A 55,464-nucleotide genomic window follows, 5' to 3' on the forward strand; every position below is an offset into this window, starting at 1 on the left:
TGTGGATCATTCAGGAGCTGGAGGGGTTGATTGACAGGATATACAGGGAGATAGTTACATCCAAGGTAACAGGGTGACTGTCAGGAAGAGCAAAGGCGATAAGCAGCCTGTGCAGAGTACCCCTGTGGATGCTCCCATCAACAACAGGCATACGCTTTGGATACTGTTGGAGAAGATGACTTAAGAGAGGAAAGCCACAGTGATCAGGTCTCTGGCTCAGAAGGGGTGAGGGAGAAGAGGTGAGCTGTGGTGATGGGGGATTTACAGGTTGGGGGAACAGAAAGGTGGTTCTGTGGATAAGGACAAGATTTCTGGATGGTGCCAGGGTCGGGGACATCTTGGAGCAAGTCCACAGCATTCTTCAGTGGGAGGGTGAGCAGCCAGAGGTCATGGGCCACGTAGGTACCAATGAAATGGATGGGATGGGTGATGAGGTTCTGCAAAGTGAGTTCAGGGAGTTAGGTGCTCCTCCAGGGTTGTGATTTCATCATTGCTACCTGTGCTACGTGCTAGTGAGGCCAGAAATAGGAACATTATACAGTTTAATACGTGGCTAAGGAGTTGGTGCAGGAGGGAGGGCTTTCAGATTTTTGGGGCATCGGCTTCTCTTCCGGGGGGCAGGGGGTAGGACAAGTACAGAGGGAGGGTTTACACACAAAGGGGGATAATATCCTAGTGGGAAGATTTGCTAGTTCTGCCTGGGGGGGGAGTGGAGGGGGTGGTTAATCTGGAGTGGCAGGGGAATGGGAACCAGAGCCCCAGAACAGATAGTGGAGAAAGCTACAGTTAAGCCTATTTACAAGGCCAGGAATTAAAAGGTTGAGCAAAGTGGGAGTAATGTACTGGGCTGCGTATATTTCAGTGCAAGGAGTATTGTAGGAAGGGCAATGAGCTTAGGGCATGGATCAGCAAGTAGAATTATGATGTTGTGCCTATTAGTGATACTTGGTTGCAGGAGGGACAGGACTGGCAGCTCAGTGTTTCAGGCTTTAGATGTGACAGAGCAGGAGGGATTAAAGGCGAAAGGGTGGCACTAATAGTCAGGGAATATGTCGAGGTAGTGCTCAGTCAGGACAGACTGGAGAGATCACCTAGTGGGTAGAACTGAGGAGTAAGAAAGGCGTGACCAGTTTAATGGGATCATATTACAGGCCACCTAACAGTCGGCGGGATTTAGAGCAGGGGTCCCCAACCCTTTTTGCACTGCGGACCGGTTTCATATTGACAATATTCTTGCAGACTGGCAGACCTGGGGTGGTGGGGGGGGTGGTGGGTAGGGTTGCCAATGGACAAGAGTAGCAGTCAAATACGTTGTGTTTACCCCGAGAAAGACTACAATGACCATGAGGCCTTGTGTGGGCACCAGTGCGCATATGCGTACATGTCGATTTTTTTCTACAAATCGTTTTTGGCGATTCTGTTCGGGCGGTGGGGGAGGGGGGTGTTAATCACGACCGGAATATAGGTGATAAGTGGCTAATACCGCTCAATTTCATTTCTAAAAGGGTTTATCTAACAAATTTAATATTAAACACAGCGCATATCTTCCTCCCATGAATATCGTGATAAGTCAATTATAAGTCACATAAGTCAATAGCATCATAACATTTTAAGTAACGTTTGGATATTAAACACACAGCACATATTTTCCCCGTATGAACATATAAAATCATTGCAACACACCAATATCGCTGAATCAGTGGGAGCCCTGGGCTTGTTTCCCTGCAACAAGACAGTGATGGGAGACAGCGATAGTCGAAGGGGGTTCCTTATGTCCAGTCTATTCTGCAGTTTAGTTTTTGTTGCACTCATTACAGAGATATGTTGGAAATGGAAGCAACGTTTTCAGTGATTTCGTGGCTATCTCAGGATACTTAGCCTTGACTTTGATCCAGAATGTCAGCAGAGATGTTATGTCAAACATACTTTTCAGCCCGCCGTCATTTGCAAGCTTGAGGAGTCGATCTCCTTCCCACGCTGACATGGATGACGCGCGGGTAATGACCTTGCATGTGTTCAAGCTCAATAGTGGGCGTGACAGGGAATGAGGAAAGGTGCAGCTGACTCATATCGCCAAATCATATCGTTTCCTCGCGGCCTGGTAGCACATGCTTTGCGGCCCGGTGGTTGGGGACCGTTGATTTAGAGGAACAAATTTGTAGAGAGATCGCACACTGTTGCAAGAAACAGAAGGTTGTGATAGTAGGTGATTTTAACTTTACACATATTGACTGGAACTCCCATATTCTAAAAGGCTGGATAGGAAAGAGTTTGTTAAATCTGTTCAGGAAAGTTTCCTTAATCAATACATAGAAGTCTCAGCCAGACAGAGTGCAATACTAGATCTTCTATCAGTGAGTGAGGCAGGGCAGGTGACAGAAGTTTGTGTAGTGGAACACTTGCGTCTAGTGATCACAATGCCATTGGTTTCAAGGTAATTATGGAGAAGGGCATGTCTGGTCCTCAGGCTGAGATCATGTATTGGAGAAAGGTCAATTTTGATGGCATCAGAAAGGATCTGGCAATTGTGAATTGGGACAGGCTGTTTTCTAGCTAAGGTGTACTTGCTAAGTGGAAGGACTTCAAAACTGAAATTTTGGGAGTACATAGTTTGTATGTTCCCATCAGAATAAAAGGCAAGGATAATAGGTTTATAGAACCTTGCTTTTTTGAGGGATATTGAGGCCCTGGTTAAGTAAAAAAAGGGAGGTGAATAGCAGGTATAGGCAGGTAGGATATAGTGACTTACTGACAGAGTATAAGAAATGCAAGAGAACACTGAAGAAGGAAATCAGGAGGGCTAAAAGGCATGAGGTTGCTCTCATAGACAAGGTGAAGGAGAATCTTAAGTGCTTCTACAGATATACAGTATTAAGAGCGAAAGGATAGCAGGGACAAAGTTGGTTGTCTGGAAGATTAGTATGGTAAACTATGTGTGTAGCGGAAAGAAATAGGGGAGATGGTAATTGGATTTTTTGCATCTGTATTTACTTGAGAGATGGATAACAGAGTCTATGGAAGTGAGGCAAAGCAGAAGCGAGGTCATGGACTCTATACAGATTACAGAGGAGGGGGCATTTGTTGTCCTGAGGCAAATTAGGGGGAATAAATCTCCAGGCCTGATATGTTCCCTCGGATCCTGTGGGAGGCTGGTGCAGAAATTGCAGGGCCCTAGCAGAGATATTAAAAATATCCTTAGACACAGGTGAGGTGCCGGAGGATTGGAAAATAGCTAATGCTGTTCTGTTGTTTAAGAAAAGCGGAAATTATACATGGCTAAGCCTGACTTCACAAGTGGGAAAGTTATTGGAAGGTATTCTAAGGATCAGGATATATAAGTATTTGGACTGCAGGGTCTGATTGATAGATAGCGGTAGTCAACATGGCTTCCTGCATTGTCAGTCATGTCTAAGAGATTTTTGAGGAAGTTACCAGGAAGGACGATGAAAGCAAGGCAGTGGATGTTGTCTACATGGACTTCAGCAAGGCCTTTGACAAAGTCCTGCATGGGAAGTTAGTCAAGAAGATTAAGTCGCTTGGCATTCAAGATGAGGTGGTAGATTGGATTTGTCATTGGCGTTTCAGAATGACAAATGACAAGGAGTGGTTGTAGATGGCTGCCTCTCAGAATCTAAAATCAGAATCAGAATTAGGTTTAATATCACCGACATATATCATGAAATTTGATAACTTTGCGGCAGCAGTACAATGCAATACTCAATAATAGAGGGAAAAAAAAACCGAATTCCAAGAAGTAGGTGTGTGTGTATGTGTGTATGTATATATATATATACACACACACATATACTTACTGTAATTCACAGTATTTCACATTACTTTATATATATATGTGTGTATATATATAATAGTAAAATTAAGTCAGTAGTGCAAAAAACAGAAATAAAAAAGTAGTGAGGTAGTGTTCATGGGTTCAATGTCCATTTAGAAATCTGATGGCAGAGGGGAAGAAGCTGTCCCTGAAACGCTGAGTGTGTGCCTTCAGGCTCTTGTACCTCCTACCTGATGGTAACAATGAGAAGAGTTTATGTCCAGGGTGATGGGGGTCCTTAATAATAGATGCCGCCTGTTTGAGACAGCACTGTTTTGAAGATGTCCTTGATACTACGGAGGCTAGTGCCTATGATGGTGCTGACTAATTTTACTACTCTCCTGTAGTAATTTTACTACTTCTTTCTTGTGCAGAAGCTCCCCCCACCACTCCCCATACCAGACGGTGATGCAGCCAGTTAGAATGTTTTCCATAGAATATCTGTCAAAATTTGCGAGTGTTTAAGTGACATACCAAATCTTCTCAGGCACCTAATGAAACATAGCTTCTGTCTTCCCTTCTTTATAGCTGCATCAGTATGTTCGGTTCTCAGAGATATTGACACCCACGAACTTGAAATTGATCACTCTCTTCACTTCTGATCTATGTACGAGGACTGGAGTGTGTTCCCTTGTCTTACCCTTTCTGAAGTTCACAATCAGTTCTTTGGTCTTCCTGACGTTGAGTGCAAGGTTGTTACTGTGACAACCAGCTGGTGTATCTCGCTCCTGTATGCCTTCTTGCTGCCATCTGAGGTTCTGCCAACAATGGTTGTATCATCAGCAACTTTATAGATGGTACTTGAGCTGTGCCTAGCCACACAGTCGTGGGTGTAGAGAGAGTACTGAGTGGGCCAAGTACAGATCACTGAGGTATGCTAGTGTTGATTGTCAGCGAGGTGGAGATGTTATTTCCAATCTGTACACAGATTGTGACTAGTGGTGTGACACAGGGATCGGTGCTGGGTCCATTGTTGTTCGTAATCTATGTCAACGATCTGGATGACAATGTCATGAACTGGATTAGCAAACTTGTGGATGACACCAGAATTGGGGGTGTTGTAGTTAGTGAGGAACACTATCATGGCTTGCAGCAGGATTTGGATCAGCTGGAAAAATAGGCTGCAAAATGGCAGATGGATTTAATGCAGACGAGTGCAAGGTGTTGCACTTTGGAAACAGAAACACAGAAAACCTATAGCACAAAACAAGCCCTTCAGCCCAAAAAGCTGCGCTGAACATGTCCTTACCTTAGAAGTTACCCATAGCCTTCTATTTTTCTGAGCTCCCTGTATCTGTCCAGGAGTCTCTTAAAAGACCCTATCATATCTGCTTCCACCACCGTTGCCGGCAGCCCATTCCACACACTCACCACTCTTTGTGTAAAAAACTTACCCCGACGTCTCCTCTGTACTTACTTCCAAGCACCTTAAAACCGTGTCCTCTCATGCTAGCCATTCCAGCCCTGGGAAAAAGCCTCTGACTATCCACACGTCAACATCCTTGTAAATCTCCTCTGCACCCTTTCTATGGTTTTCACATCATTCCTATAGTGAGGTGACCAGAACTGAGCACAGTACTCCAAGTGGAGTCTGACCAGGGTCCTATATGGCTGCAACATTACCTCTCGGCTCTTAAACTCAATCCCACGATTGATGAAGGCCAATGCACTTTGGAAAGGCAAACCTGGGTAAGTCTTATACGGTGAGTGGTAGGGCATTGAGGAGTGTGGTAGAACAGAGGAATCTGGGAATAACAATTCCTTGAAAGTGGCGTCACAGTAGATAGGGTCATAAAGAAAACTTTTGGCATATTGGCCTTCATAAATTAAAGTATTGAGTACAGGAGTTAGGATGTAATGTTGAAATTGTAGAAGATGTTGGTGAGGCCTAATTTGGTGTATTGTGTGCAGTTTTGGTCACCTACATACAGGAAAGATATAAATAAAATAGGAAGCGTGCAAAGAAGATTTACAAGGATGTTGTCATGAGTGAGGAGCTGAGTTATAGGGAAAGGTTGAATAGGTTTGGACTTCATTCCCTAGACAGTAGAAGATTGAGGGGAGATTTGACAGAAGTATTCAAAATTATGAAGATTACAGACAGGGTAAATTCAATCAGGCTTTTTCCACTGAGGTCAATTAGAGGTCATGGGTTAAGGGTAAAAGTTGAAATATTTAAGGGGAAATTGAGGGAGAATTTTTTCACTTAGAGGGTGGTGAGAGTGTGGTACGAGCTGCCAGCAAAGCGGTGGGTGCAGGGTCAATTTCAGCACTTAAGGGAAATTTGGATAGGCACATGGTCTGGAGGAGTATAGGGGGGCTATGGTCCGGGTGCGGGTCGATGGAACTAGGCAGATTAATGGTTCGGCACAGACTAGTTGGGCCAAAGGGCCTGATTCTGTGCTGGAGTGTTCGATGACTATGAATGAAGTCCTAACTTATTCAACTTTTCCCTGTAACTCAGGTGCTCAAGTCCAGGTAACATCCCTGTAAATTTTCTACTTCCATATAAACAAGTAATTTAAAGAGCAAAAAATAATGAGTCATGTACTTGGGTTCATGAACCTTTCAGAAATCTGATGGCCGAGGGGGTAGAAGCCGTTCCTAAGTTGTTGAGTGTGTGTCTTCAGGCTCCTGTACCTCTTTACTGATGGCAATAATAAGAAGAGGGCAAAGTCCTGGGTGATGGAGATTCTTAATGATGGATCATAAGACATAGGAGCAGAATAAGGCCATTTGGCCCATCGATTCTGCTCCATCATCATAATATCCCTCTCAGCCCCATTCTCCTGTCTTCTCCTCATAACATTTGATGGCCTTACTAATCAGGAACCTTATCCAGACTTGTCATTTACTTTGTTGGCTATCTTGTGCACATGTAATTTATGTATGAAGTACATAATTTTAAGTTTGTTATCTTGAGTGGTTATGTTTGTGATGTACTGTGCTGGTACTGCAGCTCCACCCTGGGTATTTGCTTCTCTGATAAGAAAACAACTTGCATTTGAACAGCTCTGACCAATGACCCCGATTCAACAAGAACACGACAGGAAGGAGAGATAATGTTGCAAACTGGGTTGGTTCTGTCACAATCTGACTTCACCCATACAGATGACGCATGCTCTTGCAGTTTCCAGTCTGTGGGATTTGCCACTCTTCTTCCCGTAGGTAGACACTTTTCGACATTTCTTACAACACCTCACCAGTTTACAGACGGTCATTGTTATTCGACTGACACATTCATGTAAACGAACCTCGTCAAAGGCTCAGTGTGTGTCTTACCTGTTAGATGAGGAAAGGAACAAGTTAACCCTCACACCGGCAAGTTGGAAACATCAAAGTCCTGTCGTGGAGGTAAGCAGATTTTAATCATCTCACTTATTGACAGACCTCTTCAGCATTCTGTAGAGATTTGTGAAAGAGTTTCTCTGAATATCTATGACACATTTTTCAGCTGTAATGATTTTATAATGCTGTTTACATTGTAAATACACGCTGGTATTCATTTAGAACATAGAACAGTACATCAGAAACAGGCCCTCCGGCCCACAATGTTGTGCCGAACCAATTAAATTAGTAATCAAACGGTTAACTTATCTCTTCTGCCTACATAATGACCATGTGCTTTATTTTTCCTCATTACTCTAATGCCTACCTTCAGTAGTAGGGCTGCGTTCGATCCCAGGGGATCGTGGGTTTGTGCCTCTGGTGGACTGTGTCCTCTCCAGGGCACAAAGGTTCTCCGCGTCACTGTGATCTGGGCCTAGGTAAGGGCAAGCGCCAAGACAGCTTGGTACCAGTGTCATCCTTAGGGGCCCCAGGCCCCAGCTCCGGATTTCTTCCTCCAGATTTACAGCCAAAGCCTTTCCCGTGTGTGGCAAGGCAGCGGAGGTTTAAAATCAAGAGTTTTCCTTCACCTCGGTGGGCTGCCGTCCAAGGCTGATGAGCCCCATATGTGCCTATCTAAATGTCTCTTAAAACTCTAATGTGTCTACCTCCACCCGAGGCAGCGCGTTCCAGGAACCCATCATTCTCTGTGTGAAAACAAAACTTGGCCCTCACATCTCCTTTGAAATTACTCCCTCTTTGTTTAAATGCTTGCCCTCTGCTATTAGATATTCCAACCGTGGGGAAAAGTTACTCTCTATCTACTCTGTCAATACCTCTCATGATCTTGTCAGATCTCCCCTCAGTCCCTGCCTATAATGTGCATTTACTTATGCCCATTTTGTTCCACATCCCACCTTTAACCTCTAACTTTATTAGCCTTTTTATTAATGTAATTCTTTATTGTTCATTTTTATATAATCCTTTATTTGTTATCATTTTGAATGTTGTTATCTGTTGTATCTCATCCCCCGACCAACACACCTCAGCAAATTCCTAATAGTGCCATGGTTAGCACAATCACTTTATAGCAGCGGTCCCCAACAACCGGGCCGCAAAGCATGCGCTACCGGGCCGTGAGAAAACGATATGATTTGGCGATAGGAGTCAGCTGCACCTTTCCTCATTCCCTGTCACGCACTGTTGAGCTTGAACGCAAGCGAGGTCATTACCCGCGCGTCATCCATGTCAGCGCGGGAAGGAGATCAACTCCTCGAGCTTGCAAATGACGGTGGGCTGAAAAGTATGTTTGACATAACATCTCTGCTGGCATTCTGGATCAAAGTCAAGGCTGAATATTCTGAGGTGGCCACAAAATCACTGAAAACATTGCTTCCATCTCCAACGTACCTCTGCAATGAAAGCAATGAAAACTAAATTGCGGAATAGACTGGACAGAAGGAACTCCGTTCGAGTATCGCTGTCTCCCATCACCCCTCGATGGGACCGTCTTGTTGCAGGGAAACAAGCCCAGGACTGGTTCAGCGATATTGGTGTGTTGCAATGATTTTATATGTTCATACGGGGAAAATATGTGCTGTGTGTTTAATATCCAAATGTTACTTAAAATGTTATGATGCTATTGACTTATAAGTGACTTATATAACCATATAACAATTACAGCACGGAAACAGGCCATCTCTGCCCTTCTAGTCCGTGCCGAACGTTACTCTCACCTAGTCCCACTGAGCTGCACTCAGCCCATAACCCTCCATTCCTTTCCTGTCCATATACCTATCCAATTTTTTTTTAAATGATAATATTGAACCTGCCTCTACCACTTCTACTGGAAGTTTGTTCAATACTTACTTCAAGCTCCCCTGTCCTCCCCTGAAAATTGACTTATCACTATATTCACGAGAGGAAAATATGAGCTGTGTGTTTAATATTAAATTCATTAGATAAACCCTTTTAGAAACGAAATTGAGTGTATTAACCACTTATCACTTATATTCGGTTCGTGATTAACACCCCCCCGGAACAGAATCGCCAAAAACGATTTGCAGAAAAAGAATCGGCACATACATGCATGTGCGCTGGTGCCCGCGCAAGGGTTCATGGTCATTGTAGTCTTTCTCGGGGTAAACACAACATATTTGACTGCTACTCTTGTCTGTTGGCAACCCTACCCCCCCCAACCCCGACGGGTTGGCCAGTCCGCAAGAATATTGTCAATATTAAACCGGTCCGCAGTGCCAAAAAAGGTTAGGGACCCCTGCTTTACAGCAGCAGTGATCACTGATTTGGGCTCGATTCTTGCCACTGCCTGTAAGGAGTTTGTTCATTCTCCCTGTAACTGTGAAGGTTTCCTCCGGGTTTTCTGGTTTCCTCCCACATTCCAAAGACACATGGGTAAGTGTTAGTGACTTGTGGGCATGCTATGTTGGCATGTGAATCACGGTGATAATTACAGGCTGTCCCCGACATGTTTTTAGTCTGTGTTGGTCACTGAGACAAATCAACACATTTCACCGTATGTTTTAAGCAACACACACCAAAGTTGTGTTGCTTGAATTTCCAGCATCTGCAGAATTCCTGTTGTCACCGTATGTTTTGATGTTCATGTAACAAATCAAGTTATTTTTTTTAAAGTAAAGAACTTTAAATCTTTATTTTTACGTCAGAGGCAGATGGAGTTTTGTCTCATCTCTGGCAATGACTAAGTACCCCTCCTACAAATTTTGTTATGTCACTGAAGACTCCATCAAATTTCCAGAGATGGACTGTTGGACAGCATCTAACTGGTTGCATCACCGTCTAGTTTGGAGGCTCCAACGCACAGGATCAGAAAAGCCTGCTGAGGATTGCTGACTCGGCCGGCTCCATCACGGGCTGTAGCCTCCCCACCACTGAGGACATCTTCAAAAGGTGATGCCTCAGGCTAGCAGCATCCACCATTAAGGACCTCCACCACACAGGACTTATCTTCTTCTCATTATTACCATCAGAGAGGAGGTACAGGAGCCTGAATCCGCACACACACACACACACACTCATCTTAGGAAGAGCTTTCCCTCTGCCGTCAGATTTCGACCTCACTATTTTGATCGCTTATTGCCCGACCTATTCATTTTGTATGTACAGAATTTGTTACTGTAACCCATGGTAACACACAAAATGTTGGCTGAACTCAGCAGGTCAGGCAGCATCTGTACAGGGGAATAAAGAGACAAAGTGAAATGAACAGCCAGGCTCTATAAGGCACTGGTCAGACCACAGTTGAAGTGTTGAGAACTTGTACTCCTTTCCCCTCCCCACACCATCTTATTCCAGGTTCTGCCCCTTCCTTTCCAGTCTCGGCCCAAAATGTCGATTCTTTATTCCTCACCACAGACGTGGGTGCTATTCTTGTGTTTACAATTTACAGTAATTTTTTAATGTATTGCAGATGTCCTGCTGCCGCAAAACACATTTCCTGATATATCAGTGATTATAAGCCTGGTTCTTATTGATTGTGAGGGCTACACCTGAATTAGAACCAGAATCAGCTGTACTATCACCAGCGTATGTTGTGAAATTAGATAACTTTGAGGCAGCAGTGTAGTGCAATAGACGATAATATATAGAAAAAAAGTAAATTAATTACAGTAAGTATATATATAGGTATATGTACAGTATATTAAATAGTAAAATTGAAAATAGTGCAAAAACAGAAATAATGTAAAAAAGTGAATTAGTATTCATGGGTTTAATGTCCATTGCGTGGCAGAGGGGAAGAAGCTGTTCCTGATTTGCTGAGTGTGTGCCTTCAGGCTTCTGTACCTCCTTCCTGATGATAACAACATGAAGAGGGCATGTCCTTAATAATGGACACCACCTTTCTGATGCACTTGCTCCTTGAAGATGTCTTGGATACTACAGAGGCAAGAATCCAAAATGGAGCCGACTAATTTTACATCTTTCTGCAGCTTTGTCGATCCTGTGCAGTAGCCCCCACCCCACACCCCCCCCATCCCAGACAGTGAGGCAAACTGCCAGAATGCTCTCCATGGCACAATGTAGAAGTTTTTGAGTGTTTCAGGTGACAAACCACATCTCCTCAAACTCCAAAAGAAATATAGTCGTTGTCTTCACTTCTTTTTAGCTACATCCATATGTTGGGACCAGCTTAGATCCTCAGAGATCTTGACACCCAGGAACTTGAGATTGCTCACTCTCTCGACTTCTGATCCCTCGATTAGGATAGGTAAGAGGTGGGACTGGTGCTACACTTCCTCCTTCAACACTATTCAGCATCCCAAAGGCGACACTTCACCCGCAAGTCTGTCAGGGCCATCTACTATAGCCAATGCTCCCAGTGTACTCTCCTCTGCACTGGTGAGACCTGATGTAAATCGAGGGGCCGCTTGAATGAGCACCTTCACTTCACAAGCCGCAAAGGGTGGGATTTTACGGGGGCCATCCATGTCAAATTGACTTCCCATTCTGATTCTGGCATGTTTGTCTGTGGCCTCCTCTACTGCCAAGATCAGGTCAAATGTAAGTTTATATATTTATTTATTGCGATACGGTGTGGAGTAGGCCCTTACAGTTCTTTGAGCCGAGCTGCCCAGCATCCCTAATTTAACCCTGTCCTTATCACAGGACAACTTGCAATGATCAATTAACCAATCAACCAGTACGTCTTTGGAATGTGGAAGAAAATAGGGGCACCAGTAGGAAACCCACTCAGTCATGGGAAGAACATACAAACTCCTTACATGAAGCAGTGTGAATTGAACCCGGGCGGCTGGTTAAAGTATTTTGCTAACCACTAGGCAATCATGCCACCCTCTCACCTCTGCTTGCTGGAGGACCATCAACTCTCATTCCATCTGGGCACAAGCATTGATTTCTCTAATTTTCAGTCATTTCTCCACAAACCCCCCTTCTCTCCCTTCTCTTACCATTCCCCTTCCCCGCTCACCTCTTACCTCTTCTCTCCTCCTCAGCTGCCTGTCACCTCCCACTAGTGCCCCTTCTCCTTCTGTTTCTCCCCTCTCTCCTCTCCTATCAGATATTTTCCTTATTTTCTGCTCCTTACCTCTTCCACCTATCACCTGCTAGCTTCTTAATTCATCTCCCCTCCCCTACCACCCAGCTTCTCCCTCACCTGGTCTCACCTATCTCCCTCAGCTTCCTCCTCACCTGGTCTCACCTATCTCCCTCAGCTTCCTCCTCACCTGGTCTCACCTATCTCCCTCAGCTTCCCCCTCACCTGGTCTCACCTATCTCCCTCAGCTTCCTCCTCACCTGGTCTCACCTATCTCCCTCAGCTTCCCCCTCACCTGGTCTCACCTATCTCCCTCAGCTTCCCCCTCACCTGGTCTCACCTATCTCCCTCAGCTTCCTCCTCACCTGGTCTCACCTATCTCCCTCAGCTTCCTCCTCACCTGGTCTCACCTATCTCCTTCAGCTTCCTCCTCACCTGGTCTCACCTATCTCCCTCAGCTTCCCCCTCACCTGGTCTCACCTATCTCCCTCAGCTTCCTCCTCACCTGGTCTCACCTATCTCCCTCAGCTTCCCCCTCACCTGGTCTCATCTATCTCCCTCAACTTTCCCCTCACCTGGTCTCAGCTTATACTCCTCTCACTTCCCCCCACCAGCTTCTAATACTTGTTCAACACATTCCTTTCCAGTCAGACGAAGGGTCTCGGCCCAAATCATTGACTGGTTATTCCCCTCCGTAGATGCTGCCTGAATTGCTGAGTTCCTCAATCATTTTGTGTGTTTTGCCTAAGATTTCCAGCCTCTGCAGAATCTCTTGTATTTATGACGCATTTCTGTGTTTCTTTCAGGGATGGCTGCCCTAAACATTGATCTCAGTGGTGTAGACTTTGGGGATGAGTTTGGAAATTACACATATGTAGATGGAATACCTGAACAGAACTCCAGTCCTTGCCACTCTGTAGTTCTTGGAAACTGGGTCAAAGTCATGTTGGCTGTTGTCTACAGCCTGGCATGTTTCCTCGCTGTGATGGGGAACCTGGTGGTGATGATCGTCGTTCTTCACAATCGGCGCTCAACATCATCCACAGACATCTACCTGCTCCACCTTGCCACGGCTGACCTGCTCTTTGCTGTTTCTCTGCCCTTCTGGGCAGTGGATGCCATGTCTGGCTGGGTGTTTGGCGATGCCATGTGTAAGGTTGTCAGCATGCTCGAGGAGGTGAACTTTTACAGTGGCATCCTGTTTCTGGCCTGTATCAGTGTTGACCGTTACCTCGCCATCGTCCACTCTGCCCAGCCCCACTGGCAGAAGCGGCCGTTCCTGATCAAACTGGTCTGTGCTGTTGTGTGGGTGCTGGCTGTTCTCCTGTCTTTACCCATCCTCTACAAGGGCAAGTTCATCTACAATGAAAGAGTCCTGTGTTATGAGTTACTCGAGAGTGAATCCATCACAACCTGGAAAAACACCACCAGGTTCTTACGTCATGTCATTGGGTTCCTCATCCCACTGGGTGTCATGGTCTTCTGCTACAGTGTCACCATCCGCAGACTGTGTCAGACAAGGGGTTTCCAGAAGCAGAAAGCCATGAAGGTCATTATCGCCGTGGTGCTTGCATTTCTCATTTGTTGGCTGCCCCACAATATCACCGTGTTTGTTGACACTCTGATGAGAAGCAAACTCATCGCCGAGACTTGTGACAGGCGCAATCACATCGACCGGGGTCTGTCCGTGACTCGGATTCTGGGATTTCTGCATTGCTGCATTAATCCAATTTTATACGGCTTCATTGGGCTCAAATTCCGGAGGAACTTACTCAACCTCTTGGCGGATAAAGGACTTATTAGTCAACATGCAAAAGCACATTATAAGCGATCGGTGTGCACTTCCTCGGAATCCGGACTCGTTTCTTCTACAATATAGATTGTCTGTGATGGTGGAATCTCATCCAATCAGAATGTTGTCGAATTAGAAGCTTAAATACGATGTTGGAGCCATTATTGTATAGGATGCTGTTCTCTATATGGCGCTGTTATCCAGTTCAATGGTCAGTAATATGGTTTGAATGGTTTTGCTTCTGCTATCCCAATGACACCACTCACTTTCACATTATCATCTGCACCAGATACATTATGTGATTCTCGGGGTCTGAAAACTAACAGTAAGGACTATTGGCTTCCCAGAACGGTAGCACTATTATAGGCTCTGATACTAGCTCTCTGAATAAGGAAGAAATATTTGCAATCCTCCGGTTGAAGATTGGTAGATTGACTGAGAATTATCAAAATCAAGGCATTGTCTCTCACCCAGTGTGGGCAGACTGTAGAACGAAATACGTGCATAGTTTTTAAGCTACATAGATTTTTTTATCCCATACATTGCTCTTTCCCTTTAGTCATTACAGTGAGTGTGGCAGCATCCCATGGGAGAAAAATGAGGGTATGGGAAGGAAGGGTTAGATTGATCTTGGAGTAGATGAAATGGTCAGCTCATCACGGGCTGAAGGTCCTGTACTGTGTTGTACTTTTCTATGCTTTATGTTGTCTGTTCTGTCTTCTTGTCTTGTTCTAAACGGGGAGAAAATCCAAAAATCTGAGATGTAACAGGACTTGAAGGTCCTCGTGCAGAACACCCTAAAGGTTAACTTGTACGTAGATTCGGTGGTGAGGAAAGCAAATGCAATGTTAGACCTCATTTCAAGAGGTCTAGAATATGAGAGCAGGGATGTGATTCTGAGGCTTTATAAGGGACTGGTGAGGCCTCACCTTGAGTATTGTGAACAGGTTTGGGCTCCTCATCTAAGAAAAGATGTGCTGGCTTTGTAGCGGCCTCAGAGGAGATTCACAAGGATGATTCTGAGAATGAAAGGGTTATCATACAAGGAACGTTTGATAGCTCTGGGTCTGTTCTCGCTGGAATTTAGAAGGATGGGGGAGGACCTCATTGAAACCTTTCAAGCATTGAAAGGCCTAGACAGAATAGATGTGGGAAAGCTGTTTCCCATGGTGGGGGAATCTAGGACAAGAGGGCACAGCCTCAGGATAGAGGGGTGTCCAATTAAAACAGATGCTGAGAAATTTCTTTAGCCAGAGGGTGGTGAATTAGTGGAATTTATTACCACAGGCTACTGTGGAGGCCAGGTTGTTGGGTGTATTTAAGGTGGAGATTGATAGATTCTTGATTGGACCAGCATCAAAGGTTATGGGGAGAAGGCTGGGGAGTGGGGCTGAAGAGGGGAACAAAGGATGAGTGATGATTGAATGGTGGAACAGACTCCATGGGCCAAATGGTCTAATTCTGCTCCTCTGTCTTATGGTCTTATGGTATTAAGTAGGTGAAAGATGTTCAGTTGTATGCTTTGCTTTGACAACACAGCTCCATTCAGGACTGTAACCAACTTTAGCCTTCCCTTACAGTATCTCTTTTCAGTATTTATTTGTCTATGCAATTTCAAATTTCATAAGACTGTGTGATACAGGAGCAGGCAGGCCACTCAGCCCATGCAGACTGCTCTGCCATTCCATCATGGCTGATTTTTTCCCTTCCCCATTCTCCTGCCTCTCCCCATAACCTTTAACCCCTGACCAATCATGAACCTATCAACCTCAGTGTTAAATATACCCAGTGACTTGGCCTCCACAACCGTCTGTCGCAATGTATTCCACAGATTCACTACTCTCTCTCTAAAGGTATTCCTCATCAGCTCCATTCTACAGGGATGTCCTTGTACTCTGAGAGTGTGCCCTCTGGTCCTAGACTCTCCTGCTATAGGAAATATCCTCTCCACATTCACTCTAGCTAGACCTTTCAATATTCAATAAGTTTCAATGAGATCCCACTCATTCTTCAAAACTCTGGTGAGTACAGGCGCAGAGCATCAAAGCTGTTCATACATTAACCCTCTCATTGTGGGCGGTTCACCAGCACCGTGCGGAATAACATCATCAGATAAAGATACTGACGTGTTTGGGGAGATGGAGAAGATGCCATTCAGGAGGCTGAACTGGAAGACCTGTTGTTTATGTTGCAATGCATTCTTTATTTACTTGATATTTGCTGTAACTGCATTTATGTTAAATTTCATTTGGCTGACTACAAGGACTCTATCCTGGTCTAATATAAGATAAAATAAAATTACAGATCCACAATCGCTTATCCGAAATTCTGAAATCCAAAAAGCTCCGAAAACAGAAGTTTATTTCGCCAACAGCTGACATCACTCAGGTGTGACGTGGCAGCACGAGCAGAGGCCACCAGACGTCAGTTGTGGCTCAGCGCTCGTACTGGTTACACGTGCATTTGTTGTTCACTGATATTTTGTGTTCACTGTTGACTTCGTGTTTAATTTCACTGTGAAAATGTCAAGACGAGCTGCAGATACCCCTATGGGTAACAATGAGAAAAAGAGAAGAAAGCATCAATCATTATCAATAACGCAGAAAGTGGAGTTATTGCAGAAGCTTGATCGTGGTGTGTCTGTGCGGCGTCTTACTGAAGAATATGGTGTCAGAACTACCGCTGTATATTATTTAAGGAAGTAGAAAGACAAGTTACTGAAGTTTTATAGTGACAGTGACATTCCACATTTATTCCAATAAGTCATTTATCATGTGTTCGATTTGGTTCGTTTAAAGCTGTATATTTTTGTTTTATTGAATGTTTTTGTTGGAAATAATTTTTTTACTTGTCATTATTCCTTAAACAATACAGTATAACAGTTACGTTTACATAGCATTTACATTAATTAGGTATTATAAGTAATCTAGAGATGATTTAAAGTATAGGGGAGGATGTGTGTAGGTCCGGTGCTCCGCCGGGTCCTAAAGTCCACCTGCACTGAGACAGGTTAAATAAGGAACTTGAGCATACGTGTTTTTTGGTATCCGTTGGAGGTCCTGGAACCAATAAGGAGGGCTTGCAGGTATCACCACACATTTTAGTACCAACATACCATGCCCACAACTCACCAACCCTAACTTGTACGTCTTTGAAAGGTGGAATGAAACTGGAGCACCCAGAGGAATCCCACGTGGTCATGTAGAGAATGTCAAAATATCCTTAGAGACAGCGGTGGGAATCGAACCCCGATCAGTGATTGCAGATAGTGAAAAGCAATTGTAATGAACATGGTGCTTCCATTCCATCCCTAACATAATTGACATATGTGAGAGGATGATGGGCAATGGAAGAAAGGGAAGGAGATGGGGAACCAGAGGGAGGTGATGGGCAGGTGAGGAGAAGAGAAGGGGTGAGAGGGGAACAAGAATGGGGAAAGGATAAAGAGAGAAGGGAGAGGGGAGTGGAGAGATTACCACTAGTTGGAGAAATTAATGCTCATGCTATCAGGTCGGAGGCTAACCAGACGGATTATGAAGGGTCACTCTTGCAACCTGAGTTGGTCCTCATCATGGCAATAATGGAGGCCATGGACCAACATGTAGGAATGAGGATGGGAAGTTGAATTAAAATGGTGGGCCACCAGGTGATCCTGCCTTTTGAGGCAGACAGATCGAAGGTGCTCAGTGAAGCAATTTCCATAATCTGCGTTTGGTCTCACCGATGTAGAAGAGGCCAGAACGACAACACCAGGTACACTAGATGACCCCAACAGATAACAAGTGAAGTGCATTCTCACCTGGAAGGACCGTTTGGGACCCTGAATGGAAGTGAAGGAGGACGTGTAGGGGCAAATGTAGCCCTTGTTCCACTTGCAAAGATAAGTTCTAGGATGAAGATCTCTCTGGGGGGAATGAACAGACACGGAACTCCAGAAAGTGGGGAGGTGGCTGAGGAAACATGTAACTATAGAACATAGAACATAACCACACAGAACAGGCCCTTTGGCCCACGATGTTGTGACAACCTCTTAACTTACTCTGAGATTAATTTAACCCCTTCCTCCCATATAGTCCTCCATTTTTCCATCGTCCACCTAGGAGTTTCTTAAGTATCCCTAATGTATCTGCCTCAACCACCACTCCTGACCACTGTTCCAACGCACCCACCACTCTGCACGTAAAAAAACCTACCACTGATATCCCCCCCTTTATTTTTCTCCAATTGTGTTTAAATTACGCCAGCTTGTGTTAGCCATTTATGGCCTTGGAAGAAGTCTCTGGTTTTCCACCCGATCGATGCCTCTTAACAACTTGTAGATCTCTTTCAAGTCACCTCTCATCCTCCTTTATTCCAAAGAGGAAATCCCCGGCTCACTCAACCTATCCTCATACGACATGCTCTCTATTCCAGGCTGCAACCTGGTAAATCTCCTCCGCAACCGCTCTAAAGCTTCCACATCCTTCCTATAATGACCTCCACTGAAGTTAGGTGGGTAAAAAAACACTCAGTGGCCATTATATTAGGTACACCTGTACACCTACTCGATAATGCAAATATCTAATAAGCCAATCATGTGCTAGCGACTCGATGAATAAAAACATGCAATCGTGGTCAAGGGGTGCAGTTATTGTGCATACCAAGTACCAGAATGGGGAGGAAATGTGATCTATGTTACTTTGACAATGGAATGCATGTTGGTGCCAAATGGGGTGGTTTGAGAATCTTAGAAACTGCTGATCTCCTGGGATTCTCATGCATAACAGTCTCTAGAGTTTCCAGAGAATGGTGCAAGAATCAAAAGTCATCCAGTGACCAGCAGTTGTGTGGATGAAAACACCTTGTTATTGAGAGAGGTCAGATGAGAATGGCCAGGCTGGTTTAAGCTGACAGGAAGGCGACAGTAACTCACATAACCACAGGCTACAACATTGGTGAGCAAGAGAGCGTCTTTAAATGTACAACACATCAAACCTTGAAGTGGATGGGCTACAGCAGCAGAAGACCACAAGCATACACTTTGCAGCCACTTTATTAGTTCTAGGAGGTACGTAGTAAAGTGGCCACTGAGTATAACTTTAAGGGGCTGAAGGATGTGGGATGAGTCAGGATGAGTAACAATGACAAAAACAGTAAGATTGCCTTGCTGTCTGTGGCCAGGCCTTTGAACTTCCAACGGTATTTTCAGCTCTGAATTTTGAAAGCTGAGGCATCCATGCTGGGTTGGCAGAGGGCCTGCCTTGTTAGATTGCTGACACCAGAAGGTTCATATAGGTGAGGCTCTGAGAGTTCTGTACTCTCTAACTTTCCTCCACAGCCCTTCGGGTGTGTGTGTGGGTGGGGTATGTGGGTGTGTGTGTGTGTGGGGGGGGTAGCTGTGTGTGTGTAGGGGGGTGGGTGTGTGTGTGTGTGTAGGGGTGGGTGTGTGGGGGTTGGGGGGTGTGGGGGTGTGTGCGTGTGTATGTGTGTGTGTGGGTTTGTGCGGGTGTGTGTGGGTGTGTGTGGGGATGTGTGTGTGGGGTGTGTGTGTGTGGGTGTGTGTGGCGGGGTGTGTGTGGGGGTGTGTGTGGGGGGTGTGGGTGTGTGTGTGTGTGGGGTGTGTGTGTGTGGGTGTGTGTGGGGGGGTGTGTGTGGGGGTGTGTGTGGGGGGTGTGGGTGTGTGTGTGGGGATGTGTGTGTGGGGTGTGTGTGGGGGGTGTGGGTGTGTGTGTGGGTTGGGTAAGTGGGTGTGTGTGTGGGTGTGTGTGTGTGGTGTGTGTGTGTGTGTGTGTGTGTGTGTGTGTGTGTGGCTGGGCTTGTGGGGGTGTGTGTGTGTGTAGGGGGTGGGTGTGTGGGGGTGTGTGCATGTGGGTGTGGGTGTGTGGGTGTGTGTGTGTGTGTGGGTGGGGTGTGTGTGTGGTTGTGTGTGTGTGTGGGTGGGTGGGGTGTGTGATGTGTGTGTGTGCGTGTGTGTGTGGGTGGGGTGTGTGTGGGGGTGTGTGTGTGTGTGTGTGTGGGTGTGTGTCTGTGGGGTGTGTGTGTGGGGGGTGTGTGTGGGTGATGTGTCTGTGTGTGTGTGTGTGTGTGGGTGTGTGTGTGTGGGTGTGTGTGTGTGTGTGTGTGTGTGTGTGGGGTTGTGTGTGGGTGATGTGTGTGTGTGTGTGTGGGTGTGGGGGGTGTGTGTGGGTGATGTGTGTGTGTGTGGGGTTGTGTGTGGGTGATGTGTGTGTGTGTGTGTGGGTGTGTGTGTGTGTGGGTGTGTGTGTGGGTGATGTGTGTGTGTGTGTGTGTGTGTGTGTGTGGGGGTGTGTGTGGGTGATGTGTGTGTGTGTGGGGTTGTGTGTGGGTGATGTGTGTGTGTGTGTGTGTGTGTGTGTGTGTGTGTGTGTCTATGTGTGTGTGTGTGTGTGTGTGTGGGTGTGTGTTTGGGGGTGTGTGTGTGGGTGATGTGTGTGTGTGTGTGTGTGTGTGTGTGTGTGTGTGGGTGTGTGTTTGGGGGGGGGGAGTGTGGTTGGAGCCCTCACACCACTTCGTCCATGCTGACCAAGTTATCTGAGCTAATCCGATTTGATTTTGTTTGACTTGTATCCGTCTCAACCTTTCCTATCCATGCACCTCAGAATCATAGTTAGAGTCGGGTTGATTATCACTGACATATGTCATGAGATTTGTTGTTTTTGGCAACAGTACAGGGCAATTCATAAAATATGAGATCATAAGACTGAAACAAGGAACAGAACATGACCACTTCGCCGGTTGAGTCTGCCCCGCCATTTCATCATGGCTGATCCATTTTCCCTCTCAACCCCATTCTCCTGCCTTCTCCCTGTAACCTTTCATGCCCTGACTAATTAGAACCTCCTTAAATACATCCAATGACTTGGCCTCCACAGCCGTCTGTGGCAATGAATTCCACAGATTCGCCAACATCTGGCTAAAGAAATCCCTTTTCATCACCATTCTAATTGGATATTCCCCTATTCTAAGGCTGTGTCCTCTGGTCCTAGACTTCCCAACAATAGGCAACATTCTCCCCACATCCACTCTATCTAGCTCTTTCAACATTCAATTGGTTTCAATGAGATCCTGCCTCATTTGTTTAAATACAGGCCCAAAGCCATCAAATGCTCCTCATACCATAGCCCTTTCATTGCTGGAATCATTTTCGTGAACCTCCTCTGAACCGTCCCTTGTGTCAGCACATCCTGTCAGATAAGGGCCCAAAACAGCTCACAATACTCCAGGTAAAACATCACCAGTGCTTTATATATATATATATACCTCCTTCCTGATGGTAGCAGTGAGGACAAAGCATGTCCTGGGTGACGGAGGCCCTGAACGATACATGCTGCTTTTTTGAGGCTTTGCTCCTTGAAGATGTCCTGGATATTACAGAGGCTCGCGCCCATGATGGCGCTGACTAAGTTTACAGCTCTCTGCAGCTTAAAACTTGTGCAGTAGTCCCCCCACCACACATACCAGACGGTGATGCAGCCAGTTAGTATAGAAGACGAAGAAAGCCCTCAACTCCAAGTGGAATCATCAGGACGCTGTCATGACAGCACTTTTCAGCAGCAGCCAGTTAGTATCCTCTCCACTTACAACTGTAGGGCTCTCAGTAATACTAGATAGACTGTTAACTGTTAATTGCTTATTACCAAAACGGCTTCTCTGAAGTGTTATACTAAAATGGCTTCTCATACTGTTAACTGCTGAGCAAGGGGTTCTCTGTAACGGCATGTTTGGGTTACACTTAGTAATAATGGAAATTGTATTCATTTGCTAGCCAATGGAAGTCACGTTCTGTTATCTTGTATATGTGTGCTGAGTTGAGGAGTGCGGGCTTTTTTGGGAGGCGAGAGAGAGGATGGACGTGCGGGGAACGGACAGCGGTTCCAGAGCGGCAGATACTGGACCTTGGGGATTCGGAGGGTGGCCAGAGTCTCGGAAGGATGTTCTGGATGGAATCGGAGGTGTGAGCGCCAACGTATTAAAATATTATGTGCACAAGACTGATAAGTTACTTATGTGGTGCCTTTTCTTTTAGTTGTTACTACTAACCCATCACCAAAACTTGCTATAAAGTATAATTCTTAACTCGCACTTGGTATATTGTTTGATATTTATGTCATGGCTGATCATTGGGTGCCTCACACTGTATCCGCACCAAAGCAGTTGCTCTGTTTGGCGGGGTCGACGACCCTAGGCAACGGGAGTCAGTTGGGGCAAAGGCCGTTACACTGTGGGGGCTCGTCCGGGATTTGAATTCTGTTGGATACGGTGTAAGTCGCCCAGGTTAAATTAGAAGAGATGGACGCAGATAAGATCAAACTTTGATGTAAGATTGAGGATGTCCCAGTTAATCATGCCAGCATATTAAGTGGGGTGGATATATATACCCCGGATGATGTGCTAATTCGATGTTTGAGTACGGTCAGAGCTATTGGTAAGGTTGAAATTGTAAGCAGAAAGATTGGTAAAACAGGGGACTCAACCTTTGTGCTGATACAGATGGGTGCTGACGTGAAGGAATTGGGACTGCCCCCATCTATCGGTGATGTACGTGAGGCGGGGCCATGGGGCGTGCATGCTGTCACGGAGGAAGGGTCTGAAGAGACACCAGAGGAGTTGCCTGACGCCGGGGGCGGAGATTTTGGAGAGCGGGTCCAATCGTTTTTGAAGGATGAAGGAAGGGGGTGGTCGGATTTGGAGAATGTAATTAGTTCTCATTCCCCATGGAAGGGGGAGGGCTCTGAGTTGGCCTCAGCCATTAACTCTTTGGTGAACAGGGCGGTGGGTCCGCGACAGAAGTTAAGAATTTTCTCAGGGAAAACCCCCATCCCCGACGGGGAAGAGGATTATGAGTCTTGGGTAGAACATACCTCTCAGTTGCTAGGTGAGTGGCAGTGTCCTGAGGAGGAGAAGCGGCAAAGATTGGGGGACAGTTTGAGAGGGGCGGCAGCTGACGTGGTAAAAGGGGTGAGAGTTAACCGGCTTCTTGGAGGGAGTGTCTAGTCACCCTAGAGGAGGCATTTGGGCTGATGGGAAACACGGTGGAGCTTTAAGGGGGGACTCAGAACCTGCATCAGGAGAAAGGGGAAAAGCTTTCTGAGTATCTTCTCCGACTTGAGTGTAGGCTAAATCGCTTGAGGCACCAGGGGGTCATTTCAGGGAATGAGGTGAATCAGATAAGGATCGACCAGGTAGCCAGGGGCGCGCAGAGAAATGATGTGATCGCTACGAGCCTCCAGCAGTCCGATAGAATGCGACCCCGCCCCCCAGTCTTTTGTTCAGTTGCTCAGAGAGGTAAGGGAGGAGGAGGATGAATTGGAAGCGGAAGAGGGCTCCATTAACAAGGTACAGTCCTCAGTAGTAGCTCCTTGTGGCGAAATGACCGGGGCCAGTTCCACGCGGGAGATACATGTAAGGGGGTTTCGTCTTTTATATTACTGCATAGGCTAATTAAAATCGTTTCTTTGTTATGTTATACTTGGGAATGCTTCTTTGTTATGTTAAATGCTGAGAAAGTTCTTGCGCTAGCAGCTTGTTTTGGGTTAAAGTGTGATAAGAATATGTTATGAGCCAATTGGGATAGTTGCTATGTTTTTGGTGTATTTGAAGATACTGTATGCGCGGGGTTTTGGGGGAGAAGGCGGGAGAGAGAGACAGAGGATGGACCAGGTGCTGTGATGTCCGCTAATGCGGTCAGACCCCGAGCAGGGCATTTGGCGAGGAGAGGAGACAGAGACGGACTCGTGTGGACGGTCTGGTCGACCACCGTTGTTGGTCCCAGGCAGCCGGTTAAGGTGGTCCGAGGGGTCGCAGGGTGAAGAAGAAGGGTCCTGAGCTCCAACTGTTTGTACACGAAGAGATTGAATGTTGATAACTATGGTGCCTTTTATTTTTCTTTTATATTTTATTCTCTATTAATTATATAGTTCCAGTAATATCTATAAACTGTAAATCATTTAATTGTATCTGGTGTATTGTCTGTTATTTGGCAGGGTGGGGAACATCACACAGCATCCTCACAAACTAATTACCCAGTTTGGCGGGGCCGAGGGCTATTTCCCTAGACGACAGCGAGCCAAGCGACCTTGAGGCTGGCCACGGGGGCTACATTGGGGGTTCGTCTGGGATATGGGTCTACTGGTATGCTGTGTGGGTGCCCTATTTAAATCTGTAATGTGTGTCTCTGTGGGTTATTTGCTGGTTATTGCTGTATGCATGGTGGGTGTGGTCTTTGTTCGAGTTTAGGCTGGCATTGACGAGTTAGAGGTGGCACTCGGGGCTGTCCATGCTGTTGGGAGAGAGAGAGGAAAGAGTGGTCTTATTTGGAGGTAGTGTGTGCGAATAAATGTTCTAGCTCTGGCAGGCTCTGCCTGGCGCTTGGGATAGTGTCCACCCCAAGAGAGGCGGAGGCGTGTGAGACGTGGGTGGAGCGGATCTCTCAGTTGTTAGATGAGTGGCAGTGCTCGGTTGAGGGAGAGCGACAGGGATTGGTTGAAAGTTTGAGTAGGCGGGCTGGTGACGGTGTTAGAGCTGTCAGGTTCACTTACACCGTAGTGACAGCTGTTAGTTATTTGAAAGAGGGGGGAAAGTTTTCAGTGTGTCTTCTCTGGCTAGGAGGGCAGCTAAATTGCTTGCAGTGCCAGGGGGATCATTTCAGGGGGGTCAGCCCTTCCTTCAGTTGTTTAGCTGATCAGAAGGGTGTCGGGAAACTTAGTGGAGGCCCAGTGGGGGAACGGCTTGGGGTCTCTGGGGAAGCACGTTCTCAGCAATGTACCAAAGAACTTCCGCAAGGAAAAGACGATATTCCTGAAGGCTCAGAGGGACCACGCCCCAGGGTGTCGTTATGGATAGAAGGAAGCGATGCTAAAGCCATCCTCGACCCTGGGGCGCAGGTAAAGTTGCTGTACAGTTCGTTTTACAACCGGTGTCTGAAGCATTTACCCTTGACAACCGCAAGGGCACCGGAGACTTTGGGTACCAGTGCCAGTAGTTATCCAGAAGACGATGATTGGTTAATGACCCTGGAAGTCAAGGGGGCATTGTCTGGGCACCCAGCGCGTCGAGTTGTTTCTGAGGACGTGTGTGGCAGCCTTGAGCCGGTACCGAATTTAAGCGAGACCCAGCGGTGGTACAGCCTGGGGAAAGTAGCTGAGGATGAGACCCTCTTAGTAGATGCTCTGAACTACCACGAGGGAGGGGAGTTGACCGCTGAAGACACCTCAGTGAGAGGGAGGTTGCAGCAACTGGACCCTGTCGGCGTGGAAGATGGAGGCAGCGTGTGTGTGGATTATGCGATGTGGTTTAATATGCTGGATCTGAGGAGTGGATGTTGCCAGATCCCGAGGAGTGCGGCTGTTGAGCCGAAGACGGCCGTTACTAGTTCCCTAGGGTTCTTCAGATCCGAAAAGATGCCCAAGGGTATATCCGGAGCCCCTGCATCCTTCACGTGGGGCATGAGGAAGACCATGGGGGAAGTGAAAGTGTGTGGAGTTTTGGCGTATGTGGATGACCGCCTAGAGCTTGGCTTCGCCTGGGAGGACTACGAAGCGAGGCGAGTGGCTGAGCCCGGGCGACAGAGGCGAAGTGTCAAATGTGGAGGAGTTTTTGGCCGGAGAAGTTTGGTGCAATGTGAGAAAAATGACCCGACATACTAGTTGAAGTTCCTGGTGTTCGAACAGACGGTGGTGGACCTGGGGATGGAAACCCATAAGGGGGTCGTGGCAGGTGGGGTCCCTCCGCAGGAGGGGACTAGCGGAGAAGGCCCCTCCCTGAAGGGATGGATGGCACTGAGGCCAGGCGGAGGCGGGGTCCCACGAGGTGAGGCGTGTGCTATAACTGTGGGGAAGAGGGGCACTTCCGGCGGGAATGTGAATGGCAGGGAGCCCCTCAGAGGGAGGGTCCCTGGGTGTCCCAGCAGGAAGGGGGGGCTCGGGAAACTTAGAGGGGACTCAGTGAGGGAACGGACTGGAGTCTCTGGGAAAATACGTTCCCAACAATGTGCCTTGGGACCCTGGAGAGGAAGATACCCTATCCCAGAAGGATTGGTGGGACCCCGATCCAACGTGTCGATATGGATGGAGGTGATATATGCAAAAGCCATGCTCGACACAGGGTCGCAGGTCACATTACTGTACCAGTCGTTCTACAATCAGTATCTGGAGCATTTACCCCTGATACCTTTCAGTGCATTGGAGATTTGGGGCATCAGTGATAGTGATTACCCATACGATGGCTATTTGTCTGTGAAACTGGGGTTCCTGGAAGCTGAGGTGGGGGTGTCTGAGGCTCTTGAGGCCCTGGTACTGGTTTGCCCAGACCCCGATGAGACTGGGGGTGTGTCGATTGTGGTGGGGACCAACACCCCTGTTGTGTGGGGACTCCAGGGAGCCTGTAAGGAGAAAGCGGGTGAAGACTTTTAGGAGACCCTGTCAGTGCACCCAGTGTTCCGAGCTGCTTTTGAGAAAGTGTGGGGTCACCCTGGGCTGGACGCGGCATGTGAACGTGGCACTGTGTGGTGTACCCAGGCGCAGCCCAGGGTGGTGCGGCCGGGTGAAGTAATGAGAACGATGGGACTCCCTAGATTCCCGGAGGTGGCTGAGGGTGAAGCCCTTTTAGTGGCCACCCCGGAAGATCTCGAGGAGGAGTCGAAATTCCCAGCTGGGGTGCTGGTGAGACCCGAGTTGCAGAAGCCCTCGGTGGTGCAAGCACACAGGCTAGTGGTGATCGTCAGGAACACTACGGCACAGGAGGTCACCTTTAAGCGAGGAACGTCTCTGGCGCACTTGTTCCCGGTGACGGTGATGCATAGCGCCCCCATGGGGTCAGTTGGGGAAGAGCAGTCGGGAAAAAGGCCCAAGTTGACTGCTGAAGCTTTTAACTTTGGGGCATCACCCGAGCCAGAGGGTTGAAAGTGGAGGCTGGTGGAGAAGATGTTGATGATGACGGATGTTTTTTCCCTTGACAAGTTTGATGTGGGTTGTTCCAGGAGAACTCGCCACACCATACGGGTGACTGAGGATACTCCGTTTAGAGGGCGATCACGGCGACTGGCCCCTGCAGATGTGGAAGACGTGCAGCAGCATTTGTGCAAGTTGAAGGGGGCTGGGATCACAATGGAGTCCCGAAGCCCTTATGCGTCTCCTATCGTAGTGGCCCAGAAGAAGAATGGAAAGGTTCGTATGTGTGTGGACTATAGAACACTGAACAGGCGCACGGTCCCAGATCAGTACACAGTGCCCCGGTGGAAGATGCACTGGCCTGTCTGAGTGGGGCGAAGTGGTTTAGCGTGTTGGATTTGAGGAGTGGGTATTACCAGATCTCGATGAGTGAGGCCGATAAGGAGAAGACGGCCTTCATTTGCCCTTTGGGATTTTACCAGTTCGAATGGATGCCACAGGGCATATCGGGGGCCCTTGCCACCTTCCAGAGGGTCATGGAGAAGACAGTGGGGGATGAACCTGCTCGAAGTGCTAGTATATTTGGATGACCTCATAGTATTTGGATCCACCTTGGAAGAACACGAAGTGAGACTAATGAAGGTGCTCAACCAGCTGAAGCAGGAAAGGTTAAAACTTTCCCTGGACAAGTGCCAGTTCTGCCAGACGTCTGTTGGCTACGTTGGACACTTTGCCTCGTGGAATGGAGTAGCTACAGACCCGACAAAGATCGAAGCGGTGACCACCTGGCCGAGGCCCCAGACCGTGAGTGCTCTGCGCTCGTTCCTGGGGATCTGTGAGTACTATCGGAGATTCGTAAAGGGCTACACCAAGGTGAGTCATCCCTTGAACCAGCTTCTGCGTGGCTACCCTCCCCTGGGACAGAGGGGGAAAGGGAGGAAAGGACGAGAGGTGGAAGAATATTTGAACCCGTCAGAGCCCTTCGGACAGAGATTGGATGACAAATGAGAAGCGGCTTTCCAGTCACTGAAGGAGATGCTGACTCAGGCGCTGGTGCTGGCTTTTGCAGACCCCGACTGTCCTATGTGCTACACACTGACGCCAGTCATGAGGGGTTAGGGGCCATTTTACATCAGGATCAGGGCACTGGCCTGAGGCCTGTAGCGTTTGTCAGCCGGAATTTGTCACCTTCGGACAGGAACTATCCCACTCACAAGTTGGAGTTCCTGGCGTTGAAATGGGCGGTGGCGGATAAGCTGAGTGACTATTTCTACGGGGCCAAGTTTGAGGTGCGGACAGACAACAACCCGCTCACCTACGTCCTGACCTCGACGAAACTGGATGCCACAGGCCATCGGTGGCTGGCAGCTTTGTCTGTAAATGATTTCAACCTGAAGTGCCGGCCGGGGAGCCGGAATGTCAACGCGGATGCGCTGTCCTGACGGGGACATGAGGAGCCGGGGAAGGACGAGGAGTGGGAGAGTGTCCCCGCAGCCGGGGTGAAGGCAATGTGCCAGTTTGCTATCACCGTGCAGGCTGAGGAGAAGGGGAGGCCAGATCGAGCAGTGGATTCATTGGGGGCATCCGATGATGCCCTGCCTCTAGTGTACTGTGACACGACTGCTCTGAAGACCACGCAGCTGCAGGGGTTAAGCCCTGGGGAAGTGGCCACTGCTCAGCGAGATGACCCAGACATTGACCCTGTCTGGCATGCCGTGGAAGAGGGGGATGTGACACGGGTGGAGAAGGCTAAGCACGGTTCAGTGTCCTTGTTACTGAGAGAATGGCGTCAGTTGAGATTGAAGAACCAAATGTTATACTGGGTAACGTCACCCCCGGACCAACCTCGGTGTTGGCAGCTGGTCCTGCCGGAGAAGTATCAGAAGGTTGTGCAGAAGTCCCTCCATGATGACTCTGGACACTTGGGGGTGGAAAAGACCTGTGGATTGCTCAAGCATCTGTTTTACTGGCCCCGAATGAGGACAGTGTCACAAGGGGGGGAGGGTGCTGGGAATGGACCCAAATGCAAGACACAGACACTGAAGTACAAGGAACAGGACTTGACTAGAGTAGGGATGTGACAGGATACAGACAAGGAGCAGGGACAAGAACGCAGACTAGGGCTTGGACCCCGAGCCAGAGACTGGACAAGGACCCAGAACCTGGGTCTTGCCTCGGGCTTGGGCCCTAGAACCAGGCATGGACATGACATGACTGCGGGACTGGAGGCTGGGGTCTTGGTCTTGAGGCTTGGAGACAGGCTTGAGGTCTTGGTCTTGAGGCTTGAGCTTGGAGACAGGCTGGGGTCTTGGTCTTGAGCTTGGAGACAGGCTGGGGTCTTGGTCTTGAGGCTTGAGGTTTGGAGGCAGGCTTGGGGTCTCGGTCTTGAGGCTTGAGACTTGGAGGCAGGCTTGGGGTCTTGGTCTTGAGGCTTGAGGCAGGCTTGGGGTCTCAGTCTTGAGGCTTGAGGTTTGGAGGCAGGCTTGGGGTCTCGGTCTTGTGGCTTGAGGCTTGGAGGCAGGCTTGGGGTCTAGAGGCTTGGGTATGGACTCCGAGCCAGAGACTGGGCAAGGACCCAGAGCCTGGGACTTGACTCGGGCTCGGGCTCCAGAACTAGGCGAGGACAAGACAAGGCTACAGGACTGGACATGGCTAGGATGAGGAACTCCTGGGTAGGGCGAGACACAAGGACAGGTAAAGGCACATGGACAGGACTCGGATAGGACTGGACTGGGCACAGACTGGACGAGGGCCTTCAGGAGCACGGAGCCTTGGACTAGAAGAGACAGGAGCACGGAACACAGAGCCGGGATCCCTCCTTGGGAACAGGATGTAGGGCTGGGACTCACGCACATAACACAAAGCCGAGACCCCTCCTTGGGAACAGGACATGGGGCTGGGACTCACACACAGAACACTGGATATAAAAAGACCGATTCTAACACAAGGTGGCAGCAAACGGCCAGATCCACCTAGCAAAGGCATGGACACAGAGACAGATCCCAACACTAGGTAGCGGCAAATGGCTGGACCTACCTAGTGAAGGCATGGATACAGAAAGACAATTCCACACAACAAAAGACAGTTCCTTATCTTGACCTAACAAACTCCAGTCTTGCTCCGGCGGTAAGACTTCAGCAATACAGATGGGGTATTCAGGCTAGGTGAGCAGGCAGAGAGTCAGGCGAGGTATCCAGGCAGAGAGTCAGGCAAGGGGGGGTAAAGTCAAGGAGGGGAATAGAACAGTCCAGCAGGGAATCTCTGGTTTGCAGAGGTATTTATGTCTCAGCCCCAAAACGAGAAACATGTGCCCACAACAGAAACTGGGGAAAACCAGAAACCCGGAACAAGGAGCCATGGACCAGACCGTGAACCGGAACACGGACTTCTTGGACCGGACCATGACAGACGGAGGTTGAAGAGTACTGCAAGTCCTGCATTCATTGCATACGGCGGAAGACGCTGCCTGGGCAGGCTGCCCCTTTGTCCTACTTGCAGAGTGTGGGGCTTTAGGACCTGGTGTGTATGGATTTCTTGGCCATAGATCCTGATGCCAGCAACACGGCGAATGTCTTGGTCATTACGGACCGCTACACCAGGTATGCTCAAGCTTTTCCTACCAAGGATCAGAGGGTGACCACAGTGGCGAAGGTGCTATGGGAGAAGTATTTTGTGCACTATGGTCTTCCTTGGCGGGTACATGGTGACCAGGGCCGGGACTTTGAGAGTAAGCTCATCTATGAGTTGCTGGGCATGTTGGGGGTTGAGAGATCGAGGACCACACCCTATCATCCGCTGGGCGATCCCCAGCCGGAAAGGTTCAATCGGACGCTGCTAGACATGCTCGGAACTCTAGAGATCAGCAAAAAGAATTGCTGGAGTTGACATATTGGGCATCTGGTTCACTGTTACAACTGTACACGTAACGAAGCTACTGGTTACTCGCCCCATTATCTTATGTTTAGGCGTGAAGCAAGATTGCCCATTGACCTTTGTTTCAGGACTGATGTGGGTGAAGTATGTGTCTGATATGAGGAAAGAGCTTACGAGTTGGCCGGGGAAGCAGCTGCCTGGCAGAATCGGGGAAATAAGAGGAGGTATGACCAGAAAGTAAAGTTCTCTCAACTCCTACGGGGAAACCGAGTCCTCATCAGGAATCTGGGATTACTGGGAAAACACAAGCTGGCTGATCGCTGGGCAGCCATGCCCTATGTGGTGGAGAGTCAGATGCTAAACCTATTGGTTTTCCGGGTGTGGCCCAAGGATGGAAAGGGGCCTGTCAAGAGTCTCCATCGGAATCACCTGTTGCCCCTGGGGCAAGATGTACAGGTAGAGCGGGAGCCTGACGAGGCGGCTGCACCCAATACCAGGACTCTGCGTCCCCGCAGGGTAGAGGACATGCCTACCCCAGGAGAGATGGGCCCGAGCCCAGGCCCTGTGAGGGATACTGACTGGGATGGTTGGTACATTCTGCCGTTCACTGATGCTCCCGTGATGGAGGAAGAGACTCCTGGCCTTTCCCCCACTGGGTTAGATGGGGCTAGTGAAGGGCAGTCTGTGGTACCGCAGGGCGTTGAAGAAGAGGACGTAGGACCTGAACCAGAGATAGAGGGTTCCGAGGTGCAAAGGGGCTTGGGTGACCGCACGGGTGAGTGTTCACCTCGTAGGTTCAAATGGTCCCCTGTAGTGTCCGAAGCAGAAGAATTAGAAGAGGGGGTACGTAGGTCTCAGAGACATCGGAACACCCCAGAGAGGTTGGCCTATGTAGCACCTGGGGGACAAGGTGTGATCTCTACTGTCTTGGGGAGTCAAGTCACTGCTTTCTGCACGTGGATTGGGCTGTGTGTTCTGCAGGAAGGGATGGCGAGTTGCGTCCTTTTCCCCGGTATCTTTTGTATGTTCTGTTTCCTCTCCGGGTTTGTGGGTCGCGCCTATTGTCAATCCTCCTTGTTGTGGGTTGACTTTAGGATTTATGGAGTCTATTATTAATTTTGTCTCCTGGAATACTAATGGTCTTAATCATCCTATTAAAAGAAAAAAAGTTTTTAAAGTGTTCCGGAGACTTAAAGCACAAATTTTATTTTTACAAGAGACCCATGTACGGAGGGGGGACAGACTACGTTTTTTCAAATTCTGGAAGGGACAACAATTTCATTCGAACTCCAATGCTAAGATTCGAGGCGTCTCTATTTTTATAGATTCCTCAGTTACTTTTATACAACAGGATATTATCTCTGATCCGAATGGTAGATTTTTATTGGTTAGTGGTTTACTATTTAATAAAAAAGTAGTTTTGGTTAATGTTTATGCTCCTAATATGGATTGTCCGGAATTTTATAAATCATTGTTTGATCAGTTTCCGAATTTGAACGAGTTTTCATTGATTTGGGGCGGAGATCTTAATACCTGTTTATCTCCAGCTTTGGACCGTTCGGCTCCTTTACGGACTTTACCTAATAAATCTGCAAATTTGATTAATTTTTTCCTTTCTGATTCTGGGTCGACGGACATTTGGCGTTTTCTGCATCCTCAGGAAAAAGATTTTTCCTTTTTTTCACATGTTCATCATTCCTATTCAAGAATTGATTATTTTTTTATTGATTCTCGTCTCATTCCTTCAGTGATTAAATGTGATTATGATTCTATAACCATTTCGGATCATGCTCCACTTAAGCTTTCTATTAAAATTATGGCCAATATACCAAACAATAGACAATGGCGTTTTAATTCGCTGTTGCTTCAGGACTCGGACTTTGTTAATTTTATGAATGAACAGATTGAGCTTTTTTTTTACAATTAACCATACAGAAGATATTTCGGTTAACACTCTTTGGGACACTTTTAAAGCCTATATTCGGGGTCAGATTATTTCGTATTCCGTTGCTTTGAGGAAGAAACAGAAGCAGGAGGAGATGGCAATTGTGGACAAGATTAAAGAAATTGATAAGAAATATGTTATGGCTCCTTCTGAGGAGCTATACAAACAAAGAACTGAACTTCAAATGGAACACAGTTTACTACTCTCGTCCTCGATTGTAAACCAATTAAAGAAAACAAGAAGTGATTTTTATGTTCACAGTGATAAAATTGGCAAGCTGCTGGCTAATCAATTGAAATCTAATTATGTTAAATCTCAAATCAATCAGATTTATAACCAAAATGATCGATTGATATTGGATCATGTGGGGATTAATCAAACCTTTTGTGATTTTTATTCTTCTTTATATCAATCAGAGTCTCCTCGAGATTCTAAATATATGAATGATTTTTTAGATAAGTTAGACTTCCCTCAGATTTCACAGGATATGTCTTCTTTATTAGATACTTCCATTACAATGGATGAGATTAAGAATGTTATTTTTTCTATGAATCTGGGGAAAGCTCCTGGCCCTGATGGGTTTACCGTTGAATTTTATAAATGTTTTGCTTCTTTATTGATTCCTTGGCTCTATAAGGTTTTTGAGGCTTCTTTGAAACTTGGTAAACTTCCGGAATCTTTTAATAGAGCATCAATTTCTTTAATACTAAAGAAGGATAAAGACCCTGCTCAATGTGCATCTTATAGACCAATATCTTTATTAAATGTTGATTCTAAAGTTTTTTCTAAGTTATTAGCAAATAGACTAGAAAAAGTACTTCCTTCTATTATTTCGGAAGACCAAACGGGTTTTATTAAAGGTCGTTACTCTTTTTATAATATTCGTACATTGTTAAATATCGTTTATACTCCCTCACAAAATGTTCCTGAGTGTGTTATTTCTTTAGATGCCGAGAAAGCTTTTGATAGAGTAGAATGGCCTTATTTATTTAAGGTGCTTGAAATGTTTAATTTTAGCCTGAAATTTATATCCTGGATTAAACTGTTATATCACTCCCCTGTAGCCTCGGTTCGTACTAACTCTTTAAACTCACCTTTTTTTCCTCTCTTTCGTGGTACTCGACAAGGCTGTCCTCTTAGTCCCCTATTATTTGATATTGCATTAGAACCTCTTGCAATTGCTATTCGAGAATCTTCAAATATTACTGGGATAACTCGGGGATTAAAGTCCCATAAATTATCACTCTATGCTGATGATTTACTTTTATATATTTCTAATCCTGAGAGATCTATTCCTGCTGTTTTAGAGTTATTAGCACAATTTGGTCTTTTCTCAGGTTATAAATTAAATCTTAGTAAGAGTGAACTTTTTCCGATTAATAAACATCTTCCCTTATATTATAAATTTCCATTTAAATTGATTAATAATTACCTTTCATATCTTGGGATTAAAATTACTTGTAAACATAAAGATTTATTTAAGACTAACTTTTTACCATTAATAGACCATATTACTCAACTTTCATCTAAATGGTTTCCCTTATATTTAACTTTGATTGGTCGTATTAATGCAGTTAAGATGTTTTTTTTGCCAAAATTTTTATATGTGTTTCAGGCATTACCAATTTTCGTTCCTAAATCTTTTTTTGATAAAGTCGACTCTAAAATTTCTTCATTTATTTGGCAGAATAAGAATCCGAGACTGGGTAAAATACATTTACAGAAAGCTAAGAGAGATGGAGGTTTAGCATTACCTAACTTTAGATTTTATTATTGGGCTATTAATATTCGACATATGAAATTTTGGTTACTTGACCGGGACATACTATCTATTCCTAAATGGGTAGCATTGGAATTACAATCTGTTCAGGGTTATACACTTGGTTCTATTTTAGGTTCATCTCTTCCTTTTGATTCGAAACGCCTTAAGCAGGTCTCTAACCCGATCGTTAAATATGCTTTGCGTATTTGGTTTCAATTCAGAAAATTTTTTGATCTTAATCAATTCGGGTTAGCGATTCCTATTTTAGGTAACATATTTTTTCCTCCCTCTTTTACGGATCGCGCTTTTCAAACTTGGAAGACTAAGGGTATTTTACGGTTTTTGGATTTATTTTTAGATGGTTCCCTTATGTCTTTTGAACAATTATCTAATAAATATAACTTATCAAGAATACATTTTTTTAGATATTTACAAGTTAGAAATTTCCTAAGTACTATACTTTCTTCCTTTCCAATGCTTCCTCCTATATATATTTTAGATTCGATAATTAACCTTAATCCATGTCAGAAAGGTGCATCGGCTATGATTTATAATATTATTATGAAACTTAGGAAAGCTCCATTTGATAAGATTAGGGTAGATTGGGAACAGGAATTGGGGCTTACCATTTCTGTGGATGATTGGGGGCAGATTTTACAATTAGTTAATACTTCCTCTATTTGTGCTAAACATTCCCTAATTCAATTTAAAGTGGTTCATAGAGCACATATGTCCAAAGATAAGTTAGCGCGTTTTTACTCGCATATTAATCCTTTCTGTGATAGATGTTCGGGGCAGATAGCCTCTTTAACTCATATGTTTTGGTCTTGCCCTACTTTGGAAACTTTTTGGAGAGATATTTTCAATATTATTTCTAAGGTATTAAATATAGATATCTCTCCTCACCCTATTACTGCTATCTTTGGACTACCTAAAATTTCTAGTAATCTTTCCCCTTCAGCCCGTAGAATGATTGCATTTCTTACTTTAATGGCGAAAAGATGTATTTTACAACATTGGAAAGAGCTTAATGCTCCAACTACCTTTTTTTGGTTTTCTCAGACGATTTTATGTTTGAATCTGGAGAAAATTAGAAGTAACCTTTATGATTCTTCATTTAAATTTGAACAGATTTGGGGACCTTTTATTCGATATTTTCATTTAATGTAATATTTACCCTTCTTGTTTTTTTTTCACTGTTTTAATGGAGGTCGGGATTGAGGACGTGATTTTAAGTTTAACTCTGTTTGGTTTCAAGTTAGCCCATTGCTTTGCTTTGCTTTTAGTTAGTTGCACGGTGGGTTTTTTTTGGGGTTTTTTTTTTCTTTTTTTCCATTGATATATATAAAATCTAGTATACTATTATGTTATCTTGGTTTCTTATGCTTAAATTACATTGTTTGTAGTATTTTCTTTTTGGTATTGTTATCTTTTGGAATTTTATTATACTTTAACATTGTATTAATGTTTATATGGCTTACCTTTTTTGTATACTTACTCAATAAAAAGATTTAAAAAGAAAGAAAGAAAGGAAGGGATGGCGAATTACCTGAATGTCATGAGGGCATGATTTATTTCGGTGCAGGGAGAATGTAGGGTTCTCAGTAATACCATATGGACTGGTAAGTGTTAATTGCTCATTACCAAAATGGCTTCTCTGAAGTGCTATATTAAAATGGCTTCTTGTACTGTCAACTGCTGAGCAAAGGGTTTTCTGTAACAGCATGTTTGGGTTATACTTAGTGATAATGGAAATTGTATTCATTTGCTAGCCAATGGAAGTCATGTTATGATATCTTGTATATGTGTGCTGAGTTGAGGAGTGCGGGCTTTTTCGGGAGGCGAGAGAGAGGACGGACGAGCAGGGAACAGACAACGGTTCCAGGGCGGCAGATACCGAACCTCGGAAGGACGTTGTGGATGGAATCGGAGGCGTAAGCTCCAACCTTTTAAAATATTATGTGCACAAGACTGATAAGTTACTTATGTGGTGCCTTTTCTTTTAGTTGTTGCTACTAACCCACCACCAAAACTTGCTATAAAGTATAATTCTTTACTCGCACTTGGTATATTGTTTGATATTTATGTCATGGCTGATCATTGGGTACCTCACACCGTATCCGCACCAAAGCATTTGCACTGTTTGGCGGGGTCGACTGCTCTTCACCCTAGGCAACGGGAGTCAGTTGGGGCAAAGGTCGTTACATAACTGTAGAAATTTAAGAGTGTTTCAGGTGACACACCAAATCTCCTCAAAGTCCTGATGAAATATAGCCGCTGTCTTGCTTCCTTTGTAGCTGCATCGATATGTTGGATCCAGGTTAGATCCTCAGAGGTAGTGGCACCCAAGGGCTTGGAATTGCTAACTCTCCCCACTTGTGATCTCTCTGTCAGGATAGGTGTGTGTTCCCTCATCTTACCTTTTTTGAAGGCCACAATCAGCTCTTTGGTCTTACTGATGTTGAGTGCCAGGCTGTAGCCGTTCCTACGACACCACTCAACTAGCTGATATATCTCGCTCCAGTCCACCCTCTCATCACCATCTGAAATCCTGCCAGGAATGGTTGTATCGTCAGAAAATCTAAAGCTGGCATTTGAACTGTGCCGAGGTCACAGTCATGGGTGTAGAGAGAGTAGAGCAGTGGGCTAAGCACACATGCCTGTGGAATGCCAGAGCTAATTGTGGAGATGTTATTTCCAGTCTGCACAGATTGTGATATTCCAGTTAGGAAGTCGAGGGTCTAGTTGCAGAGGAAGGTACAGGGGCCTAAGTTCTAGAACTTTTTGATCAGACTATGGGAATAATGGCATTAAACGTTGAGCTGTAGTCAAGAAACAGCTTCCTGACATAGGTGTTTGTATTGTCCAGGTGATCCAAGACCGTGTAAAAAGTCAGTGAATTTTGATGTCTCTGAGCCTGTACTCACTGGAGTTTAGAAGAATAGGGAGGAGGGATTTCATTGAAACCTATCCAATATTAAAATGTCTAGATAGAGTGGATGTGGAGAGTATGTTTCCTATAGTGGGGGAGACCACGATCAGAGGGGTCAGCCACAGAATAAGCAGATGAGGAGCAATTCCTTTCACCAGAGAGTGGTGAATCTGTGCCACAGATGTCTCATGATGCCAGATCATTGAGTAGGTTCTTGATTAGTAGGAATGTTAAAGGTTAAAGGGAGAAGACTGGAGAATAGGATAGAGAAAAAAAAATCAGCCATGATGGAATAGCAGAGCAGACTTGATGGACTGAATGGCCTAATTCTGCTCCTGTATTTTATGGTCTTATGGAATTTGAAACTACACAGAAAAAATAAAAGCTGAACAGAGATGCTGTATAGGAAGGTTAAGGTTGGTTACAGTCCAGAAGGGAGATGTGTCGTAGAGGCAGAGGATACAACTGAGTTCATAAATAAACATCTTTCACCTTCTCCACAAAACAAGAGAACAAAGCACAGTACAGGTCTTTTAGCCTATGATGTTGGGCCAGCCTTTTCAATCTAACCCTTCCCTTCCACACAGTCCTCTATTTTTCAACATGAGGTGTTTCCACATTCAGGATAATGACAACAAGAAAAATGCAACACATGCGATTAAAAACTCCGTGTAGTTTAGAAGCTAAAGGTATATATTTTTTCACTGTCTGCACACACAGGGTTAGAGTCAATGTCTTGATTTTGAAGATGTTGAGTTATGGAATAGTTCTCTGTCAATCCACCAATCTTCAGCCGGAGGTTTGCAAATATTTCTTCCTGATTCAGAAAGCTAGCATCAGCTTGGCTGCCCGAATGGCCTGTCCCACAGTGCTACCATTCTGGCTGAAGCCAATAATCCTTGCTCGCCGAATATCACATAACTTATCTGTTGCAGGGGACAATGCTGAGGTGAGAAGTGTCATTGGAGTAGCAGAGGCAAACCCATTCAAACCACATTACTGACCATCAAACTTGATAATGATACAATACAGAGAGAGAGAAAAAGATCTCTGTGCATCCTTATCCTACACAGTCTCAGCTCCAACATCGTGTTTAAGGTGACAGAGGCAGAGCGAGTGACTGTCTTGAATGTTTTTCTTCTGATCACCGGACCCTGGTGGACATTGGTAACGTAGAATACTGCAAGCTTGGTTCACTAGTTCGTTGCGGGGGCAGCTGCGTTGACTTGCTTGTAGTGCAGACCAGGGTCACCTGTTGCAGCTGCCCAAAGGAGGTGGTGTGATGTGGTATCCATGTTGCACTGGGGGCTGGCCCCACCCCTTGGTGCTGCTCTCCTGTACTCACTTGGTGCAAGACAAGCTCGATTAAGTTCGTCTGTGGCTGCATTGCCATTTTAGCGCGTGACGTTTGGAATGCTGAAGGCTTGTTTTTCCTGACAACATCTCATGTACTATCTCATAATTTCCCACTCGAGATCAATAAAGTACTTATTATTATCAAATCTACAGGACTTGGACAATATTGGACTCACTTTACACCGCACGCTGTCGGAGCAGTGCTGCCAGGATAATCAAGGACACGACCCACCCAGCCAACACACTTCTCGTCCCTCTTCCCTCCGGGAGAAGGCTCAGGAGCTTGAAGACTCGTACAGCCAGATTTGGAAACAGCTCTTTCCAACTGTGATAAGACTGCTGAACGGATCCTGACCCGGATCTGGGCCGTACCCTCCAAATATCTGGACCTGCCTCTTGGTTTTTTTGCACTACCTTACTTTCCATTTTTCTATTTTCTATTTATGATTTATAATTTAAATTTTTAATACTTACTATCAATTTGTAATTCAGGGAGTGGGAAGCGCAGAATCAAATATTGCTGTGGTAATTGTAAGTTCTAGTATCAATTGTTTGGTGACAATAAAGTAGACAATATTTTTTGTAAAAATGTATATTTACTGCGACCTTATATGTGCCATTTGTGTCCTGTGCTGTGCGTGACTGTTGGTACTGTGTTTTGCACCCTGGCCCCTGAGGTACACTGTTTCATTTGACTACGTTCATGGATACTCATGTCTGGTTGAATGACAATTAAATTTGAACTTGAACTTTAATTCAACAACATTCTGATTGGACAAGATTCCACCATCACAGGCAGTCTATATGGTAGATGAAATGAGTGCAGATTCAAAGGAAGAGGACACTGATAGTTTATAATGTGCTTTTGTGAATCCTTTATCTGCCAAGAGGTTGAGTAAGTTCTTCCGGAATCAGAGCCCAGTGAAAGTGTATAAGGTTGGATTAATGCCGCAATCAAGCGTCTCAGACAGAACCCAGTCAACGTGGTTAATCCTGTGGCAAGTCTCGACGATGAGCTTGCTTTTCATCAAAGTGTTGACCAGCATAGTGACACTGTGGGGCAGCCAATAAACAAGGAAGGTGAGGACAACAGCAATAACGACCTTCATGGCTTTCTGCTTCTGGAAACCCCTTGTCTGACACAGTCTGCGGATGGTGACACTGTAGCAGAAGACCATGACACCCAGTGGGATGAGGAACCCAATGACATGACGCAAGAACCTGGTGGTGTTTTTCCAGGTTGTGATGGATTCACCCTCGAGTAACTCATAACACAGGACTCTTTCATTGTAGATGAACTTGCCCTTGTAGAGGATGGGTAAAGACAAGAGAACAGCCAGCACCCACACAACAGCACAGACCAGTTTGATCAGGAGTGGTCGCTTCTCCCTGTGGGACTGGGCAGAGTGGACGATGGCGAGGTAACGGTCAACACTGATGCAGGCCAGAAACAGGATGCCACTGTAAAAGTTCACCTCCTGGAGCATGCTGACAACCTTACACATGGCATTGCCAAACACCCACCCAGACATGGCATCCACTGCCCAGAAGGGCAGAGTGACGGCAAAGAGCAGGTCACCCATGGCCAGGTGGAGCAGGTAGACGTCTGTCAATGATGTAGAGCGTCAATTGTGAAGAATGACGATGATCACCACCAGGTTCCCCATCATGGCAAGGAAACACAACAGGCTGTAGACAACAACCAATGTGACACTGACCCAGTTTTCAATGATTACAGATGGCAAGGACTAGAAGTGTGATCAGCCAGTATATATTCTGCATATATGTAATTATCAAACATATCCCCAAAGTCTATGTCACCAACATCAACGCTCTGGACAGCCATCGATGAAAGAAACACCGAAATATGTCATAGGTAGAACAGAACAATTTTCCCCCGGGATCTCTGGATTTCACCCACGTCCTAAGGACGGGAAAGTCGGTGGGTTAATTGGTTACTGTAAATTGCCGCCAATGATTGCAGGATCTGGAGTGGGTAGGGGTATATGATGGGTATTTAAGGAGAATTCAGGGGTTTGGGTAGGATTTCTGTAAAAATCGGTAGCTAGAAGCCACATGGACAGTTGGTTGAAGGGCTTGTTTCCATGGCCCATATCACTAATGATTGTAAAAACCCTTCAGAATTAAATTCAGGGGGCAGTTTCAAAGGAGATGCGAGGGGCAAGTTTTTGACACAGAGAGTGATGGCTGCCTGGGGTGGTGGAAGAGGCAGAAACATTAGGGATGTTTAGATAGGAGCATGGATGTGAGGAAAAAGGGAGGGATATAGATTTTGAGTAGGCATAAGGGATTAGTTTAATTAGCCAATAGATTATTTTTTTAATTGCTTTGGCACAGCATTGTGGGCCAAAGGGACTTTTTCTTTGCTGTACTGTTGTATATTCTATGTTCTATGATACCAAATTTTACTTTGAAACTTGAACTTTAAAAGGGACCTGAGGGGCAACTTTTTCACACTGAGAGTGCTGAGTATGTTGAAAGTGCCAGAGAAAGTGGTTGAGGAAGGTACAATTACGGTTAAAAGGCCCTTGGACAGGTAAATGGATAGGAAAGATTTAGAGGCTCTGAGCTAAACTCAGCGAAATGCAATTACAAAAGAAGGCAATTATGCCAGAAACTGCACTTCATTAGGAGTTTGAGAAGATTTAATGACCCCACCTCCAAGGAAAGGCCCACTTCAAATTATTGCCATCAAGGAGAAGGTACAGGAGCCTGAAGACACACAATCAACATTTTAGGAACAGCTTTTTCCCCAACACCATCAACTTTCTGAATGGACAATGAACTAACCCATGAACACTATCTCATTATTTTTGCTCTCTATGTCTTTAATTTGTATATATATATATATAGTTATTTGTTATGTTAATTTATAGTATATTTTAATTTCTTCTTCATTCTTCATCTGTTGGTGCATAATCAGTGCAGTGAGATGGATACAGAGGCAGAGCTGTGTTCTTTGTGTGAGATATTGGAATTCCGGAAGACCTACAAGCTCCCAGATAATCAATAGGTTCAATAGGTACATTTAATATCAAAGAAATGTATACAATATACATCCTGAAATTCTTTTTCTTTGCAGATATCCACAAAAACAGAGTAGTGCCTCAAAGAATGAATGACGGTTCAACGTTAGAACCCCAAAGCCCCCCCCTCAGCTCCCCCCTCCCACACACAAACAGCAGCAAGGCAATGACCACCCCCTCCCCCACCAGCAAAAAAACATCGGCAACCTCCCCACGAGAACTCAAGCGTGCAGCAAAGCATCAAAAAAGACACAGACTTGCAGTACCCCAAAGACTACTCGTTCGCCCAGTAATTCGACATACCACAGGCTCTCATCACATCTTCACCAGGTGTTCCAAGCTACAGCTCCTTAGAAAACATGTTAAGGTGCTGAAGCTGCAGCTCGATGATCTTCAGCTCAGAGGAGGTTCACAAGAAAGATTCCGGGAATGAAAGGGTTATCGTCTGAAGAGTGCTTGATAGCTCTGGGCCAGTACTCGCTGGAATTTATAAGAATGAGTGGGGAGGATCTCATTGAAATCTATTTGATGTTGAAAGGCCTAGATAGAGTGCATGTGGAGGGGATGTTTCCTATAATAGGGGAACTAGGACTAGAGGTCCCAGTCTCAGGATAGGGGGACAGTCACGTAGAATGGAGACGAAAAGGAATTTCTTAAGCCAGAGGGTGGTGAATCTGTGGAATTCGTTGCCACAGGCAGCTGTGGAGGCCAAGTCATTGTGTGTATTTGAGCAGGTTCTTGATCCGTCAGGACAAGGAAGGATACAGGGAGAAGGCAGAAGAATGGGGTTGAGAGGGAAAATGGATCAGCCGTAATAAAGTGGTGGACTAGACTCAGTCGGCCAAATGGTCTAATTCTGTTCCTGTGTTACTGTCTTATGGTCTTACGTTTTATATATTGCACTGTACCGTTAACATAAAACAACAAATTTCATGATTGCAGTGAACTATCGGCGCAGACAGAGAGGTGGTTCAGCGGGTGAGCTGTGCTGGGCCATTCCGAGGCATGATGTGTTTGTGTTTGAGCCGGGGAAGCAGACGGATTTCAGAATCGCAGCTGGAAATGGCGTGAGCGATTTGGAGAGGAGTCGATGTGGAAAAGTTTCGCTGCCCATCCAACTAAGCCAAGTGCGAGGTTGGATTGCTCCAAGCGCCGAGCCCATTTGGTGGGATACAGAATGGCTTTGGGCTGGGGGCTGGGCTGTCCAGGCATATCGGGGCGCTGGGATCCAGGTCCTAGAGCGTGGCACTGCTCACTGCTTGGACAATTGAAATGCGGGTCCAGATAGACTAGAAAGCCAGAATGTCTGGTACGGAGGCGAGGGTCCAGTCGATTTTGCTCACTCTCCACAAATATTTATTCCTTCCTCTGTGGTGCCGCGACTATGAACTGATCCAGCTGCTGTGCGTTTCTGCCCCGCGGGTGTGAGGAACTGTGGGCCAAGATTTTGGGCCTACTCTGGCTGCTTCTGGAATTAGGGTTGCCAACTGTCCCGTATTTGCCAGGACATCCTGTATATTGGGCTAAATTGGTTTGTCCCATACAGGACCGCTCTTATCCCGTATATCCCCCGCTAAGGTAGAGCGTTCCTGTGAAACCTTTTGTGCCAATAGACAAAAGACAATGGACAATAGGTGCAGGAGTAGGCCATTCGGCCCTTTGAGCCAGCACCGCCATTCACTGTGATCATGGCTGATCATCCACAATCAGAATCCAGTTCCTGCCTTATCCCCATAATCTTTGATTCCGCTATCTTTAGGAGCTCTATCCATCTCTTTCTTGAAAGCATCCAGAGACTTGGCCTCCACAGCCTTCTGGGGCAGAGCATTCCATATATCCACCACTCTCTGGGTGAAAAAGTTTTTCCTCAACTCCGTTCTAAATGGCCTACCCTTTATTCTTAAACTGTGGCCTCTGGTTCTGGACTCACCCATCAGTGGGAAGATGCTTCCTGCCTCCAGCGTGTCCAATCCCTTAATAATCTTATATGTTTCAATCAGATCCACTCTCATCCTTCTAAATTCCAGCGTATACAAGCCCAGTCACTCCAATCTTTCATCATATGACAGCCCCGCCATCCCGAGAATTAACCTTGTGAACCTACGCTGCACTCCCTCAATAACAAGAATGTCCTTCCTCAAATTTGGAGACCAAAACTGCACACAATACTCCAGGTGTGGTCTCACCAGGGCCCTGTACAGCTGCAGAAGGACCTCTTTGCTCCTAGACTCAATTCCCCTTGTTATGAAGGCCAGCATGCCATTAGCTTTCTTCACTGCCTGCTGTACCTGCATGCTTGCTTTCAGTGACTGATGTACAAGAACACCTAGATCTCGTTGTACTTCCCCTTTTCCTAACTTGACTCCATTTAGATAATAATCTGCCTTCCTGTTCTTACCACCAAAGTGGATAACCTCACATTTATCCACATTAAACTGCATCCGCCCACTCACCCAGCCTGTCCAAGTCACCCTGCATTCTCATAACATCCTCCTCACATTTCACACTGCCACCCAGCTTTGTGTCATCTGCAAATTTGCTAATGTTACTTTTAATCCCTTCATCTAAATCATTAATGTATATTGTAAACAGCTACGGTCCCAGCACTGAACCCTGTGGTACCCCACTGGTCACCGCCTGCCATTCCGAAAGGGACCTGTTAATCACTACTCTTTGTTTCCTGTCAGCCAGCCAATTTTCAAACCATGTCAGTACTCTGCCCCCCAATACCATGTGCCCTAATTTTGCCCACCAATCTCCTATGTGGGACTTTATCAAAGGCTTTCTGAAAGTCCAGGTACACTACATCCACTGGCTCTCCCTTGTCCATTTTCATAGTTACATCCTCAAAAAATTCCAGAAGATTAGTCAAGCACGATTTTCCCTTTGTAAATCCGTGCTGACTCGGACCTATCCTTTTACTGCTATCCAAATGTGGCATAATTTCATCTTTTATAATTGACTCCAGCATCTTTCCCACCACTGACGTCAGGCTAACCGGTCTATAATTCCCTGTTTTCTCTCTCCCTCCTTTCTTGAAAAGTGGGACAACATTAGCCACCCTCCAATCCACAGGAACTGATCCTGAATCTATAGAACATTGGAAAATGATTACCAATGCGTCTACAATTTCTAAAGTGACCTCCTTAAATACCCTGGGCTGTAGATCATCAGGTCCCGGGGACTTACCAGCCTTCAGACCCAACAGTCTATCCAACACCATTTCCTGCCTAATATAAATTTCCTTCAGTTCATCCATTACCCTAGGTCCTTTGACCACTATTATATCTGGTGAAATCGCGTAAAGTGAAGAAGCACTTACCATTAATTTATATGGGAAAAATTTTTGAGCTTTCCCAGACTCAAAAAATAACCTACCAAATGATACCAAATAACACATAAAACCCAAAATAACACTAACATATAGTAAAAGCAGGAATGATATGATAAGTACACAGCCTATATAAAGTAGTAGTAATGTATGTACAGTGTAATTGGGAAGATTAAGCCAAAACAGACTTGTAGAAAAAAATCGGCACGTACACGCATGCGCACACAGGTGCCCGCGCAAGGCTTCATGGTCATAGTAGTCTTTCTCGGGGTAAACACAAGTATCCCGTATTTGACTGCTACTTTTGTCCCTTATTTGGGAGTGAGAAAGTTGGCAACCCTAACTGGAATGGTCCTGGGACTCAGTCTGGTTTGGGATGCTGTTGGCTTGCTTCTATTATTTGGATGATGTGTATGATTTTTATCTCTCTCTTTCTCTGCACAGTGGCTTTTGGCCTTTTTTTATTGGGTTATTCGGCTCTCTTGATTTGTGACTGCCTGTAAGCAGATCGATTTCAAGATGTATAATTTATACATTCTTTTATAATAAATATGCTTTGAATCTTTGACATATGTCAGTCATAATAAACCCGATTCTGACTTGGATTCTGTATCTGAGGTGCACGGATAGGAAAGTTTGAGAGGGATACAGGTCAAACACAGACAAATTGGATTAGATCAGACAGACAACTTGGTCAGTATAGGCGAGTTGGTATGAAGGGCTACACACACATGCACATGTTGTTTCCTTACTCTATAACTCCATAACTCCCCAAACGTCTCTGCATGAAACTTCACCAATATCGCAATTGCTTTGGCAGGTTGATGCTCAGTCAAACATCGTACATCCGAAGGGCTGTGGAGGAAAGTTAGAGAGTACAGAACTCTCAGAGCCTCACCTATATGAACCTCCTGGTGTCAGCAATCTAACAAGGCAGGCCCTCTGCCAACCCAGCATGGATGCCTCAGCTTTCAAAATTCAGAGCTGAAAATACCGTTGGAAGTTCAAAGGCCTGGCCACAGACAGCAAGGCAATCTTACTGTTTTTGTCATTGTTACTCATCCTGACTCATCCCACATCCTTCAGCCCCTTAAAGTTATACTCAGTGGCCACTTTACTACGTACCTCCTAGAACTAATAAAGTGGCTGCTAAGTGTATGCTTGTGGTCTTCTGCTGCTGTAGCCCATCCACTTCAAGGTTTGATGTGTTGTACATTTAAAGATGCTCTCTTGCTCACCAATGTTGTAGCCTGTGGTTATGTGAGTTACTGTCGCCTTCCTGTCAGCTTAAACCAGCCTGGCCATTCTCATCTGACCTCTCTCAATAACAAGGTGTTTTCATCCACACAACTGCTGGTCACTGGATGACTTTTTGTTTATCACACCATATTCTGTAAACTCTAGGTGAATGTTCTGGTTGAAAATCCCAGGATATCAACCATTTCTGAGATATTGAAGCCACCTATCTGGCACCAACAATCATTCCATTGTCAAAGTAACATAAATCACATTTCTCCCATTCTGATGTTTGGTCTGAACAACAGCTGAACCTCTTGACCATGTCTGCATCGAGTCGCTAGCACATAATTATCTTATTAGATATTTGCATTATCGAGTAGGTGTACAGGTGTACCTAATATAATGGCCACTGAGTGTTTTTTTACCCACCTAACTTCAGTGGAGGTCATTATAGGAAGGATGTGGAAGCTTTAGAGCGGTTGCGGAGGAGATTTACCAGGTTGCAGCCTGGAATAGAGAGCATGTCGTATGAGGATAGGTTGAGTGAGCCGGGGATTTCCTCTTTGGAATAAAGGAGGATGGGAGGTGACTTGAAAGAGATCTACAAGTTGTTAAGAGGCATCGATCGGGTGGAAAACCAGAGACTTCTTCCAAGGCCATAAATGGCTAACACAAGCTGGCGTAATTTAAACACAATTGGAGAAAAATAAAGGGGGGGATATCAGTGGTAGGTTTTTTTACGTGCAGAGTGGTGGGTGCGTTGGAACAGTGGTCAGGAGTGGTGGTTGAGGCAGATACATTAGGGATACTTAAGAAACTCCTAGGTGGACGATGGAAAAATGGAGGACTATATGGGAGGAAGGGGTTAAATTAATCTCAGAGTAAGTTAAGAGGTTGTCACAACATCGTGGGCCAAAGGGCCTGTTCTGTGTGGTTATGTTCTATGTTCTATAGTTACATGTTTCCTCAGCCACCTCCCCACTTTCTGGAGTTCCGTGTCTGTTCATTCCCCCCAGAGAGATCTTCATCCTAGAACTTATCTTTGCAAGTGGAACAAGGGCTACATTTGCCCCTACACGTCCTCCTTCACTTCCATTCAGGGTCCCAAACGGTCCTTCCAGGTGAGAATGCACTTCACTTGTTATCTGTTGGGGTCATCTAGTGTACCTGGTGTTGTCGTTCTGGCCTCTTCTACATCGGTGAGACCAAACGCAGATTATGGAAATTGCTTCACTGAGCACCTTCGATCTGTCTGCCTCAAAAGGCAGGATCACCTGGTGGCCCACCATTTTAATTCAACTTCCCATCCTCATTCCTACATGTTGGTCCATGGCCTCCATTATTGCCATGATGAGGACCAACTCAGGTTGCAAGAGTGACCCTTCATAATCCGTCTGGTTAGCCTCCGACCTGATAGCATGAGCATTAATTTCTCCAACTAGTGGTAATCTCTCCACTCCCCTCTCCCTTCTCTCTTTATCCTTTCCCCATTCTTGTTCCCCTCTCACCCCTTCTCTTCTCCTCACCTGCCCATCACCTCCCTCTGGTTCCCCATCTCCTTCCCTTTCTTCCATTGCCCATCATCCTCTCACATATGTCAATTATGTTAGGGATGGAATGGAAGCACCATGTTCATTACAATTGCTTTTCACTATCTGCAATCACTGATCGGGGTTCGATTCCCACCGCTGTCTCTAAGGATATTTTGACATTCTCTACATGACCACGTGGGATTCCTCTGGGTGCTCCAGTTTCATTCCACCTTTCAAAGACGTACAAGTTAGGGTTGGTGAGTTGTGGGCATGGTATGTTGGTACTAAAATGTGTGGTGATACCTGCAAGCCCTCCTTATTGGTTCCAGGACCTCCAACGGATACCAAAAAACACGTATGCTCAAGTTCCTTATTTAACCTGTCTCAGTGCAGGTGGACTTTAGGACCCGGCGGAGCACCGGACCTACACACATCCTCCCCTATACTTTAAATCATCTCTAGATTACTTATAATACCTAATACAATGTAAATGCTATGTAAACGTAACTGTTATACTGTATTGTTTAAGGAATAATGACAAGTAAAAAAATTATTTCCAACAAAAACATTCAATAAAACAAAAATATACAGTTTTAAACGAACCAGATCGAACACATGATAAATGACTTATTGGAATAAATGTGGAATGTCACTGTCACTATAAAACTTCAGTAACTTGTCTTTCTACTTCCTTAAATAATATACAGCGGTAGTTCCGACACCATTTTCTTCAGTAAGACGCCGCACAGACACACCACGATCAAGCTTCTGCAATAACTCCACTTTCTGCGTTATTGATAATGATAGATGCTTCCTTCTCTTTTTCTCATTGTTACCCATAGGGGTATCTGCAGCTCTTTCTGACATTTTCACAGTGAAATTAAACACGAAGTCAACAGTGAACACAAAATATCAGTGAACAACAAATGCACGTGTAACCAGTACGAGCGCTGAGCCACAACTGACGTCTGGTGGCCTCTGCTCGCGCTGCCACGTCACACCTGAGTGATGTCAGCTGTTGGCGAAATAAACTTCTGTTTTCGGAGCTTTTTGGGTTTCAGAATTTCGGATAAGCGATTGTGGATCTGTAATTTTATTTTATCTTATATTAGACCAGGATAGAGTCCTTGTAGTCAGCCAAATGAAATTTAACATAAATGCAGTTACAGCAAATATCAAGTAAATAAAGAATGCATTGCAACATAAACAACAGGTCTTCCAGTTCAGCCTCCTGAATGGCATCTTCTCCATCTCCCCAAACACGTCAGTATCTTTATCTGATGATGTTATTCCGCACGGTGCTGGTGAACCGCCCACAATGAGAGGGTTAATGTATGAACAGCTTTGATGCTCTGCGCCTGTACTCACCAGAGTTTTGAAGAATGAGTGGGATCTCATTGAAACTTATTGAATATTGAAAGGTCTAGCTAGAGTGAATGTGGAGAGGATATTTCCTATAGCAGGAGAGTCTAGGACCAGAGGGCACACTCTCAGAGTACAAGGACATCCCTGTAGAATGGAGCTGATGAGGAATACCTTTAGAGAGAGAGTAGTGAATCTGTGGAATACATTGCGACAGACGGTTGTGGAGGCCAAGTCACTGGGTATATTTAACACTGAGGTTGATAGGTTCATGATTGGTCAGGGGTTAAAGGTTATGGGGAGAGGCAGGAGAATGGGGAAGGGAAAAAATCAGCCATGATGGAATGGCAGAGCAGTCTGCATGGGCTGAGTGGCCTGCCTGCTCCTGTATCACACAGTCTTATGAAATTTGAAATTGCATAGACAAATAAATACTGAAAAGAGATACTGTAAGGGAAGGCTAAAGTTGGTTACAGTCCTGAATGGAGCTGTGTTGTCAAAGCAAAGCATACAACTGAACATCTTTCACCTACTTAATACCATAAGACCATAAGACAGAGGAGCAGAATTAGACCATTTGGCCCATGGAGTCTGTTCCACCATTCAATCATCACTCATCCTTTGTTCCCCTCTTCAGCCCCACTCCCCAGCCTTCTCCCCATAACCTTTGATGCTGGTCCAATCAAGAATCTATCAATCTCCACCTTAAATACACCCAACAACCTGGCCTCCACAGTAGCCTGTGGTAATAAATTCCACTAATTCACCACCCTCTGGCTAAAGAAATTTCTCAGCATCTGTTTTAATTGGACACCCCTCTATCCTGAGGCTGTGCCCTCTTGTCCTAGATTCCCCCACCATGGGAAACAGCTTTCCCACATCTATTCTGTCTAGGCCTTTCAATGCTTGAAAGGTTTCAATGAGGTCCTCCCCCATCCTTCTAAATTCCAGCGAGAACAGACCCAGAGCTATCAAACGTTCCTTGTATGATAACCCTTTCATTCTCAGAATCATCCTTGTGAATCTCCTCTGAGGCCGCTACAAAGCCAGCACATCTTTTCTTAGATGAGGAGCCCAAACCTGTTCACAATACTCAAGGTGAGGCCTCACCAGTCCCTTATAAAGCCTCAGAATCACATCCCTGCTCTCATATTCTAGACCTCTTGAAATGAGGTCTAACATTGCATTTGCTTTCCTCACCACCGAATCTACGTACAAGTTAACCTTTAGGGTGTTCTGCACGAGGACCTTCAAGTCCTGTTACATCTCAGATTTTTGGATTTTCTCCCCGTTTAGAACAAGACAAGAAGACAGAACAGACAACATAAAGCATAGAAAAGTACAACACAGTACAGGACCTTCAGCCCGTGATGAGCTGACCATTTCATCTACTCCAAGATCAATCTAACCCTTCCTTCCCATACCCTCATTTTTCTCCCATGGGATGCTGCCACACTCACTGTAATGACTAAAGGGAAAGAGCAATGTATGGGATAAAAAAATCTATGTAGCTTAAAAACTATGCACATATTTCGTTCTACAGTCTGCCCACACTGGGTGAGAGACAATGCCTTGATTTTGATAATTCTCAGTCAATCTACCAATCTTCAACCGGAGGATTGCAAATATTTCTTCCTTATTCAGAGAGCTAGTATCAGAGCCTATCATAGTGCTACCGTTCTGGGAAGCCAATAGTCCTTACTGTTAGTTTTCAGACCCCGAGAATCACATAATGTATCTGGTGCAGATGATAATGTGAAAGTGAGTGGTGTCATTGGGATAGCAGAAGCAAAACCATTCAAACCATATTACTGACCATTGAACTGGATAACAGCGCCATATAGAGAACAGCATCCTATACAATGATGGCTCCAACATCGTATTTAAGCTTCTAATTTGACAACATTCTGATTGGATGAGATTCCACCATCACAGACAATCTATATTGTAGAAGAAACGAGTCCGGATTCCGAGGAAGTGAACACCGATCGCTTATAATGTGCTTTTGCATGTTGACTAATAAGTCCTTTATCCGCCAAGAGGTTGAGTAAGTTCCTCCGGAATTTGAGCCCAATGAAGCCGTATAAAATTGGATTAATGCAGCAATGCAGAAATCCCAGAATCCGAGTCACGGACAGACCCCGGTCGATGTGATTGCGCCTGTCACAAGTCTCGGCGATGAGTTTGCTTCTCATCAGAGTGTCAACAAACACGGTGATATTGTGGGGCAGCCAACAAATGAGAAATGCAAGCACCACGGCGATAATGACCTTCATGGCTTTCTGCTTCTGGAAACCCCTTGTCTGACACAGTCTGCGGATGGTGACACTGTAGCAGAAGACCATGACACCCAGTGGGATGAGGAACCCAATGACATGACGTAAGAACCTGGTGGTGTTTTTCCAGGTTGTGATGGATTCACCCTCGAGTAACTCATAACACAGGACTCTTTCATTGTAGATGAACTTGCCCTTGTAGAGGATGGGTAAAGACAGGAGAACAGCCAGCACCCACACAACAGCACAGACCAGTTTGATCAGGAACGGCCGCTTCTGCCAGTGGGGCTGGGCAGAGTGGACGATGGCGAGGTAACGGTCAACACTGATACAGGCCAGAAACAGGATGCCACTGTAAAAGTTCACCTCCTCGAGCATGCTGACAACCTTACACATGGCATCGCCAAACACCCAGCCAGACATGGCATCCACTGCCCAGAAGGGCAGAGAAACAGCAAAGAGCAGGTCAGCCGTGGCAAGGTGGAGCAGGTAGATGTCTGTGGATGATGTTGAGCGCCGATTGTGAAGAACGACGATCATCACCACCAGGTTCCCCATCACAGCGAGGAAACACACCAGGCTGTAGACAACGGCCAACGTGAGATTGACCCAACTTCCAAAATTTACAGGATGGCAAGGACTGGAGTTCTGATCAGTGAGTACATATTCTGGATATGTGTAATTGTCAAACATATCCTCAAAGTCTACATCATTGAGATCATAGTTCAGGACAGCCATCCCTGAAAGAAACAGAGAAATACATCATAAATACAAGAGATTCTGGAGATGCTGGATATCTTAGGCAACACACACAAAATGATTGAGGAACTCAACAGGTCAGGCAGCATCTATGGAGGGGAATAACCAGTCAATGATTTGGGCTGAGCCTTTCATCAGGACTGGCAAGGAAGGGGGCTGAAGACAGGAAAAGGTTGGTTGGGCGATAGGGGAGATGAGGTAAGAAGCTGAGGGGTGAGAGTTGGAAGGGGTAAGGAGCTGAAAAAGAAGTCAGGTATCTGATAAGAGAAGAGAGAGGGGAGAAAGGGAAAGAGGAGGATCACCCATGGGAGGTGATGGGCAGGCGAGGAGAAGAGAAGAGGTGAGAGGGGAGCTAGAACGAGGAATGGAAAGACAGAGATAGGAGTGGGGGATAAATTAGTGAAATCAATGCTTTTGTTCCAGTTGCTACCATCTGGGAAATGGTACCGCATCATAAAAGCCAGGACCAACAGGACAGCTTCTTCCACCAGGCCATTACACTGCTTAACTCATGCTGACACAACTGTATTTCTATGTGATATTGACTATCCTGTTGTACATACTATTTATTATAAATGAACATAAATTGCACATTGCACATTTGGATGGAAACGTAACGTAAAGATTTTTACTCCTCATGTATATGAAGGACGTAAGTAGTAAAGTCAATTCAATTCAATGGTGCTATCAGGTTGGCAGTTACCCAAATAGACTGAGAGCTGTTGGTCCTCCAACTAGCAAGGGTAAGAAGGTGGCATGACTGTGGAGAGGTTAGCAGAGCACTTTACAGTACCAGCCACCCAGGTTCAATTCATGCCTCCTCCTATCAGGAGCTTGTATGCTCTCTGCTTGACCAAGTGGATTTCCTCTGGGTGCTCCAGTTACCTCTCACAGTCCAAAGACGTTCTGATTGGCAGGTTAGTTGGTCATTGTAAATTTTCCCATGATTGGACTGGGATTAAATTGGCGGGTTGCTGGGTGACACGGCTTGAAGGGTCTATTCCGAGCTAAATCTCAATAAATAAATCAATAAATAAATAAATAAACTTGTCTTATCTTGTTCGTCATGGAGCTTGTGGACCGACAGGTCAGAATGGGGACGGGAAGTCAATTTGAAATGGGTAGCCACTGGGAAATTCTGCCTTGCGATCCTACAATTGACATCGGGTCTCACTGATGTAGAGGAGGCTGGACCAAGAGCACTGTGATGACCCTGACAGCCTCATAGGTGAGCTGTCTCCTCACCTGGAAGGAATGTTTGGGGCCCTGAATTGTGGTGAAGGAGGAAGTAGAGGAGCAGGTGTAGCCCTTCAGAATCAGAATGAGAACCAGGTTTTTTATCACTTATTTGTCCGGAAATTTGTTGTTTTGCAACAGCAGGACAGTATAATACATAAAAAATTACTGTAAATTATAAACACTAGAGGTTTTATAGATGCTGGAAATCTAGAGCAGTACACACCTCTGTCGCGAGGAATAAGGAATTGGCATTTTGGGCCGAGACTGGAAAGGAAGGGGCAGAACCTGGAATAAGATGGTGTGGGGAGGGGAAAGGAGTACAAGTTCTCAACACTTCAACTGTGGTCTGACCAGTGCCTTATAGAGCCTGGCTGTTCATTTCACTTTGTCTCTTTATTCCCCTGCACAGATGCTGCCTGACCTGCTGAGTTCAGCCAACATTTTGTGTGTTACCATGGGTTACAGTAACAAATTCTGTACATACAAAATTAATAGGTAGGGCAATAAGAGATCAAATAGTGAGGTTGAAATCTGACGGCAGAGGGAAAGAAGCTCTTCCTAAGATGAGTGTGTGTGTGTGTGCGGATTCAGGCTCCTGTACCTCCTCTCTGATGGTAATAATGAGAAGAAGATAAGTCCTGTGTGGTGGAGGTCCTTAATGGTGGATGCTGCTAGTCTGAGGCATCACCTTTTGAAGATGTCCTCAGTGGTGGGGAGGCTACAGCCCGTGATGGAGCCGGCCGAGTCAGCAATCCTCAGCAGGCTTTTCTGATCCTGTGCATTGGAGCCTCCAAACTAGACGGTGATGCAACGAGTTAGATGCTGTCCAACAGTCCATCTCTGGAAATTTGATGGAGTCTTCGGTGACATAACAAAATTCCTCAAACTGCTAATGAAATATAGATTCTCCCCGTAAACTGCATGGGTTTCTTCCAGATGGTCCGGATTCCTCTCTCATTCCAAAGTTGTACGGGTAAGGGTTACTAAGTTGTGGGAGTGCTATGTCAGTGCCGGAGATGTGACAAGATTTCTGGGCTCCCCTCAGCTAAATTTTCACTGATCTGATTTGATGCAAATGACGCATTTCACTGTATATTTTGATGTACATGCTTTTTATTCTTTTTCCTATGGTGGATCGGATAATAATGAGTCGGAGTACTGAAAGGAGATAGAGTGCCTGGTGACAGTGACCTTACCCCAATGACAGCAAAACAAAAGAGCTGGTTGTTGACTTCAGGAAGGTGGTGGTAGGTCGGTGGGGGAGAGGTAGTCAGGGGCGCAGCACAGGCTCTAGGTTAACATCAGTGGTACTGAGTTCAAGAAGGTTTAGAGTTTCTACATATCTCATGCATCGCCGTCATTTACTGTAACATACTTTCTCCAAGTATAGGGAGTGGTGGGTGTGTGGAACGTGCTGCCAGGGTGGTGGTAGAGGCAGATACATTGGGCAACATTTAAGAGAGTCTTAGATAGGCACATGGATGATTAAAAAAAACTGAGTACTATGTGGGAGGGAAAGTTTAGATTGAACTTAGAGTAGGTTAAATAGTCAGCCGAGGGGACTTTACTGCGCTGATAAGTTTAATGAGCTATGTTCTTAAGAAAGTAGCCAATTTAACTTTGACCATAACTACATCACAGTAACCTGGGGGAGGAAGCAAAGGGAGAGCACAGTGGAACATCAGGTAGATCCAGTGACCCAAGTTCGATCCCAATCTCCGGTGCTCTCTGTGTGGAGTTTGCATGCTCTGTGAGGGTTCCCCACTATCCTGGAGGCTCTCATTCCCTTCCACATTCCAAAGCAATGCAGGGTAAGTTGGCCACTGAAGTTTGCCCCCAATACACAGTTGAGGGGCAGATCTGATGGGAAGACTGAAAGAATTTATGACGCAGAAACTAATTGGAGAATGGATTGCTCTGTGAGCTAGCACAGCTTCGATGGGC

The 55,464-nt window shown here is 45.6% G+C and overlaps 2 protein-coding genes and 1 pseudogene across 5 annotated transcripts; 1 reads left to right on the plus strand and 2 right to left on the minus strand.

The window, feature by feature from the left end:
• The first annotated feature begins 6,955 nt into the window (after positions 1-6,955).
• LOC134348295 (C-X-C chemokine receptor type 2-like) lies at positions 6,956-39,404 on the plus strand. Of its 3 annotated transcripts, none has more exons than XR_010018387.1 (3): positions 6,956-7,183; positions 12,995-14,191; positions 38,889-39,404. XR_010018387.1 is itself a non-coding variant. In XM_063051453.1 (2 exons), the coding sequence occupies exon 2, from the start codon at positions 12,997-12,999 to the stop codon at positions 14,065-14,067; it is 1,071 nt and encodes a 356-aa protein (XP_062907523.1). In that variant the 5' UTR covers positions 6,956-7,183; positions 12,995-12,996; the 3' UTR covers positions 14,068-19,294. The 3 variants fall into 3 exon arrangements, 1 of the variants encoding a protein (XP_062907523.1); XR_010018386.1 differs by lacking the exon at positions 38,889-39,404 and adding an exon at positions 16,285-19,294; XM_063051453.1 differs by lacking the exon at positions 38,889-39,404 and having other exon boundaries at positions 12,995-19,294.
• Positions 39,405-39,535: 131 nt separating this feature from the next.
• On the minus strand, positions 39,536-40,673 carry LOC134348296 (C-X-C chemokine receptor type 1-like; annotated as a pseudogene).
• A 6,284-nt stretch (positions 40,674-46,957) lies between these two features.
• LOC134347619 (C-X-C chemokine receptor type 2-like) lies at positions 46,958-52,345 on the minus strand. 2 transcript variants are annotated; one of them, XM_063049985.1, is made up of 2 exons: positions 51,063-52,345; positions 46,958-47,543 (listed from the first exon to the last, which is right to left on the minus strand). In XM_063049985.1, exon 1 carries the CDS (start codon positions 52,258-52,260, stop codon positions 51,187-51,189), a length of 1,074 nt encoding a protein of 357 aa, XP_062906055.1. In that variant the 5' UTR covers positions 52,261-52,345; the 3' UTR covers positions 46,958-47,543; positions 51,063-51,186. The 2 variants fall into 2 exon arrangements, with proteins under 2 accessions (XP_062906055.1, XP_062906054.1); XM_063049984.1 differs by lacking the exon at positions 46,958-47,543 and adding an exon at positions 48,446-48,969.
• Positions 52,346-55,464: the final 3,119 nt, after the last annotated feature.

This window comes from Mobula hypostoma, chromosome 6 (genome assembly GCF_963921235.1).
Source record: "Mobula hypostoma chromosome 6, sMobHyp1.1, whole genome shotgun sequence".
Classification (NCBI taxonomy): domain Eukaryota; kingdom Metazoa; phylum Chordata; class Chondrichthyes; order Myliobatiformes; family Myliobatidae; genus Mobula; species Mobula hypostoma.

What these genes read in the sequence shown, in the direction of transcription:
- LOC134348295 (XM_063051453.1), top strand. Translation starts at nt 12,997, where the DNA reads ATGGCTGCCCTAAACATTGATCTCAGTGGTGTAGACTTTGGGGATGAG.
- LOC134347619 (XM_063049985.1), bottom strand. Translation starts at nt 52,260, where the DNA reads ATGGCTGTCCTGAACTATGATCTCAATGATGTAGACTTTGAGGATATG.